At 49.9% G+C, this 63,809-nt stretch overlaps 2 protein-coding genes across 2 annotated transcripts; both read left to right on the top strand.

Annotated features, from left to right (window-relative positions):
- Positions 1 to 9,844: 9,844 nt before the first annotated feature.
- RAB40B (RAB40B, member RAS oncogene family) lies at positions 9,845 to 19,059 on the top strand. The gene is made up of 6 exons (XM_049776765.1): positions 9,845 to 10,005; positions 14,969 to 15,029; positions 15,202 to 15,262; positions 15,759 to 15,836; positions 17,014 to 17,236; positions 18,438 to 19,059. Exons 1-6 carry the CDS (start codon positions 9,864 to 9,866, stop codon positions 18,707 to 18,709), a joined length of 837 nt encoding a protein of 278 aa, XP_049632722.1. The 5' UTR covers positions 9,845 to 9,863; the 3' UTR covers positions 18,710 to 19,059.
- Positions 19,060 to 21,913: 2,854 nt separating this feature from the next.
- WDR45B (WD repeat domain 45B) lies at positions 21,914 to 52,727 on the top strand. Its single transcript, XM_049776677.1, has 10 exons — positions 21,914 to 21,986; positions 22,213 to 22,287; positions 34,448 to 34,549; positions 37,760 to 37,847; positions 41,498 to 41,592; positions 44,710 to 44,900; positions 49,012 to 49,097; positions 49,914 to 50,015; positions 50,679 to 50,800; positions 51,444 to 52,727. The coding sequence occupies exons 1-10, from the start codon at positions 21,920 to 21,922 to the stop codon at positions 51,548 to 51,550; spliced, it is 1,035 nt and encodes a 344-aa protein (XP_049632634.1). The 5' UTR covers positions 21,914 to 21,919; the 3' UTR covers positions 51,551 to 52,727.
- Positions 52,728 to 63,809: the final 11,082 nt, after the last annotated feature.

Below are 63,809 nucleotides of genomic sequence, written 5' to 3'. Positions count from 1 at the left end.
AGAAATGAGGGAAAGTAAAGAATGTTCATTAGAGCTCAGCTCTGAGGACCGTTGAGCCAGAGACTCTCGAGAGCCCCGAGCTTCCTTCATACGCACATTATTGTCCTTACATAGACTGAGGAAGACAGGACCACATTCCTACCTTACCTGAAGTAAAGCAGATGTTTTGGGGCTGGGTGTGGCCCAAAAACAAAAACAAAAACAAAACTAAATTGTGCTTGTGTGCACAGGTACGTATATGTGAACACAACTGTGTGTCTATATATGTATTTAATATTTCAAAATAAAAATTGTACATAAACCATTGTGCAGGGCAGCTCTATTTACAACAGCTGGAAGGTCAACAAGTCAAGGGGCTGAGAAAGAGCATAATGGTAGGGCATTTGCCTTGCACGCGGCTGACCCAGGACAAGCCTGGGTTCAATCTCCGACATCCCATATGGTCCCCTGAGCCAGGAGCGATTTCTGAGCACATAGCTAGAAGTAACCCCTGAGCATCACTGGGTGTGCCCCCCCCAAAAAAAAAGAACAAGTCAAATGCCCTTGATAAATAATCTGATGAATTAATGAACATTCTAGGACTTAGACAACATTGATCTCACAGGGAGGAGCTAGAGTCCCATTCCAGGAGCCCTGCCCCGAGGCCCTGAGTCTCTCCACATGCACAGATGCCACCTCTCCATCTCTGCAGGCTGTGTGCCTTGATGCTATGTCCTCGGTCTTCTCCTGATGGGGACAGCAGTGGGCTCTGTTACCCGTGTCACTTCCCTGAAGGTGGTTCTTTGCAGAGAGGCAGACTGGGGCTTAAGGTCTTCATAGACCATGACCTCATTAGGAGGATGCAGTGTAGAGGACAGCAGACTTAAATCAGAGAGCAGACATTTTATACCCATTTCCCAGCAGCTGCACTCACAATAGCAAAAGGAGGTGCTAAACCATCCATGGCAGATGAAAAGGCAGATGGAAAGTTGTGGTCTCCAGCTCTCATTCCTTGTTTTCACAGTGAGGGAAATCCCACATTCTGTGTGTCCACTCATCTCCCACGGACGCCTTTTTATAGTTTCTAGGTTTTTATTTCTATTTTTTTTTGATTTTGGACCACACCTGGAGATGTTCAGCAGTTATTCCTGATTCTGTGCTCAAGACTGACCCCTTGTGGTGTTTGGGGACCCTATGTAGTGCCAGGTGAGTGTGGCAAGCAGGGTCAGCAAGATGCAGGGCAGGGGGACCGGTGAGATAGCACAGTGGTAGGGTGTTTGCCTTATATGTAGACTATCCAGGACAGACGGTTCGAATCCCAGCATCCCATATGGTCCCAGTGCCTGCCAGGAGCAATTTCTGAGTGCAGAGCCAGGAGTAACCCCTGAGTGCCGCCAGTGTGACCTAAAAAAACAAAAGCAAAAACAGGGGCCCGGAGAGATAGCACAGCGGTGTTTGCCTTGCAAGCAGCCGATCATGGACCTAAGGTGGTTGGTTCGAATCCCGGTGTCCCATATGGTCCCCCGTGCCTGCCAGTGTGGGTGTACCTATTTAAGACCCTAGACCCACCCATTTCGGGGGAAGACCTTGGTAATATTTATCCGCAGCAAGTAATAATCCACACAGACAAGAACGATAGGGTTTAAAAGATCGGGCAAGGAGAGCCAGAGAATCCTCCTGCAGCCAGCAGCTTTTCACAGAAGGACCCCTCACTCCTGTCCCTCAAGCTATTTATTGCCAACTCCACAGCGCCCCACCTGGAAGGGTTAGGTGGGGCAAAAGTCACAGAACAATCCTAAGGAAACACTTTTATATACAATTCCAAGAATCATCTTATGGAAACTTTTTCATATGCTACAATTCCCCCTTTTTTTGTAAAGAAACAATAAACAATAATAATGTACAGAAATAAATAATATATATTTTTTTAATTGTAAAAAGAATAACTAAGCAATTGTAAAAGACTGGCTGTTTGCATAAGTGCATCACGGGAAAAAGTATAGAAAAAAAAATTTTTTTTTAGCCTAACACAGGGTGTTCAAAACCAGAAACAGATGTAAAGGAATCAACTACAAGCTCCAGAGTAGAATAAAATCTACAGCATCCAAGATGATCAATTCCGAGTAAGTATTCCCTTGAAAAGCAGAAGTCGAGTAAGAAATTCCAATATTCAGGACCTAATAGGCCATGGGGAGCTCCCGGGGCAATCACAAAGCCCGAAAGTAATTCGGAGACAGAGATCCTTAGATGAGATGCTCACAAGGCTGCGTAGCAGGTTAGAAGACACACATTTTCCATTCCAGTCCAGTTTGAGCAGAAGAAAGCCCATCTTTGGAGGCAGTGAATTAGGCCCCTATTTCGAAGGAAGAGCCACACACACACACCCGCACAATGGGCGCCAAAGTAAATAAGATCCATATGTACTTGAATTCAATCCAAGATGAGTTCTAGTCCAGTCAGCAGTTCATAAGAGGTCCGAAAATGAAGAACCATGTACGGCCGATTATTAGGTGGGAGCTTAAGTTCAAAACCAAAACAAAATGCTTAAGGCAGAGAACTTCCCCGTGTAAATGAAAAAAATTAAGGGTCTATCCAAAATGGATAAAACCTCCTTTTGCACCTGCTATTTTTTCCAATGATGCACCCATGCAAAAGGCCAAAATACCAGCCAGGATTACAATCTAGCAACTTATTTATGACAGTATCTAACCCCTAATCCAAAGCAACAAAAGTAAAACCTTAATGAAATACCATATCAATTTTGAGAATTCACAGCTAAGATGTAAAAACATTAATTACAGTAATCAACAAAAGTGTAGACTCAAATATAACTTTACAGGATTACAATTATAAAACTACAAGAGCTGAAAATTTCTCCCAAGTTGAAAAACTACTAAGAAAAGATAGGGAGTCCAGAACTCCCAAAAGTCCCACCAAAGAAACTTGATGAGTCAGGGAAAGCAGTTGTAATAAGAAGCAGGATACAGCACTGCAACAGTTTACGATGTCTTTCTCAGTCAGAGATCAGGAGGCTTGTCATAGTGGGTGTGCCCCCCCCCCAAAAAAAAAGAACAAGTCAAATGCCCTTGATAAACAATCTGATGAATTAATGAACATTCTAGGACTTAGACAACATTGATCTCACAGAGAGGAGCTAGAGTCCCATTCCAGGAGCCCTGCCCCGAGGCCCTGAGTCTCTCCACATGCACAGATGCCACCTCTCCACCTCTGCAGGCTGTGTGCCTTGATGCTATGTCCTCGGTCTTCTCCTGATGGGGACAGCAGTGGGCTCTGTTACCCGTGTCACTTCCCTGAAGGTGGTTCTTTGCAGAGAGGCAGACTGGGGCTTAAGGTCTTCATAGACCATGACCTCATTAGGAGGATGCAGTGTAGAGGACAGCAGACTTAAATCAGAGAGCAGACATTTTATACCCATTTCCCAGCAGCTGCACTCACAATAGCAAAAGGAGGTGCTAAACCATCCATGGCAGATGAAAAGGCAGATGGAAAGTTGTGGTCTCCAGCTCTCATTCCTTGTTTTCACAGTGAGGGAAATCCCACATTCTGTGTGTCCACTCATCTCCCACGGACGCCTTTTTATAGTTTCTAGGTTTTTATTTCTATTTTTTTTTTTGATTTTGGACCACACCTGGAGATGTTCAGCAGTTATTCCTGATTCTGTGCTCAAGACTGACCCCTCGTGGTGTTTGGGGACCTTATGTAGTGCCAGGTGAGTGTGGCAAGCAGGTCAGCAAGATGCAGGGCAGGGGGACCGGTGAGATAGCACAGTGGTAGGGTGTTTGCCTTATATGTTGACTATCCAGGACAGACGGTTCGAATCCCAGCATCCCATATGGTCCCAGTGCCTGCCAGGAGCAATTTCTGAGTGCAGAGCCAGGAGTAACCCCTGAGTGCCGCCAGTGTGACCTAAAAAAACAAAAGCAAAAACAGGGGCCCGGAGAGATAGCACAGCGGTGTTTGCCTTGCAAGCAGCCGATCATGGACCTAAGGTGGTTGGTTCGAATCCCGGTGTCCCATATGGTCCCCCGTGCCTGCCAGGAGCTATTTCTGAGCAGACAGCCAGGAGTAACCCCTGAGCACTGCCGGGTGTTGCTCCCCCCCAAAAAAAAAAAAAAAAAAAAACAAAAGCAAAAACAAACAAACAAAAAAGATGCAGGGCAGGTATGTGGCTGAGCTCTGTACTATCTCTGTCTGGTATGTCACAGACACTTTTGTATTAGATGCAAATATCTTCTGGGGGGCAAACACAATGGTGATCAGGATCTTTCCCCCAGTTTGGTGGTTTGGGTTGCTCCTAGTGGTGTGTGATGACAGAGATCAAATTCAAGAGAAAATTGCCTGCTTTCTCTGCTATTATTCTATACTTTTGGAAGTCTTCATCACAGTTATTAGTCAAGAAAAGTAAATCTAATGAATCTGAACCGGAAAAGAAGTTAAAATATCACCACTTTCACAAGAGGTGACAAGGCACACGTGGAGTCCTAAAGATTCCATCAGAAAACTTTTAGAAACAAGAAGCCATGGGGCCAAAGTGGTAAAGCACAGTGATAGGGCATTTGCCTTGCACGTGACTAACCCAGGACGGATGCAGGTTCAATCTCGGTATCCCATATGGTCCCCTGAGCCAGGAGTGATTTCTGAGCATAGAGTCAGGAGTAACCTCTGAGCTCCAACGGGTGTGCCAAAAGAAAAATAAAAGAAACAAGAAAACAGGACAGTCATGTAGCCGGTTATACAATCAATATTTAAAATGTGGCTGCATTTCTATAGGTAAAGAATGAATCAGAAGAAAAAGAAATCAAAATGACAACCCCCCCCCAGCTAACACCATGTACGAAGGTAAAATCCAAATGGATTAAAGACCTTGATATCAGATCTAAAACCATAAGATATATAGAACAACACATAGGTAAAACACTCCATGACATTGAGACTAAAGGCATCTTTAAGGCGGAAACAGCACTCTTCAAACAAGTGGAAGCAGAGATAAACACATGGGAATATATTAAGCTGAGAAACTTCTGCACCTCAAAGGAAATAGTGCCAGGATACAAGAGCCACCCACTGAGTGGGAGAAACTATTCACCCAATACCCATCAGATAAGGGGCTAATATCCAAAATATACAAGGCACTGATGGAACTTGACAAGAAAAAAATCTAATCCCATCAAAAATGGGGAGAAGAAATCAATAGATACTTTGTGAAAGAAGAAATACAAATGGCCAAAAGGCACATGAAAAAATGCTCTGGGGCCGGAGAGATAGCATGGAGATAGGGCATTTGCCTTGCATGCAGAAGGATGGTGGTTTGAATCCCGGCGTCCCATATGGTCCCCTGAGCTGGCCAAAAAGGATTTCTGAGCATAGAGCCAGGAGTAATCCCTGAGCACTGCCAGGTGGGACCCAAAAACAGAAACAAAAACAAACAAAATAAATGCTCCACATCACTAATCATCAGGGAGATGCAAATCAAAACAACTATGAGGTACCATCTCAAGCCACAGAGATTGACGCACATCAAAGAATGAGAACAAGCAGTGCTGGTGGAAATGTGGAGAGAAAGGAACTCTTTTTTTTTTTTTTTTTGGTTTTTGGGCCCCACCCGGTAACGCTCAGGGGTTACTCCTGGCTATGCGCTCAGAAGTCGCTCCTGGCTTGGGGGACCATATGGGACGCAGGGGGATCGAACCGCGGTCCGTCCGAGGCTAGCACAGGCAAGGCAGGCACCTTACCTTTAGCGCCACCGCCCGGCCCCGAGAAAGGAACTCTTATCCACTACTGGTGGGAATGCCATCTAGTCCAACCTTTATGGAAAGTGATATGGAGATTTCTCCAAAAACTGGAAATTGAGCTCCCATATGATCCAGCTATACCACTCCTAGGGATATACCCTAGGAACACAAAAATACAATACAAAAATCCTTTCCTCACACCTATATTCATTGCAGCATTATTTACAATAGCCAGACTCTGGAAACAACCAAGATGTCCTAACAGGTGAATGGCTAAAGAAACTGTGGTACATATACACAATGGAATATTATGCAACCGCCAGGAGAGACAAAGTCATGAAATATTCTTATACATGGATGTACATGGAATCCATTATGCTGAGTAAAATAAGCCAGAGGTAGAGAGATAGATGCAGAATAGTCTCACTCATCTATAGGTTTTAAGAAAAATGAAAGACATTTTTGCAATAATTCTCAGAGACAAAAGAGAGGAAGGCTGGAAGGTCCAGCTCATGACATGGAGTTCACCACAAAGAGTGATGAGTGCTGTTAGAGAAAAACTACATTGAGAACTATCCTAACAATGTGAACGAATGAGGGAAGTAGACAGTCTGTCTAAAGTACAGGCAGGGGTGATGTGGGGAGGAGGGAGAATTGAGACATTGGTGATGGGAATGTTGCATTGGTGAAGGGGGGTGTTCTTTACATGACTGAAACGCAACTACAATCATATTTGTAATCACAGTGTTTAAATAAAGATATTAATTTAAAAAAATGACAACCCCATGGTTGCCCATAGAATCGTGTCCAAGGGGTGGAAGAGATCATGCGTGTGAATCAGGTACTTGCTTTGCAAGTGACCAATCTCACTTATGATTCCATATCATATGGTTCCCATATGATCCACTGAGAACAGAATCTACAATGACCCCTAAGCCTATAGCTAAGAGTAAACCCTGAAGGTAAACCCCAAAGGTCTGGTGAAGGGCTGGTTCTCAGATATAAAAACAGGGGCTGGAGCAATAGCACAGTGGTAGGGCATTTGCCTTGCATGCTGCCAACCTGGGACGAAATGGGTTCAATGATCCTTGGCATCCCATTTGGTCCCCTGAGCCTTCCAGGAGCGATTTCTGATCTCAGAGCCAGTAGTAACCACTGAGCGCCAATGAGTGTGGCCCCAAAACAATCAAAACAAAAATCAAATATAAAAACAAAACAAGAGGGGCCAGCACAGTAGCACAGAAGGTGGGGTGTTTTTCTTGCATGTGGCCCACCCTGGTTTCTCTTTCATCCCCGAGCCTGCAGGAGTGGTTTCTGACCACCCAGTGCTCCCCTCAAACAAAACAAAACAAGCAAGTGGTCATCGAGATAGCACAGCAGGTAGGGCACTCACCTTGCATGCAGGCAACTCGGGTTCAGGTTTGATCCCTGGCATCCCACAGGATCCCCAGAACACCACCAGGAGTACTGAGCATAGAGCCAGGAGTATCCTCCGATATCTCAAGTTGTTAAGGATGGTGCATTAGAAACAGGTTTCCTGCCTGCACTGGCCACTGCCTCTCTATTCACAGCAACTGGAGGATGCAGATCAATAGGAGATTGGCAGAGAAATCCCCAAACTTTTCCTTAGTTTGGGGAAAATGGAAAGTAGTGTAGCCACCAAGGAAAGAGTTAAGTGGAAAACCACCAAAGAGCGGAATCCAAGTCCAAGATTCGCCATGTGGCCCTTCTTGTAGTTAATAGTTCCAAGAATGAGCAGACATACTTGTTTCCAAAATGCCTAGACTTTTTTTTTGGTTTTTTGTTTGTTTGGTTGGTTGGTTTTTGGATCACACCGGGCGGCGCTCAGGAGTTACTCCTGGCTCTATGCTCAGAAATCGCTCCTGGCAGGCTCAGGGGACCCGTTTGGGATGCCAGGATTCAAACCACTGTCCTTCTACATGCAAGGTAATCGCCTTACCTCCATGCTATCTCTCCGGCCCCCCAAATGCCTAGACTTTTATCTTGTCCTAACATTAAAGATTTATACTTGCTTGGGGGCCAGAGCGGTGGCACAGCAGTAGGGAGTTTGCCTTGCACACAATGACCTAGGACAGACCGTGGTTTGATCCCCAGCGTCCCATATGGTCCTCCAAGCTTGGAGCGATTTCTGAGTGCATAGCCAGGAGTAACCCCTGAGCATCACTGGGTGTGGCCCCTCAAAAATATTTATATTTGTTTGAGGTATTTTTTGGGCCACACCCAGCAGCACTCAGGGTTTGCTTCTGGCTCTGCACTCAGAAATCATTCCTAACAGGCTTCAGGGGGCCATATGGAATGCCAGGATTCAAACTGGTCCAGCCCCACTCGCTTGAACTTTTGTTTCATAGGCTCCTTAAAGAAGCGCAACTTTAAAGGAGATGAAAGAAAAGGAAAGGAAAGGAAAGAAAAGAAAGAAAAGAAAAGAAAAGAAAAGAAAAGAAAAGAAAAGAAAAGAAAAGAAAAGAAAAGAAAAGAAAAGAAAAGAAAAGAAAAGAAAAAGAAGCACAACTTTCAGTGCATCAGGTTCCTCTTATGGTGGAACCAAGGCTCCTGCTCGAACATCCTTGGATTCCTTCATCACAGGGAATGGGTGATGGCTTGACCTCTACAGTAGGGGTTTGGGGGCAAAATGCCACCTCCTTATATTTTCCAGTTTCCATTTTCTAGTCGGTATTTTCCTGACTTTTTAAAAGTTACTTGGAGGATGTGGTGTGGAGGCGGAAAGATAGTACAGCGGGGAAGGCGCATGCCTTGTACACGGATGACCTGGGTTTGACCACCAGGATCTCATATGGTCTCCAAGCTGCAAGTCCCTGAGTGCAAGGCCATGACCAATCCCTGAGCGCCACCAGGTGTGTAGCCCCACTCAAAAGACTGCTTCAGGCTGGACATCGCTCAGGAGGAAAAGAACTTGACGTCCATGACCAGACTGTCCCATAGACAGCTGGCCTGGGTTCTACCCGGGCAGCCCATATGGTCCCCCAAGCCCACCAGGAATGATTCCTGAATATAGAATCAAGAATAACCCCTGGGCACCGAAACGTGTGGCCAACACCAAAACCAAACGAACAATTGGATGTGGGGGGAGGGTTGAGCCACACCTGGCAGTGCTCAGGAATCATTCGGACAGGGCTCAGGGAACCTTCTGGGGTGCCGAGGATCCAGTCCAGGGAAGGGTTTTATGCAAGGCCAGCACCGTGACTGCTTCACCATCTCTTCGGCCTGTTATTCTTCCACTTTTCCCTCCTCGCCTGTTTCCAATGAAGTGGGGTTCCTGCGGAGTGCAGTGGCGCGTCCCCGGCACCAGGTAAAAGGTAAAAGGGGTGGAGTGGGGCTACCCCTGGGGCAGCACCCTGCTCCACGCAGGACCCCAGTTGTGCGGAGTGTCCGGAGGAATCCCGGAGGCTGGGTGCTCCGGGGCAACGAGCCAGGATTCCGTGCCCCGAAGTCCCGCTGGGGTCGTGGGACGTGCGCCCGCTGGCCGCTGGCCTGACCACTGCACTGACCGACTCTGGACTGGCCACCGCCCCCAGCGCCCTTGCTCTCCCCGCGGCAACGTGCAGGCCCGGGCACGGCCCAGCGCAGCACGGAGACACGCACGAGCGCGTTCACCCGCGCACGGACACGAACACGTGCGCAAGGGCCAAGCCGGGCGCGAGCACCCACGCACGACGGCGAGCCGCCCTCGGATCCTGCTCGGGGGCGGGACCCGCCTGGCAGCTCCGGGGCCGGCTCCCGGGTCCACGCGGCGGCGCCAGCGCGAGCCCCGCCCCTGGACCGCCGGGCCCCGCCCCGCGCCGCTCCCATTGGCCGCGGGCGACTGTCCCCGCCCACAGCCCCGCCCCAGAGCCCGCCTCTCGCGCCTCATGGGCCGCGGCGGCCGCATTTTCCCGGGACGGACGGGCGCGCTCGGCCCTGGGGGCGGAGCCGGGGGCGAGATGGACGGGGCCCTCAGCCAATGAGCGTCGGAAGGCGCCCTAGCAACCGCCGCGGACCAATGGCTGCAGGCGGGGGCGGGCGCTGTCAGGAGCCGAGCCCGCGACGCCCCGGCGGGCAGAGAGAGAGAGAGATCCCCGAGTCCCGCGGCCCGGGCGGGTCCCGCCGGGCACCATGAGCGGCCTGGGCAGCCCGGTGCGCGCCTACGACTTCCTGCTCAAGTTCCTGCTGGTGGGCGACAGTGACGTGGGCAAGGGCGAGATCCTGGCCAGCCTGCAGGACGGCGCGGCCGAGTCCCCGTACGGACACCCGGCGGGTGAGCGCGGCACGGGGCGCAGCGGGGGCGCGAGGGCGGCGCTGCCCGGCCGGGGGCTCCGGAGCCCCGAGGGCCCAAGCTTGCGCGCTCAGCGGGGGCGCGGTGGGGCCCGAGCGCTGTAGTGGGAGCACCGCCGTCCTGCCTCCTCCCCCCCATCGCCTCCGACGAGGCCCGCTCTTGGAACGGGGGAGACGCGCCGCCGGGGGTCCCGCCTGGCGGGAAGCGGACCGAGGTGCCCCAAAGTGTCAAGGAGCGGGCTTTGGGGGTCCCCACGAGCCCAGCAGAGACGCCCGCCGGGGGGCTCTAACCAGCGCAGACCCAGAGTGCTGTTTCTCCTGGAGCACAGTCCTGTGTCCTGTGTCCACCCGCCGGGTGTCGGTGCCACCGGAATGGGCGGCCGAGGGGGCCAGGAGGCCAGGAGGGTGCCGAGACCCGGCCCAGGACGGTGTGGACTTGTCTCCACATGTCCTGTGGAGTTGCTCAGCGCTGACTTCAGGCCCACGGCCAGCAGGTGGACAGGCCCGGGTCTCCACCCTGTGCACTGCTGCCCCGGGCCACCCTCTGAAGACAGCCCGGTCGTAGGAGGGAGGGACCCGGACAGGGTCTGGGGGAAAGAGGGGCCCTGGGCGGGGCCGCCCCACAAGGACTTGCCCCGGGGACCCGGCAGAGTGGCCTCTCCCCCCAATCTGCAGCCGCCTCTGGGGGGGGGGGCCCTCTCCATCTGCCTCTTTTCCCTCCGGGAAGAAAAGGCCCTTGGGGAGAGGAGCCAAGATGCCCCTCCTCAGACCCTCAGGCCTTCCCACTCTGGCTCAGTCTGGCCCTTACTTCTCTGAGGACAGAGTCGCTCCCGACCCTCAGTGCTGAGGCCGGAGTCCGTGGTCCTCCTCGCCCAGGCTGCCCTTGCCCCCCACCCCAGGAAATCTCCCTGTTTCTGTCATTGTTCCGAGGAGCCAGTAGGAACAGTGACACTTTTCCGAGCGCCCCCAGAGTTCTCTGTAAGAGTGGATCCATTCTCAGAGAACCCCTTCCCCCAGATCAGGGAGCTGAGAGGGAGGGTTGGCTTCTCCCAAGCTCCCCCGCAGCCCTCTGCCACAGAAAAGCACCCCAAGGCAACTCATCTGCTTGTGGGGTGCCTTTGCCTTTGAGCTGCTCCTACTCCTCCACACACCCCCACAGTCCAGATGGAGGTGGGGAGGGACGCTGGGGAGCCGCTCCTCCGAGCGAGCGTGTAACTGCACAGCCAGAGCAGATGGACACGGTGCGACGTCACAGCAACCACTTAGAGATTAACAGTGCTAAATCGCCACAACCATTTACAGTTTAACAGTGTAGAGCTGGAGTGATAGGTAGGCTGTTTGCCTTGCACGAGGCCAACCCCATGGACCCTGTTTTGATTCCCAGCATCCTATATGGCCCTCCAAGCCTGCCAGGAGGGGTTTCTGAGCACAGAGCCAGGAGTAATCCCTGAGCACCGCTGGGTGTGGCCCCAAAACAAAACAAACAAACAAAAAAAAAAACATAAAGCCACCACAGCCACTTACAGATTGACACCATGGGGGCTGTTGAGGTGGCGCTAGAGGTAAGGTGTCTGCCTTGCGAGCCCTAGCTAAGGAAGGACCGTGGTTCGATCCCGGTGTCCCATATGGTCCCCCCAAGCCAGGGTCAATTTCTGAGTGCTAAACCAGGAGTAACCCCTGAGCATCAAACGGGTGTGGCCCAAAAAACAAAACAAAACAAAACAGATTGATACCATGGAAGTCCCCTCAGCATCAGGCCTTCAACCCTGCCCTGCGGCAAGGACTGGTCCCTCCCAACATCCCCAGAGTGGGCGTCACCTCTAACTTCCTGTAGAGAGGGCCCCTGATGACCCCTCTCTGGTCTCTGCTGGCCTGTTGGTGAGGTTTTGCTTGAGGCCCCTGCACACTGGGGGGCCTGCCCCTTTGGGGCGCACATGAGTGAGGAGTACAGTTGGCCCACAAGCCATGCTCCCTTCCAGGCCATCCACAGAGTTCTTCACAAGCCTGGGAAACCTGCTTCCCCGAAAGTCCACTGGCTGTGGAAAATCCTCGGAAAAGCTTGCTCAGACCCAGTGGGCCTCCTCAGAATTCTCCACAGAATACTCCTGGCTAAGCGCTCAGAAATTGCCCCTGGCTTGGGTGGACCATATGGGGTGCTGGGGGATCGAACCGCAGTCCTTCCTTGGCTAGCCCTTGCAAGACAGGCACCTTACCTCTAGCGCCACCTCGCCGGCCCCGGGGGCCGTGAGTTTGAGATCCCTAGCCTAGAGGGTGTGGGGATGACTGGTACAGGTGAGGGGAAGGTCCCTCTGTACCCCATCATTGACAGTGCAGGGACCAAGCAAGTGAGGGAAAGACCCTGAGTGCTGAGTGTCCAGGGGGACCCAGGACTCTTCCATCTAACTGGAAGAGTCCTCCTTTGCTGTTGGGTGCTCCTGAGTGAGGACCCCGAGGAGACCCCAGCCCCAGCCCTGGACAGCACCCCCTACAGGCTCCCTGGTGGCAGCAGGAGGCCTCACACCTGAGACTTTATACAGTCTGCTCCTAGGTGTCCTGCTCAGGCCCCAGAAGATGGAGGGAGGGACACACGGACACATGAGACACTTTCCTGACAGGGTTGAGCCAAGATGCAGTACTTCCGAACTAAAAGGGGCCCTAAGACCTGGTAGTGAATCTGTGATTCAGAGATTCAAGGCTCTGGGAAGAGCAGTCAGTTCCTGTTACCTGAGCACTGAGTAGGAGGACATGGCCACATCTTCTGCACGAGCTGGGGGCAGAGCGCCCAGGCAGTGGGGACCACGTGGGGAGGCGGCAGGCCCTGAGAGGTGCCCACCAGGGCAGAGATAGAGGCTCCCAGCCCACTCCCCCATCTGGGGCTCCAGTCCCCCCCCCCATACTTCATAGAAAATAAATCTCAGGGAGAAGAGGGTGGCTGGACTCCTCTCAGTGTGGATTCCTTTCCCTGGATGAGTCTGTCTTTAACACATCTCAGGTGGGCTGTGGAATCTGGCCCCAAGGGCTCCCTCCATCACTCAGGCTGCACCCCAGCCCATGTCCCTGCGAGGACCCCTAGCTCTGAGAGCAGGTCCTCAGGAAGCTGGGCATGGCAGGACAGGTGGGACAGGGACAGCACTTACTTGCCTGTCTCAGGAGAGTCACAAGTCAGTTGGAACAGCTCAGCTCAGCCCAGTTCTAACATGCTAGAATGTTTCCTACCTACCCAGAGGGACTCCTGCTCCCACTACCCTAGCTCTAGCTCCTGCCTGCTTTCTGAAGTTCTAGTTCAACATGAGACACTTCTCAAGTCAGCTATGCAAATGTGGAGGTTTGGAAGTGGTTTTGTTGTTGTTTTGCTTTTAGGCCACACCCAATGGTTCTCAGGGATTACTCCTGGCTCTCACTCAGTTGTCATTGCTCCTGCCAGACTCGGGGACTATATAGGATGCTGGGAATCGAACCCAGGTCTGTGCCAGCTCGTTCTTGTGCCAGGCAAATGCCCCTTGAAGTGATTCTTCATTATTCCTTTGCTCTTTGGTTTCTGAGCCACACCCGGTAGTGGTCAGGGTCGACCCTGACTGTGCTCTATGGGATGCTGGAGATAGATTGAACCCAGGTTGGCTGAGTGCAAGGCAAATGCCCTTCCTCCTGTGCTATCTATCACTCTAACCCATGATTTCTTTTTCTTTTCCTTTCCTCTTTGGTTTCTGGCCACGCCTGGCGGCACTAGGATTGTACCTAATCTGCATTCAGGAATTGCTCCTGACAGGCTCGGGGTCCATCTGGGGTGCCCTCTGTCCTCTCTGGCCCACACGTGGGCACTCCCTGAGCTAGATGTGGGCAGGTGACGGGGGTGTAGAAATAGATCACTAAGTTATTTATTCCTCCCTGGAGCTCAGCGTGCTTTGCAGCCTCCACGTCTGGCTCCCTGTAACAGGCTAAAATTAACTTTGCCTCTGTTGTTCTGACTCACTCCAGGAACAGTCCGAGGGGCTTTGTTCTGGACACTTTCCTGGGTTTCACTTTTACTTGGATAGCCAAAGGAAAGGTTCCTGTTCAGTTAAACGTACAGGGAATTTGGTTTGTTTTGACCCACATGCATTGGTCTTTGGGAGGACCACTCAGAAATGAAGAGATGCTCAGAAAGCTGGAACCCAGGTTTGGTTTCCATATCAGAGCTACATTCAGTCTCGGAACTGCTGAGGCCCTCAGCACCGTCTGGAGCAGTCCATGAGCAGAGTCAGAAGCCCCTGAGCACCCCAGGTGTGACCCCAAACCAAAACCCAAAGTGCCAGTGTTGTAAGTCACATAGAGAAGAAGTACTGCTGAGTGATCAGTTGCTCAAGGGACTCGTGTGCATGCATGTGTGTGTGTGTGTGTGTGTGTGTGTGTGTGTGTGTGATTTCTCTGGCTGAGGCCAAACTTATCCCCAGCTTAAATAATAAATTCTCAGTGAACTTGTTTGCTGATTTGCATAGACATGGAGAATCTTTACATCTCAAGAGGGGGGGCCGGGCGGTGGCGCTAAAGGTAAGGTGCCTGCCTTGCCTGCGCTAGCCTTGGACGGACCGCGGTTCGATCCCCCGGTGTCCCATATGGTCCCCCAAGCCAGGAGCAACTTCTGAGCACATAGCCAGGAGTAACCCCTGAGCGTTACTGGGTGTGGCCCAAAAACAAAAACAAAAAAAATACATCTCAAGAGGGAAAGAAGCATTTTGAAGTCAGCTGTGGAACCGCTAGAACTCACCTGGGGGCAGGGGTCTTCACCTGGGGTGCTGGGTCCTTACTTGTGGTCTTCGGGGTCCTAACCTGTGGAGTGCTGGGTCCTTCCCTGTGGGGCTTAGGGTCATCACTGTGGGGTCCTCATCTGGGGGGTCCTTGCTGTGAGGTCCTCATTCTTGCGTGCCCCTCCTGCACTGTCCGATCCTCCGTCCTCTTCCCTTGGGCAGGCATTGACTACAAGACCACCACCATCCTGCTGGATGGCCGCCGTGTGAAGCTGCAGCTGTGGTGAGTGTCCCTGGCTCTCCTGAGGCATGGGGCTGTCCCTGGGGTGCAGGGCTGGTGCTGGCCACGAGGAAGGGTGGGGGAAACGGGCTCTGGGCTCTTGGTGGCTGCCGCAGGGCGGAGCAAACAGGCAGCCCCAGGATCTCTGCTCACGCACCTGCAACATCTTTTCCAGGGACACATCGGGCCAGGGGAGATTCTGTACCATATTCCGCTCCTACTCCCGGGGCGCACAGGTAACTCCCGGGGTGTCTGCTGAGCCCGGGTCTTTAGAATGTGCTGTGTGGTGCTCCAAGGAGTGGTGGGGACTAACTAGCACGGGCACTGGCGCCACTGGTGCCTGAGTGCAGGCACCTCCCTCAGTATGAGGGAAGCAGGTGTGCTGGTACACATGTGTCTGTGTGTGTGTGTGTGTGTGTGTGTGTGTTCACGTGTGTGCACAGGTGGGTGGACTCTGCTCTGGAAGATATCATCAGCCCTATGGCACACTCCTTGACATCCCCACAGCCCATAGGCCTGAGGGATGGGCTCAGGTCCCCAGCAAGCGGGTTCCTCCACGGGAGAGGACCGATTAGTGGCGTGGCTGTGAGAGCTTTTGCAGCCCCATGTTGAGCTCTGGTCAACGCAATGCAGTGACTGCTCAGATGGTCCAAGTCTAGCCCTCGCACACGCTCGGTCCATACCTCGAGTTTCATCTGTCCACCCTCAGGTCAGCATGGTCCTTTCCCCTAGGGCGTGATCTTGGTCTACGACATCGCAAACCGCTGGTCCTTTGACGGCATCGATCGGTGGATCAAGGAGATCGACGAGGTGGGGCTCAGAACCCTGTGTGTGCTGGGGGTGCGTAGGGGTGGGTGCAAGGCCCAACCAAGGAGTGGCCCAATGGCCCAGCATTGGAGGTCTAGTCGCTAGTGGCTCAGGGTGGGTAAAGACCTGGGTCATGCCAGCTGGACCAAAACCCGAAGAACCAAACCCGCAGCTGTCAGAGGCCACTGCTGAGGTTTCAGACAGCACATCCTCAGGGCCTGAGTGATACACAGCGCAACAGGAAAGGCCCTTGTCTAGCCCTTGGCCAACTCGGTTCAACACCCTGGCATTCAACAGGGTTCCCTTGAGCTCTACCAGGGGTGGTTCCTGAGCGCAGAACCAGGAGTAACCTCTGAGCACCGCCGGGTAGAGCCCAAAAACCAAAACTGAAACCAAACCAAAGCGAATCCAAATCAGACAGCACTTTCTCTCCAAATTCTGGCACAGTGATGTCCAAGATCAGGGTTGTCAAGTCTGTGTTCCCCCCCCCCTCACAAAGTGTCAAGAGGTGGGACCAGAGTGATAGCACAGCAAAGAGGGCATTTGCTTTGCACGCCGATGGCTGAATTTGTCCCCGTCATCCATATGGTTCCCCGAGCCTGCCAGGAGTAATTTCTGACTGCAGAGCCAGGAGGAATCCCTGAGCACTACCAGGTGTGGCCCCCAAAGAAAAAAACATAAAAACAACAAAACAAAGTTTCGGGGCCGGCAAGGTGGCGCTAGAGGTAAGGTGTTTGCCTTGCAAGCACTAGCCAAGGAAAGATCGAGACCGTGGTTCGATACCCCGGCATCCCATATGGTTCCCCCAAGCCACGGGCAATTTCTGAGCGCTTAGCCAGGAGTAACCCCTGAGCATCAAATGGGTGTGGCCTGAATAACCAAAAAAAAAAAAAAAAAAACCACCAAAAACAAAGTTTCAGGAGGGGCCGCTCCCGCCTCCCCCAGATCCAAGGGCCTCGGCATCCCTCCGTTTTCTGGCCAAGTCCCTCTTCATGCTGCGCATCCTCTTCACCTCATGAACAGGTGAGTGGTGAGGGCCAGCACATGGCTTCCCTTAATCAACCCCAACCATAAAGGTGCCAGTTCCACACGAGGACACCAGAGGTGCTGGGTGGGTGAGGTGGAGGGGTGCGCTTCCTCTCAGGGCACCCACTTCTCCTGCCTCTCTTTGGCCCTTCAGCATGCCCCTGGCGTCCCTAAAATCCTGGTGGGCAACCGCCTGCACCTGGCCTTCAAGCGGCAGGTGCCCACAGAGCAGGCCCAGGCCTATGCCCAGCGCCTTGGGGTTACCTTCTTCGAAGTCAGCCCGCTGTGTGACTTCAACATCACAGAGTCCTTCACAGAGCTGGCCAGGACAGTGCTGCTCAGGCACGGCATGGACCGGCTCTGGAGGCCAAGCAAAGGTAGGGAGCCCGGGTCCCCAGGGTGCCCTCAAAGGAAGCATCAGGGCTCCCGAGGGCCAGGGCTGGGGGGGACAAAGGTGCTGATCCAAGGGTGAGACATGGGGATGCCACTGGTACTGTGCCTAACCTGCCACGAAGGCAGCGTTCTCATGGCACAGACAGAGCTTGCGGGAGGAGCGTGTGTGCGGACTTGGTGCTGAATAGCTCCACATGGCTGAGCCCTGGCACTGTTTCAGCTGGTGCTCTCTGCCCCAGCCCGACTTGGAGCCCCTTTCTGCCTCAGTTCTATGGGCCCTCCCTGTGAATGAGCGTCCCCCGTGTCTTCTGTCCTTCCTCCACCCAGCACGAATGGTGGCCAGAGCGGGCTAGTCTCTCGTTGGGCGAGGGGTTTCCCTTCCTCAGATGCTCCCTGAACCCCAAAACTGCTCCTGGTCTCTGCACAGGCCCTGACTCCCATCCTCTGGCCATGCCTGTGGCCCCTCCCTTCAGGGGTGCTTTTCCACCTCGATGACTCTGGCCTTAGGTGATGTCTGTCTCCATTACCCGCATTTCCCTGACCATAGAACAAGAGAACATTCTTCTACCTGCTTGTTCTCTGGCCACAGTCTTCCTGTGGAATATTTTGGGTAAGGTCTCTGCTGTTTTTTGCAGTGGTCAGGGGGTCAGACTGTTATGCTGTTCCATGCTCCTGGGGCCCCACACACTTGCCATCAGCAGCAAGCCCTGTGCCCACACCGTTTACCCTCCCCAGACTTGCCCCTTCAGGTGACACAGCTCAAAGGTTCTCCTCGTGGTTCCCTCTTCCCCACACACCAAGGGTAGGTCTGCAAACATGTGTTTGTGAAACTTGCCCTTGGGTCTCTTTTTCGCCTACCTGCCTCCTGCAGGGATTGAGGGGGTCCCTGGGAGGGACCTTTGCCCTGCACAGGAAACCTGCTGCTCAGTGAAAGGCGAGTCCCAGGATGCTGCTGAACTTTTTGGCCATACAGCTGGTCTCGGCAGTCTGTCTCCTAGTCACATCAGTCCCAGGGACCTCCTGGGCCTGTGTCCCATGTTCAGCAGTGACACCCAGGGAGAGGAATGGCTAGTCTCGGGTGTGGGTGTGGGGCACATGACATCCTGTGTCTGATCCTCTCATCCTCCCATCCTGGAACCCGGGCAAGAGGAGGTGGGGACTCAACCCACCTTCCCACCCCCCCAGTCCTGAGCCTCCAGGACCTGTGTTGCCGAGCTGTGGGCTCCTGCACGCCTGTGCACCTCGTGGACAAGCTGCCGCTCCCCATGGCCTTGCGAAGCCACCTCAAGTCCTTCTCCATGGCCAACGGCCTCAATGCCAGGATGATGCATGGCCGCTCCTACTCACTGGCTGCCGACCCGAGCCATAAGAGGAGCAACTTCTGCAAGGCCAGGACCAGCCGTGGATCCCGGAGTCCCCTGCAGCACTGCACCCGGAGCAGCTGCAGGGTCTCCTAGGACACCTCTATTCCCCGGCAGGGATGGAGCCCCACACCAGAGAACACTCATACTGGGGCCAAGAGCCCCCTGCGGCCCACCACACATGTGTGAATGTGCTTGGGGTGTGTCTACATAGGCCCAGGGCTGCCTGAGTCACTGGCACATCAACCCAGTGTGTGTGGACCAGAACCTGGCCTGCTTGGGCCAGTGTCACTTCAGGGTTAGGATGAATGCCAGGACAGTCCCGACGGCATCTTCGCAACCCTCTGCCACCTCTCCCCACTTGAGGACTCAGACCTGGGCACAGCTGCTGTCACTAAGTCTAGGGGTTGAGGAGTGATTTATACGCATATTTTTCTGGAAACTTTTTTTTTGTATAAGATGGTCTACAAATCAGGAAGCTAAGGGAAGAAAATGCCAAAGAAGTCTTGGATTTGAGTGAACACGGATACCCCCGGGGAAAATGGGGGTGGATGAGGTGGACCCTTCCCCTGCCACCCCCTTGGGCCAAGGAAAGTGGTTTTCAAAATAAAACATCCAGCTGGGCTTGGGCACTGGGTCTTGCTCTTCCCCTGTCAGCATTCTGGGAGCTACTGCTGGGTGTCAGCCACAGGACTGACCTGTGTCTGGGAGGACGGGCGGGGCAGGGATGGGGCGCTGGGGTCTCACAGGGTCTCGGAAGAGTCCATAGGACCACTCACAGCTCTCAGTGCCAACACTGACGACCCCTAACGGGGCACACGCCACAGCCCTGGCTAGAGGATCCGCCATGTTGTCAGGTGCGCCCCTTTGCTCAGGCCCTGTCGGTTCCTGGAGACACAGTTTGGTCAGGGCAGGAGAGAGAAGGGCTGTGCAGGGCCAGAGAGCAGCAGCGTGTTCCAGTGGACTCTAAGGCAGGTATCTGGGGTCCCCCCGCCTGAGTATCAGCATGACACCCATTCAAGCCCAGAGAAAACTGCTCATGGCTTTGTCTACCTGCCAGGGTTGACTTGGTGTGACCCACAGAGGGGCGTGTGTGTGTGTGTGTGTGTGTGTGTGTGTGTGTGTGTCTGCCCAGAGGCAGCCGTGCTTATGGCTGTCCACTGTGACTTGGTGTGACCCACAGAGGGGCGTGTATGTCCAGGGTTGACTTGGTGTGACCCACAGAGGTGTGTGTGTGTGCCCAGAGGCAGCTGTGCTTAGGGCTGTCTACTGTGAGTCACCGGGGACCAGACTGTGCAGGCTTCAGACCACTGGAGTGAGGGTTGACCCAGAGCAGGGTCTCAAACCTGTCCACTCAGCTGCTTCTGAGCCTGTTCTGTATGGATAGAAAACTGGACGTGGAGGTCCAGGCACGAGGAGAGGAACATCAGGATAGCCCCATGGTTGGAGACAGGTTCTGCTCACAGGAAATCCAGGTCCCTCTTCGGCATCATGTGACTCCAGCACACTACCTGGCGTGGCCCTCAAAGCAAAAGTGGAAATGTTTGACATGACCCTATACTTCTGTGGCCCCCCAGGAAATGATGGCCGGAATTTGACAAACAGGCATGGAAGCACATGTCAGGTGCAGGCTTGGTCAGGTCTGCTTTGTCAAAGAGATTTTTTTAATGTATTGATTTATTTTATTTTGGTTTTTGGGACACACCAGGTGGCACTCCGAGGTCGCTCCTGGCAAGCTTGGGGGAGCACATGGGATGGTAGGAATCGAACCTGGGTCCGTCCTGGGTCTGCCTTGAGCAAGGAAAACAGCCCTGCAACAGTGTTATCCCTCCAAGTAAATACGGGATCAGCCCAGGGGCTGAGGGCAGCGACTCCTCCCAGAGAGGAGGGGCCTTGTGCTCCCCGTGGCCACGTTGACATCATCCAGCCTGTAGCTTTTCAGTCATGTGCGTGCAACTGCCCTACCCGCTGTACTATCACTGTCCGAGGAGGCAGCCTTGCTTCTCTGTCATGACCTGTGAGATGCCTTTCACCCTGTTTAACCGTTGGATACACTCCAAAATGAACGCATCTGCAGGGACCCTTGGCCTGTTGTTGTAAAAGTGGAGAACTTTTCTTTCTGTGGCTTACACCGTCAAAACGCCCGCTAGGATTTCCTCGGACAGAAAGGAAGCTGGGTTTGGTTTTATTTTTTAACTCTCAAAAAATGGATTGAGGGGCTGGAGCAATAGGTGTTTGCCTTGCATGCGGCCGACCAGGGACAGGTCTGGTTCGATTCTCATCATCCCCAGATCCTGCCAGGAGCGATTTCTGAACGCAGAGCCAGGAGGAACCCTTGAGCAACGCCGGGTGTGGCCCCAAAAACAAAAAACAAAAGTATGATCGAGGTTCTGTGATTCACAAGGCTGTTAACGAGTGATTTCTCCTGTACGTCCATCCTACACCACCCATCACCAAGGAAGCTGGTTTTTTTTTTTTTTTTGGTTTTTGGGCCACACCCGGCGGTGCTCAGGGCTTACTCCTGGCTGTCTGCTCAGAAATAGCTCCTGGCAGGCATGGGGGACCCTATGGGACACCGGGATTCGAACCAACCACCTTTGGTCCTGGATCGGCTGCTTGCAAGGCAAACACCGCTGTGCTATCTCTCCGGGCCCAAGGAAGCTGGTTTTTAACAGGGGCCAAGGGACACTGCCCTCCCAGAGCACTTGCACTTGCCTGGAAGCTAGAAACCCAGAGCAGTCCCGAGTTCCCATTTGTCTTCTCCAAGCGACAAGGACCCGTGGGTCGGAGAGAGCAGGGTGGGTGGCGCGCTCGCTTTGTTGCAGTGACTGGGAGGCTTATCACGAGCGCCCGGTAGGATCCCGCGTCTGCCAGGAGTGAGCCCGGGCCCCAGGAAAGAACATCCCCGGTGGACTGCGGGTCGCCTGGGCTCCTGTCCAAGGAGGGAGCGGGCCTGGGAGCGGTAGGCCCGCCCCGCCCTCGGCCCCGCCCACAGCGCCCACGCCCTCCCGGCCCCGCCCCTCGCGCGCTGATCTCGGAAGCGGTCCCCTGCGCGGCCTCTCCGGGCCCGCCCCTCGGGCCCCGCCCCCGACGGCCCCGCCCGCGCGCGTGCCCCTCGCCGTCTCCTCCCGGCCTGCCCCGCGCGCACGCTCGCGCACGCGCACACTCGGCGCGGCGCGGCGCGGCGCGGCGCAGGCGTGTCTTCCGGCCGCGGGGCCCGAGCGCCGGCCTGGGAGCGTCCGAGGGAGCCGGCCCGGCCCGCGCCGCCGAGGGATGCGGCGCTGAGGACGCGACGCCCGCGGCGCCATGAACCTCCTCCCGTGCAACCCGCACGGCAACGGGCTGCTCTACGCCGGCTTCAACCAGGACCACGGTGAGCCGGGCGGGGAGGGAAGGGCCGCCCGGAGCGCCCGTCCCGTCCCGCCCCGTCCCGTCCCGTCCCGTCCCGCCCCGTCCCGTCCTCCGCGCCCGTCCCGGCAGCCCGCCCGCCGCCCCTCGCCCTGCCCGCCCCGCCGGGCCTCCCGGGGCCCCGAGCCCCGCGCCCCTCCAGGCCTGCGTGCCCGCGGCCGTCACGCCACGGCGGCTTTCTCTCCGCCCAGGATGCTTCGCCTGCGGCATGGAGAACGGCTTCCGCGTCTACAACACCGACCCGCTCAAGGAGAAGGAGAAGCAAGGTAGGCAGGCGCCGGCCTCCGCCCCCGCCTCCGCCCCCGCCCCCGCCTCTGCCTCCGCCTCCGCCTCCGCGGGGCCGGGGCTCCCGGCGGGCGGCGGGGACGTCGGGCTGGCCGGTGCTCGCGGGGCCGCCCGCCCTCCCTCCCTCCGGCCGCTCTCCGGAGAGGAAGGGGGAACGAAGCAGAGCAGGGCGCACGCCTCGGTGACCGCATGCAACTCTCCGCCTCGCTCTCCCGCGCCGGACTCTGCGGGAACGAGCCGCTGCGATGCGATGCTCGGCGGGCCCTTGGCGACCCGTGTGTCGTCTTTAGGTGTCTCTAGTGCTGGCGACGCTGGACGACAAGCGTGGGCTGTTTTCTCCGTTTTCTTGGGTTTTGTTGGGGCCACACCCAGCGCTGCTCAGAGGTTACTCCTGGCTCCAGTTTCTAGCTTGTACTGTTTGTTTGTTTGTTTGCTCGCTCGCTCGCTTTGGGTCACACCCGGCAGCGCTCGGGTTACGTAAACCTGGCTCTGCCTGGCTCTACGCTCAGAAATCTCCCCTCACAGGCTCGAGGGGAGTCGAACCACTGCCCTTCCCTTCTGCATGCAAGACAAACACCCTACCTCCATGCTCGCTCTCCGGCCCCTAGTTTCTGTTTTCGGGTCACACCTGGCAGGCTCAGGGGTTGGGTTCCTCCTGGCAGGCCCCAGGCACCCTATGGGATGCCGGATTCGAACCACCATCCTTCTGCATGCAGGCAAACACCCTACCTCCATGCTATCTCTCCGGCCCCAAGCTTGTATTTACTTTATTTTGGTTGCCTAGTGAAATAATAACAGTCTTTCTTTATTGAGATACATACTTACAAAATACTTTGAAATATCCCAACTTGCAAAATTTTAAGGATACTTTTACTCAAATTAACCTAGAAACTTAAAAAATAGTTATGATGGGGCCGGAGAGATAGCATGGAGGTAAGGCGTTTGCCTTTCATGCAGGAGGTCATCCGTTCGAATCCCGGCGTCCCATATGGTCCCCCATGCCTGCCAGGAACAATTTCTGAGCCTGGAGCCAGGAATAATCCCTGAGCACTGCCGGGTGTGACCAAAAAAAAAACCACACACACACACAAAAAAGTTATGAACTACTTTCTAATTAATGAGATGTTTACAGTAAATTCAGGACTTAAGAAAAGTGACATTGGGGCCGGGCGGTGGCGCTAAAGGTAAGGTGCCTGCCTTGCCTGTGCTAGCCTAGGACGGACCATGGTTCGATCCCCCGGTGTCCCATATGGTCCCCCAAGCCAGGAGCGACTCCTGAGCACATAGCCAGGAGTAACCCCTGAGCGTCACCGGGTGTGGCCCAAAAACCAAAAAAAAAAAAAGAAAAGTGACATTACCACATAGAACCCCTAAGGTGGGTGGGAGGGTCTCCCAGTAGTGTTGAGAGGATCCATCTCCAGACCTTCTGTAGGCAAAGCATGCGTGAGGTACAAGTATTCATGGCCACTGCACAACTGTCTTATCTGGGTCAGCTATCCCTCAATTTGGTTTGAAGTGAAAGGTCACAGTTGTGTTTTTTGATCATGCATTGTTTTTCTTCTTTTCTCTCTATCTATCTCTCTGTCTCTGTCTCTCTGTCTGTCTCTGTCTCTGTCTCTCTCTGTCTCTCTGTCTCTCTCTCTCTCTCTCTCTCTCTTGGGCCACGCCCGTTTGATGCTCAGGGGTTACTCCTGGCTAAGCGCTCAGAAATCGGCCCTGGCTTGGGGGGACCATATGCCGGGGGATCGAACCACGGTCTTTCCTTGGCTAGCGCTTGCAAGGCAGACACCTCTAGCGCCACCTCACCGGCCCCTGTTTTTCTTCTTAAAGCTTTAGTTTAGTTTTGTTTTTTTTTTTTTTGGTTTTTGGGCCACACCCGTTTGACGCTCAGGGGTTACTCCTGGCTATGTGCTCAGAAATCACCCCTGGCATGGGGGGACCATATGGGACGCCGGGGGATTGAACCTCGGTCCTTCCTTGGCTAGCGCTTGCAAGGCAGACACCTTACCTCCAGCGCCACCTACCCGGCCCCTTAGTTTTGTTTTTATAGTGTGAATGTAACTTGCCCCATTGATAGTGTGCTTTTTTTTTTTTTTTTTTTTTTTCCTTAGTAACTCAGCTCTATGCAGTGGCAGGTCCATCTTTGACATTTTTGGCAACTTAAAACTCAGCATTAGGAAACAGGCAGACCTGACCTTGTTCCTTTTTAATTGCTGTAGTTTGATTCCTACTTGGTGAGGAAGGAAGTGTGCCCGAGTTACACTGGGCCTTCCTGGATCTTGGCTCTGACTGTTAACCTCCCCACCCCCATATGTCTGGCACTGAGGAAGGAGACTACACGATTGACCCTCCAATCTTCCTGTGCCAGGGATGTGGAGCTGGGAGGCTTTCTGGGGTTACTTGGAGTTGCACTCCAACTCCAACTCTTACTGGAGTTGCACTCCCCACAGCCCTCATGCCAAGGTGTGGCTTTTCATTTAGCAAACTTGGGAGTAGCGCTGCCCATTCCCAGAAGTGTTGGCTCCAGGGACAGTCTGGAGCTGCGTTAGGAGACACAGTATTGCATCAGGTTTAGCGTACTAGCCTCAGTCTAGAGGTCTCCCATCATTGTTCACTGGTACGAGACCTCAGCAGTCAGACTAATCTCTGTGCTTGTATGGGTTGTGTTGGGCAGTATCACCTCCTTTTTCTTTTTTTTTTTTTTTTTTGGTTTTTGGGCCACACCCAGTATCACACCTCCTTTTTCTCTCTCTGGCTACTGCTTCATGTTACTTTGGCATCCACACGTGGGTAGGTAGAGGACCCAAGAAAACAAAAAACGAAGAAAAGAAACTAGACAGTGGTAGGAGATATATGAGTTTGCAGGAATTGGGGTGGACACTGGGTATGATTTGATGGCATGAAGATAAGATCAGTCTTAGTCTTTTTGTTTTGTTTTGTTTTGGATCAAACCCAGCGGTGCTCAGAAATCTCTCCTGGCAGGCTTGGGGCACCAGATAGGATGCCGGGGTCCTATCTGGAACCCCTGGGTCCGTCCCCTGGGGTTAGCTGTGTGCAGGGCAAACTCCCTACTTCTGCTCTATCGCTCCGGCCTGTTTTAAAATCTTTAATGGGGGACCGCAGAGAGCGCAGCGGTAGGCCGTTTGCCTTGCATGCAGCCGATCCAGGACCGATGGATGTTCGAATCCTGCATCCCATATGGTCCCCCGTGCTTACCAGGAGTGATTTCTGAGCACAGAGCCAGGAGTAAACCCTGAGCACCACCAGGTGTGACCCCCCCAAAATAAATAAAATATTTAATGAGACCGGTTTTAATTGATGTGACCTTTTTTAGGGTTGCTTGACAAAAGGTATATACGTAAAAATAAGCTGTGTAGTATAATAGTTATATTTAAAGAATTTCATTGAAAAATAATTGGGGGGCCCGGAGAGATAGCACAGCGTTTGCCTTGCAAGCAGCCGATCCAGGACCAAAGGTGGTTGGTTCGAATCCCGGTGTCCCATATGGTCCCCGTGCCTGCCAGGAGCTATTTCTGAGCACCACCGGGTGTGGCCCAAATACCAAAAAAAAAAAAAAAAAAAAAAAAAATTGGGGATGGAGAGATAGTTAATTAAGGGTTAAGACTCTTGCCTTGGGGCCAAAGAGATGGCATGGAAGTAAGGCATTTGCCTTTCATGCAGAAGGTTATAGGTTCAAATCCTGGCATCCCATATGGTCCCCCAAGCCTGCCAGGAGTGATTTCTGAGAGTGGAGCCAGGAGTAACCCCTGAGCGCTGCCGGGTGTGACCCAAAACCAAAAAAAAAAAAAAACAAAAAAAAAAAGACTCTTGCCTTGCTTGCAGCTAACCCTGGTTCAATTGCTGGCAAAACATATGGCCCAGACTACTAGGAATGAGCCATGAGAAGTCACTGAGCGCTGAGTATGCCTACAGAGCTAGTATTCATGCTTTGCGTGCATGAGCCACCTGAGTTTAATCCATAGCATCACTTTGTCCTCTGAACGTGCTAGAAGGAACCCTTAAAACATACTGGGCCGGGCCGTAGACATAGCATGGAGGTAAGGTGTTGATAGCATGGAAGTAAGGCATTTGCCTTTCATGCAGAAGGTCGTCGGTTCGAATCCCGGAGTCCCATATGGTCCCCCGTGCTTGCCAGGAGCAATTTCTGAGCATGGAGCCAGGAGTAACCCCTTAGCACAGCCGGGTGAGACCCAAAACCAAAAAAAAAAAACCCATACTGGGCCAGAGCGATAGCACAGTGGTATAGCACAGTGGTAAGGCGTTTGCCTTGCACATGGCTAACATAGGACTGACCCTGGTTCGAACCCCGGCATCTCATATGGTCCCCCCCTCCCCCCAGCCTGCCAGGAGCAACTTCTGAGCGCAGAGATAGGAGTAACTCCTGTGGGCCGCTGGGTGTAAACCCCCCTCCCCAAGAAAAATTTGGAGGGTCAGGGTTCAGAGGCTGGAGACCATTGCTATTTACACACTTATTTTGGTGGGGGGGGTCACACCCGTTGATGCTCAGTGGTTACTCCTGGTTCTGCATAGAAATAGCTCCTGGCAGGCTAATTAACTGCCCTTTTAAAACCTCTTTTTGTTTGTTCTTTTGTTTTTGGGCCACACCCGTTGACCCTCAGGGATTACTCCTGGTTATGTGCTCAGAAATTGCTCTTGGGGCCCCGAGAAATAGCACAATGGCTTTTGCCTTGCTAGCAGCCGATCCTGGACCAAAGGTGGTTGCCAATCCAGGACCAAAGGTGGTTGGTTCGAATCCCGGTGTCCCATATGGTCCCCCGTGCCTGCCAGGAGCTATTTCTGAGCAGACAGCCAGGAGTAACCCCCCCTGAGCACCGCCGGGTGTGGCCCAAAAACCAAAAAAAAAAAAAAAAGAAAGAAATTGCTCCTGGCTTGGGGGACCATATGGGATACTGGGAATCAAACTGCAGTCTCTCCTAGGCTAGTACTTGCAAGGCAGATACCTTACCTCTAGCGCCACCGCTCCGGCCCAAAATTCTTTTTTTTTTTTTTTGGTTTTTGGGCCACACCTGGCGGTGCTCAGGGGTTACTCCTGGCTGTCTGCTCAGAAATAGCTCCTGGCAGGCACGGGGGACCCTATGGGACACCGGGATTCGAACCAACCACCTTTGGTCCTGGATCGGCTGCTTGCAAGGCAAACACCGCTGTGCTATCTCTCCGGGCTCCGGCCCAAAATTCTTAAATTTTTTAGCTCTAAAAAAAATTTTTTTTGGGGGGGTCACATCCGGCAGCGCTCAGGAGTTACTCCCGGCTCTATACTCAGAATTAGCTCCTGGCAGGCTCGGGGGACCATATGGGATGCCAGGATTCAAACCACTGTCCTTCTGCATGCAAGGCAAACGCCCTACCTCTCCGGCCCTTGATGTTGATTTTTAAACTCCATCATTTTTTTTTTTTTTTTGGTTTTTGGGTCACACCCGGCGGTGCTCAGGGGTTACTCCTGGCTGTCTGCTCAGAAATAGCTCCTGGCAGGCACGGGGGACCATATGGGACACCGGGATTTGAACCAACCACCTTTGGTCCTGGATTGGCTGCTTGCAAGGCAAACGCCACTGTGCTATCTCTCCGGGCCCTAAACTCCATCATTTTAAAATGTTGGATAAGGTGCATGCTTGACATACACTCCGCCTGGCACCACATGGTTCCCCCAACTATGCTGGGTATGACCTGAATAGCTTCAGCACCATAAGGTTATTCCTGGTATCTCTGATGCTGCAGCATTGCTTCCTTAGGCCCTTATACTGAACTAATGGCCTGATTGGCTAAGAATCTCTGGTGACTCCCCTGGTTAAATGTTTACAGCCCGCATGGAGGCAGGGCATTTGCCTTGCATGCAAAAGGACAGCAAATAGGACATCCCATATGGTCCCCGGAGCCTGCCGAGGGCAATTTCTGAGCATAGAGCCAGGAGTAACCCCTGAGCACTGCCAGGTGTGTCCCAAGAACCAAAAAAAAAAAAAAAAAAGTTTACAGTCCTCATGAACAAATTCGCAGTATCTTAATAGAATTGATTCTAGAACTTACTGAACCTACAAAGAAGAAACTGTAGTTACACTCAAGGACAGAGAAGGTTCTGAATGGCAGCATTCATTTGGTGGTGGTGTTATTTGTGGAAAGAATGGTCAACGTGAGGAGCCAGAGATAGTTCAGTGGTAGGGCAACTTGCCTTGCAAGTGGTGGACCTAGGGTTGATCCCTAGGGTTATGTATGGTCTCCTGAGTATTGCCGGTTGTGGCATTGTGGCTCAAAAACAAAAACAAAGAATGGTCAGTATGAGGACCCGGAGCTATAGTACAACCAGAGGGTGCTTGCCTTGCACATGACCATCCTGGATTCGGTTCCCAGCACCCTGTGTGGTCCCCTGAGTACCACCAGGAGTGATTCCTGAGCTCAGAGGCCAGGGGTAAGCTCTAAACAGAGTCGGGTGTGACCCAAAAGAAAAAAAAATCCAACAATGTCAGCATGAAATTTATTACTTTAAATTGTAAAAAATTCAGGTGGGGGTAATTTTAGTGGGTAGGATGCTTGTCTTATACACAGCCTCCTGGGTTTGATCCCCAGCACCCTCTATAGTAAGTATCCCAAGCCCTGCCAGGAGTAAGCTCTAGCACAGCTGAGTATGGCCCCCAAAACAAAAGCATGTTCGGTTGGGCTACATAAAGTACATTCACTCTGTTGTGCAAACATCACCGCCACAAGTCTCTAGAACACTTGAAAAACTGAGCTGCCTTTATTTCTACTTTGTTTTGGTTTGGGGTTATACCCAGTTGTACTCAGGGCTCATTCCTAGCAGGTATTAGGGGACAATATAGGGTTCTGGGGATTGAACCCAGTTGGTTGTGTGCAAGGCCTGCTATATACTATTGCTTCAGCCCCTACCTTTATTAAAGTTAATACCTTTCCCTTCCCCTTCCCCTAGACCAGGGCACCTTCGATTCTACTTTGTGTCTCTGCCTCCTATGAAGAGGGTCAGTGTGTCCTTCAGTTTCTTTCTCTCTGCAGTCTCCTCAGACTCCAGTGCATATCACAATCTCTGTCCTTTACAGCTGAATGCTGTTGAGTGGATGGGCCACATTCCTTTATCTCATTCCTCCCTTGGTTTATCTTTGGGTTGCTCCCACTCTTGGCTTGTTGTGAATCTACACCAAGGAGCGGGATTGCTGGGTTTAGAGATAGTTCTGTTTTTATTTTTGTTTTCAGAATGCCTCACTGCTCCAACATAAAGGCTCCTTTTTCCTCTGTGCTCAACGTTTGTTATTTTGTGTTATGTTAATAACAATTCTCCTAGTAGAGATGGTTCTGAAGTTGTCCAAAAAGAGGTGATTCTAAGCTGCATTTCTCTAATGTTTACAGTGCTGTTGAGTATCTTTTCTGTTGATTGAACACTTGATGTAAATATTATCTTTATTTTCATATTTGGATTATTTTTGGCGGCACTCAAGGGTTACTCCTGGCTCTGTGCTCAGAAATTGCTCCTGGCAGACTTGGGGGACCATCTGGGATGCCGTCCTGCGTGCAGGGCAAACGCCCTACTTCCATGCTATCTCCGGCCCCCTGGTTGGTTTTTTTTGAAAGGCAGACAATTTTATGTAAATCTTGTAATTAGTGGTAAATGGGGTTGTCCTGTGATTGTACTTTTAACTATTTGTCTTCAATTCCCAATAGATAGGAGAAACATGGACGATGTTGGGGAAGGGAAGGCAGTGTGTTGTTTTTTAATCACTCTCAGGTCCGGAGTGATGGCACAGCAAGTAGGGCGTTTGCCTTGCACGCAGCTGACAAGGGTTCTATCCCCAGCATCCTATATGGTACCCTGAGCCTGCCAGGAGTAACCCTTGAGCGCTGCAGGATATGGTCCAAAACTTAAAAGAAAAATCAAATGTTCTTTAAAAAAAAAAAAATTGGGGCCAGAGAAATAGTACACAGCTGGTAAGGTACTTGCCTGACACATGCAGTCTATCCAAGTTTAATCCCCAGCATCCCATATTGTCCCCCAAGCCCACCAGGAGTAATCTCTGAGCACCATTGGGTATATCCCAAACAAAAAAACAAAACCAAGTTGTGAACTTAAATTTTTTGTTTTGCTTTGTTTTTGGGTCACATCCAGCAGCCCTCAGGGATCAAACCTGGGTCCGTCCAGGGATGGCCGCATGCAAGGCAAATGCCCTACCCGCTGTGCTATCACTTGGCCCCTTTTTTAAAGTTTTGTTATTAATATTTTTTAGATGTCCTCATACTGTTAAAGACTAATTTAGATGTGCACATTGTTGTGTTTTTGTTTGTTTTTAGGCCACACCTAACAATGCTCAGGGCTTTCTCTTGGCTCTGCACTTTGGAATTTGACCTGGTGGTGCTTGGGGGACCATATTGGGTGCCAGGGACTAAAACTTACTAGCCAAATGCCCTACCTGCTGCTATTACTCGGCCCTTATCCTCACACTTTTTGTTGTTGTTGTTGTTCTTTGGGTCACACCTGGCAACGCTCAGTGGTTATTCCTGGCTCTATGCTCAGAGATCACTCCTGGCAGGCTCAGGGGACCATATGGGATGCTGGGATTCGAACCACCGACCTGTATGCAAGGCACACGCCCTACCTCCATGCTATCTCTCCGGACCACCTCTCTTTGTCTTGTTAGGTTGCCTTGTGGTCCAGGTTTATGCATAGAAACTTTTCAGGCTCCAGGACGCTTAGCTCTGGCACCCAGAGCTAATTAATTATTTTTACCAGCCAGTCACTTTTCTCACTGCTGATTACTGATTGATATAAATTGCAACTTTGTGTGGTAAACTGAGTGATTCAAGAATAAGACTGGGTTGGATCCTTGGCACCAAAGAAATAGGAAATTAAATTCAAAAACTTAATGCTGAGTATTATGTTTTCTCTCCTTTTGGGGGAAGGCGGGGCACAGCAAGCAGGGTTCAGGGCTTTCTCCCGGCTCTGTTTGGATCCTTCCTGGTAAGGCTGGGGGGACCATATGGGTTGCCTGGGATCAAACCCAGATTGACTTGTATATTGCAAGTTCCCTTTCTGCTGTACTTTTTCTCCACTCAGGAACCAAATTTGGGTCAGTTGTATTCAAGGCAAGCACTGTACCTACTGCACGATCTGGCCTGTTTCCTCGTTTTGGGGGTAGGGGTCCACTTGGGGCTTACTTCTGGCTTTGCACTCAGGTATTTACTCCTGGAGGTGTTCGTTCAGGGGACTATATGAGATGCCAGGAATTGAACCCAGGTTATTTGTATGTATAGCAGTTACCCTCATAATATCTCTCCAGCCCCAAATCTCTCTCTCTCTCCCTCTCCCTCTCTCCTTTTGGTTTTTGGGCCACATCCAGTGATGCTCAGGGTTTACTCCTGGCTCTGCGCTCAGAAATCACTCCTGGCAGGCACAGGGGACCATATGGGATGCCGGGATTCGAACCACCGCCCTTCTGCATGCAAGGCAAACGCCTTACCTCCATGCTATCTCTTCGGCCCGCATTTTTTACGGCAACAAATATAAACTATTTTTCTCTTGATTTATTTTTTTATTTTTTGGTTTTTGGGCCACACCTGGCAGTGCTCAATGGTTACTCCTGGCTGTCTGCTCAGAAATAGCTCCTGGCAGGAACAGGGGACCACATGGGACACCGGGATTCGAACCATCCACCTTGGGTCCTGGATTGGCTGCTTGCAAGTCAAACGCCGCTGGGCTATCTCTCCGGGCCCTCTCTTGATTTACTAATTTTCAACATTATAGAATTTGAGTGGTTTAACATTTATGTGTATGTATATAATTCATCACACGCACACTGATAAAATTTCAGTTCTGTTCTATGGGTCTTTATTTCTTCCCCTCCCCTTTCCCTCTGATAACCATAGCATTGAGTTCAGGATATTATCTTGTTGGGTTTTGTTAGTTTATTTGCTCTAGTTACTTATACTCTGTGTGTGAATAAAATCACATGGTCTTTCACTTATTTCTTTTTTTTTTTTTTTGATTTTTGGGTCACACCTGGCAGCGCTCAGGGGTTACTCCTGGCTCCAGGCTCAGTAATTGCTCCTGGCAGGCTCAGGGGACCATATGGGATGCTGGGATTCGAACCAATGATCTTCTGCATGAAAGGCAAAAGCCTTACCTCCATGCTATCTCTCCAGTCCCCTTCTTTTTTTTTTTTTTTTTTTTTTTTTGGTTTTTGGTTTTTGGGCCACACTTGGCGGTGCTCAGAGGTTACTCCTGGTCTACTCCTGGCTATCTGCTCAGAAATAGCTCCTGGCAGGCACGAGGGACCATAGAGGACTCCGGGATTCAAACCAACCACCTTAGGTCCTGGATCGGCTGCTTGCAAGGCCAACACCGCTGTGCTATCTCTCCGGCCCCTTCTTATTCTTATTGTATAGTCACCTCAAGTTTCACCCATGTTGTTGCAAATAACAGCTTCATCTTGTAAGTGGGAGGGATCATGAGGGGGTTGGTTCTCACCTACTGTGTTGTTCTTTTTTTGGTTTTTGGGCCACACCCGGCGGTGCTCAGAGGTTACTCCTGGATATGTGCTCAGAAATAGCTCCTGGCAGGCACGGGGGACCAGATGGGATTCGAACCATACACCTTAGGTCAGGGGTCTCAAACTCAGTTTACCTGGGGGCCGCAGGAGGCAATGTCGGGGTGATCCTTGAGTGCAAAGTCAGTAGTAAGCCTTATACATTGGGGTGTGTGACCCAAACAACTAAAACTAAAACAAAACAAAAAAAGATTCCTTTAGGGCAGGGCCACAAAATGTTGTACTCGAGTTTGAGACCCCTGAGACCCCTGCCTTAGGTCCTGGATCGGCTGCTTGCAAGGCAAATGCCGCTGTGCTTATGTCTCCGGCCCCTCACCTAGTGTGTTGCTCAGGGGCTATTCCTGGTTGTACTCAGGATTGAATGTTTTGAACTTGGATCAGTGGAGCGAACTACATTTCTTTTTGGGGAACCACACCTGGTGGTGTTCAGGAGACCATTTGGGATGTGGGAATTAAACCTGGACCAGCTGTGTGCAAGTCAGATGTCCTACTTGCTATATAATCTCTCCAAGTCCTCTTTTTTTCTTTTTTTTTTTTTTTTTTTTTGGTTTTTGGGTCTCACCCGGCAGTGCTCAGGGGTTACTCCTGGCTCCACGCTCAGAAGTTGCTCCTGGCAAGCATGGGAGACCATATGGGATGCCGGGATTCGAACCGATGACCTTCTGCATGAGAGGCAAACGCCTTACCTCCATGCTATCTCTCCGGCCTCCCTCTTTTTTTCTTTTTTAAAATAGCATGGTACTGGGTATATGTGCCACAGATTATCTGGTCATCTATCATTAGATTAACTCCGTGTTCATAACTGTTGAGAGTGATGCCATGAACATAGGGGTGCAAAACTTTTCTTTTTAAGTTTGGATTTTGGGCCATAGGGGATTTGGATTTGGATTTGGGGTACTCCTGACTCTGCTTAGGGTTTACTCCTGATGGAGCTCAGGGGACCATGTGGATTGCCAGGAGTCAAAACAAATTCACTGTAAGTGCCCTGTCTGCTATACTATTTATTCCAGACCCTTAAAAGATGCAGATAAGGGGCCGGGCGGTGGCGCTAAAGGTAAGGTGCCTGCCTTGCCTGCACTAGCCTTGGACGGACCGAGGTTCGATCCCCCGGTGTCCCATATGGTCCCCCAAGCCAGGAGCAACTTCTGAGCATATAGCAGGAGTAACCCCTGAGCGTCACAGGGTGTGGCCCAAAAACCAAAAAAAAAAAAAAAAAAGATGCAGATAAAACTGCATGCAGCAGACCCAGGTTCAATTCCTGGTACCATATATAGTCCACTGCCAGGTGTCCACTATGGGCCCCAAAACAAAGTTTTTTCTTTGTTTTTTTGTTTTTTTTTTTTTGTTTTTGTTTTTGTTTTTGGGTCACACCTGGAAGTGCTCAGGGGTTACTCCTGGCTCCATACTCAGAAATCGTCCTTGGCAGGCACAGAGGACCATATGGGATGCCAGGAATAGAACCACCATCCTTCTGCATGAAAGGCAGACGCCCTACCTCCATGCTATCTCTCCGGCCCCTCAAAGTTTTTTCTAAACTAATTTTTTTTTATTATCATTTCAGAATTCCTAGAAGGAGGAGTTGGCCATGTTGAAATGTTATTTCGCTGCAACTATTTGGCTTTAGTTGGTGGTGGAAAAAAGCCGAAATACCCCCCCAACAAAGGTAAAGTTGATCACAGAGTTAAGCTCCAATAGTAGTGCTGTGGGCTATGTCTGTGGCCTTTGGTCTTCCCTGGTGACCTGTGATGTAGAAAAGACTAATACAGGGAAAGAAGCATCCAGAAAGGAAAGGGAGTCCCTGGGAGAAGTCATTTGTCCCCCATCTCAGAGTTGAATAAAAGTAGACACTCTGGTGTCCCTGAACATTTTAGTGGTTTTTTTGTCTTACGTGTTTTAAGTGTCTTACTTTTTTTTTTTAAGTTCTTTTAACACCAGTAGGAGAAAGGGGAGATCATGGCTTTATTCTACACAGCCACTGAATCAGCAAATTAACTTGGTTTCCACAAAAACTAAAAAGCCAGTTTATTTGTCCTGAGTTTGGGGATTCTGTAGGTGGGGGTTATGTGTGCATTTGTGTGTGTGTGTGTGTGTGTGTGTGTGTGTGTGTGTGTTTGTATGTTTGTATGTGTGTGCACCCAAACACAAGTCTGGGAGCAGAGATTATAGTGGAAAATTCTTTCTCTTTTCAAGATGGGGAAACAAATCCCCAGAAAGCAGGAGAAATGCAGGAAGAAGTGACAGGTGGTTTGGGAGGTGTTTGAGAACAGATCTGGGGACTGTGAGTACCAGGTGAGAGTGTGTCAGGAAACAGTGCTGTGGCATAGAGGAAGCATTGTCTTCTGGAAGCAGTGTTTTAGGCTGAGCCAAGAGATCAGAGTTCTGGGGAAATGGGGGTCATTGTTCATAGGAACAGGTAGGAAGAGAGACTTCAGAGTGCTGAGGATGAAAATCAGCCTCCGGGCCCGGAGAGAGAGCACCGCGGCATTTGCCTTGCAAGCAGCCGATCCAGGACCAAAGGTGGTTGGTTCGAATCCCAGTGTCCCATATGGTCCCCTGTGCCTGCCAGGAGCTATTTCTGAGCAGACAGCCAGGAGTAACCCCTGAGCACCGCCGGGTGTGGCCCAAAAACCAAAAAAAAAAAGAAAAGAAAAGAAAGAAAATCAGCCTCCACATGTCAGGTATATATTCCAGCCCTGTGTGCTCTTTCTCCGGGCCTGAGAAGCTGTATATATGTAAACTGAGTCTCTGAATTGAAGGGGCTGGGGAGAGAGGAAAAGGGAGGGAGGCAGGCCTTTGGGCCATATCTGCTGACTTACTCTTTTTTGTTGTTTTATTTTGGGGAACACCTGGTGGTGTTAAACAGTTACTCTTCCTGGCTCTGCACTCAGGAATCACTCCTGGCAGGCTTGAGGAGTGAATCCAAGTTAGACCCGGGTCAGCCACATGTAAGACATCTGTAAGCCTAGCACTCTAATCATTGCTATCACTCAAGCCCCAGGATTTATTCTTTTTTTTTTTTTTTGGGTCACACCCGGTAATGCTCAGGGGTTACTCCTGGCTCTGTGCTCAGAAGTTGCTCCTGGCTTGGGGGACCATATGGGACACCAGGGGATCGAACCGCGGTCCGTCCAAGGCTAGCGCAGGCAAGGCAGGCACCTTACCTTTAGCGCCACGGCCCGGCCCCAGGATTTATTCTTTTTTGGGGGTGGGAGGAGAGGGGGATTGGGTCACTCCTGGCAGCTCTCGGGTTACTCCTGGCTCTGCGCTCAGAAATCGCTCCTGGCAGGCTCGGAGGACCATATGAGATGCTGGGATTTGAACTACTGTCCTTCAGCATGCAAGGCAAATGCCCTACCTCCATGCTACCTCTCTGCCCCGAATTTATTCTTTTTTTTTTTTTTTTTTTTGGTTTTTGGGTCACACCCAGTAACGTTCAGGGGTTACTCCTGGCTATGAGCTCAGAAGTTGCTCCTGGCTTGGGGGACCATATGGGTCGCCGGGGGATCGAACTGTGGTCCGTCCAAGGCTAGCGCAGGCAAGGCAGGCACCTTACCTCTTGCGCCACCGCCCGGCCCCCTAATTTATTCTTTTGTTTGTTTGGTTTTGGGGCCACACCTGGTGGTACTCAGGGCTTACTCATGGCTCTGTGTTCAGAAATCCTGGCAGGCTTGGGGACCATATGTGATGCTGGGGATCGAACGCAGATTTGCCCCTGGTCAGCAACTTGCAGGGCAAACACCCTACCACTGTGCTACGCTCTTGGCCCCACCAGGATTTTTTTTTATTGTTTGGTTTCTGGGTCATACCCGGCAGCACTCGGGTTGCTCCTGGCTCTATGCTCATATGGGATGCCAGGATTCGAACCACCTTCCTTCAGCATGGAAGGCAAATGCCTTACCTCCATGCTGTCTCGCTGGCCCCAGAATTTATTCTTGATTCTGCACAGCCTTCATTCCTGATAGAGGTCAGGAGACCTTATGGAGGTATCAAGTTTTTTATCCACTGTGTTTATTATCTCTCTAATCCTAGAGAATTTGATTTTGAGTTGCGTTATCTCTCTGGGGTAAAAGTGAATGTTTGGTATTGGAAGTTTATTTTCAAATAAGATGAAATGCTGATGTAACTGCATCATGATGAGGGGTGCCATGTCCTTCATTAAAGAAAGAGTCGATGAGGAGTAAAAGAAACAACTCAGCTGTTTTTAAGTTTTGAATACTTGACTTTTCTTCAATAGTAAATAAATTTTATTTAATAAGCTGGGTGATTCTTTTTGTTTTTGTTTTTGTTTTTGTTTTGGATCACACCCGGCGTTGCTAGGCTAGCACTGGCAAGGCAGACACCTTACCTCTAGCGCCACCATGCCGGCCTCGAACTTAGGTACTTTCTTTCCCTCTTCTTGCTGACATACCCAGAAATTTGTCTGGACATGTATGTGGCAACTGTATGGAGACAGATTGATTGTGCTGAAGAGAACACATGAGCTCAGGCTAGCAGAAGAGGAGCTGGAGTTCTGGTAAGAGCAACACCTCTACCTAGTGACCCACCAGTGAGGTGTTTGTGACCAAAGGCCCCTTCAGAAGTATGTTAGAAGGAACCAGAGAATGGCTCAGTGGTAAAACAGTTGTCACCATCATCTGTTAACACACAACACGTGATTCTTGGTTGACCCCAGTGTGTCCCCCAAACCCTCACATGCACCTGCCCACCCACATTCCAGCTTCAGCAGTTCATCACCATCACCTGTTTACACAGCATGCACATACGAAACACATGATGCTTGGCAACCACATGAATTTTGGATACACAATGATGTTACCAGTTTGTCACGTTGCCTTTTTAAAATTGTGTTCAGAAATGTTTTCTGATTTTTCAGTAATGATCTGGGATGACCTGAAAAAGAAGACTGTTATTGAAATAGAATTCTCTACAGAAGTCAAGGCAGTCAAATTGCGGCGGGATAGGTAGGTTTGACATTTATTTATTTATTTTTTTGGTTTTTGGGCCACACCCATTTGACACTCAGGGGTACTCCTGGCTATGTGCTCAGAAATCGCCCCTGGCTTGGGGGGACCATATGGGACACCGGGGGATCGAACCAGGGTCCGTCCGCTTGCAAGGCAGACACCTTACCTCTAGCGCCACCTTCCCAGCCCCAGGTTTGACATTTAAAGCTTTTGTTTTGGTTTGTTTTTGGTCCCAGGTCAGCAACGTGCCAGGCAAATGTCCTACCACTGTGCTATTGCTCTGGCCCCTGTTTTTTGTTTTTTTTGTTTTGTTTTGTTTTGTTTTGTTTTGGTTTTGGTTTTTGGGCCACACCCGGCGGTGCTCAGGGGTTACTCCTGGCTGTCTGCTCAGAAATAGCTCCTGGCAGGCACGGGGGACCCTGTGGGACACTGGGATTCGAACCAACCACCTTTGGTCCTGGATAGGCTGCTTGCAAGGCAAACGCCGCTGTGCTATCCATCTGGCCCCTGTTTTTTGGGGCCACTCTTAATTGCGTGACAAGCAGCTCTCCTGTTGTGTACTATCTCTATGGTCCCAGCATATATATTTGTTTGTTGTTGTTGTTGTTTTGGGGCCACACCCGGCAGTGCTCAGGGGTTACTCCTGACTGCTCAGAAATCCTTCTGGCAGGGTAGGGGGACTGTATGGAATGCTGGGGATGGGACCTGGGTCAGCTGCATGCATGGCGAACGCCCTACCACTGTGTTATTGCTCTGGCCCTCCAGTATATACATTTTTTTTCTTTTTTTTTTTTTCCTTTTTTTTGGTTTTTGGGCCACACCTGGCGGTGCTCAGGGGTTAATCCTGGCTGTCTGCTCAGAAATAGCTCCTGGCAGGCACAGGGGACCATATGGGACACCGGGATTCGAACCAACCACCTTTGGTCCTGGATCGGCTGCTTGCAAGGCAAACGCCACTGTGCTATCTTTCCGGGCCCCAGTATATACATTTTGAAGTGGAATTTAAATTCTTCTGAGGATGGATGAAATATACCTTCTATTGAAGGAAGAAAACTATGTATTAAAATGTGATCATGGGGCCATTGAGATGACTTGATGGTTCAAGTGGAAAAGCTCGTCCTGGTATGTGTGGGACCCTGAGTTGGGTACCTAGTTTTCTTGTGCTCCCATAATATCCTGGGTTTGTTCTTTGGAGCCTTCTTGTGTGTAGCAGGGGCCTTAGCACCAAACCGTCAGAATCACACTGTAGTACCAAGCATTGTGTGTGTTGTTGGCTCCTTTAAAACCTTAAAACCTGAAATGAGGGCTGGAGCAATGACACAGTGAATAAAGTGTTTGCTGGGGGGGAGGGGATGGAGGAAGGTAGATGGATTGTGGGTTAGACTGGTGTGCTCTAGTTCTGTCCTTTAATCTGTTTCCTGCTTCTGACCAAGCCTGAGGGAGCATTTGAGTCTTAAATTGTCCTTAAAGTTTTTGTAAGGGGATTTTGTTTAATCACTCACACTGAAACCATCTTTGGCGAAAAGGCAAGCAGATTGAATTATTTAACGCCAAGATGAGATTTAATTATTTAACGTGGAGACAGACCACAACTAGGCAATCAACCGGAATTGCAACCCTGAGAGAGGTTCAGAGTGCTTTAGGTAGGAAGGTTGTTGACAATATAGTACACCTGTGGGACAGGGGAGTAAAAGAGTGAGGCTTTTGATTGGTTACTTGGTGGCAATACACTGAGGTACATGGAGGTAAGAGGGCGCATCACAAAACTTGGGAGCAACAAGGAGGGCCTTGTTGCTGAGAATCTTTATTGTGGTTACATTCTGTTTGAGGTCCTGTATAGACATTTATTAATCTACTAATGGTTTTAATGACCCGTTCCCCTTGTTATCCACCTAGATAACAGGTTGGTATGAATCCTTCTGTTCTGGTCAGCTTTATGATTTTTGAGGTGTGTGGGTTGGTTTATTTTGGCCCTACCTGGTATTCTTCAGGGCTTAATTCTGGCTCTGTGCTCAGGATCACTCCTGGTGGGCTCAGGGAATCCTATAGGATGACAGGTGAACCCAAGTCGGCACATGCAAAGCAAATGCTCTAGCTCCTGTCCTGTCTCTGGCCCCAGATGACCTTTTCATCTTTGCCCTGCTACCACTATGGGCCACTCCGAGTTCTTGCCTTCCTTATTATCTTTCCTTACCTACCTATAACAGTAGATCAAGATAAGGTATTTCTGAATTCAAAGGGTACAGGGAAAAAGAGCAAAACTGCAATTTAACCCTTATATGCCACAAATTGTCTCTCTTTTTTTTGGGAGAGGTCCACACACAGCAGCAAGCACTCAGGGGTTACTCCTGGCTCTACGCTCAGAAATCGCTCCTGGCAGGCTCGGGGGACCATATGGGATGCCGGGATTCGAACCACTGTAGTCCTGCATGCAAGGCATGCATCTGTCCGGCCCCACAAATTATCTGTTTTATGGCTGATGCGAAGTCTAAATATAGGCTCTTATAAACACTGGACTCAAACCAAGAATCTTCCACATTTCTGACTTTTTTTTTTTTTTTTGGTTTTTGGGTCACACCCAGCGATGCTCAGGGATTACTCCTGGCTGTCTGCTCAGAAATAGCTCCTGGCAGGCACGGGGGACCATATGGGACACCGGGATTCGAACCAACCACCTTTGGTCCTGGATCGGCTGCTTGCAAGGCAAACGCCGCTGGGCTATCTCTCCGGGCCCCACATTTCTGACATTTTAATTTTTTTTTAGGACATACCTAAAAGCACACAAAAGATGATTTTCCTCATATATGCTTTCTGCTTAGCTTTTACTGTAGGTTACTATTTCTCAAAATGGATGATACCGCCTACTTGATGAGACAATCCTGGGGGCTGGAGTATCTTTGGCATAATTGGGAAGTACTTGGTTTGATTAAAGAAGGTAAATTAGAGGCCGTAGTGGTGTCGAGGAGCGGTAAGGCATCTATCTGCCGGTGCTAGCCTAGGACAGACCCCGGTTCGATCCCCCAGCGTTCCATATTTCCCAAACCAGGGGCGATTTCTGAGCGCATAGACAGGAGTAACCGACCCCTGAGCGTCACCGGGTGTGGCCAGAAACAAAACAAAGATGGTAAATTAGGGGCTGGAGTGATGGCACAGCGATTAGGGCACTTGCCTTGCACAGGGCTGATCCAGGTTCAATCCTCAGCATCCATTAGGGTCCCCTGAGCACTGCCAGGAGTGGTTTCTGAGTGCAGAGTTTGGATTAACCCCAGTGCCGATGGGTGTAGCACAGAAAGAAAAAAGGTAAATTAAAGAAGGAGGTAGATTTTTAGGGTCACTGAGTGGTTTATTTTTCTAAAAGGGGGGACAGTGGCCATATATGTCTGGGAAGTTCTGCTCTGGATGGGGATCTGTGACGTAATCTCTTTACACCTCTGGAGAAGGTCTTATAGCTTCATGCCAGCCTACAGAACCAGGCTACAGGTACCCTGAGATCAATTCCAAGTGACCCGGCAGACCAGGGCTGATGGGTGAATTGCCCTTCTGGTGTTTGCTGTTTCATAGTTCCAAAGCAGTAAGAGCAAAAAGCAGACTATTTGAGTTTTATTCCTGGAAGAGGCATCCTGATTGTGGTGTTTTTTTCTTTCTAGAATTGTGGTTGTTTTAGACTCCATGATTAAGGTGTTTACATTCACACACAATCCTCATCAGTTGCACGTCTTTGAAACCTGCTATAACCCTAAAGGTAAGAAATTCAGGGCCCAGTGATCTGGTTCATGGTAGAACACCAGATTGACATGTCTGTTTAGTGTCTGGCACTGCAGAACCAGAGGAGTGATATGAGACAGGCCAGAGGCCAAGTTGGCTCCTCCTGCTAAAATGGGCACCATTGCCTTATTACAGCATGGCTCTGGTGAAGGGTTATTTGGGGATGGGGCCTGGGAGATAGAGGCCTACCCTTGCCATCTTCTTCCAGCCTCTCTCCCTGGTAACTTCGGGGTTTTGCAGCTCAGCCACCCAGTTCTTACTCTCACTTGCTTGCATATTTTTCAGCTATTCAGGGGCTCTGTGGTGGGCTTTGGAAGCCATGCTTTTAAGTTCTGAGATCTTTCTCTTTTTTGTTGTGTTTTATTTTGTGTTGGGGCTAGGCCCAGTGATGGTTATTCCTGGCTCTGCTCTCAGGCAGTGCTCAGGGGTTCAAACGTGATGCTGGAGATGGAAATTGGGTTGGCTATATGCAATGAAAGCAGGGTACTCTCTCCTGCCCCAGTTCTGAGATATTTTTAAGTTACAGTTGAGTAACTACTGTGATTGTCAAAACCAAGCGGTCTCCTCACTTACATAACCCTCAAGTTTTATCTTTTCAAATGTATTTGGTATCTCTCTCAATTTTGAAATTGCTTGCATGTATTTTGTGGTTTTTGGTACTTTGCTCCTTTTTGTTTGTTTGTTTGTTTGTTTTTGGGTCATACCCGGATGCACTCAGGGGTTACTCCTGGCTCTATGCTCAGAAATCGCTCCTGACAGGCTCAGGGGACCATATGGGATGCCAGGATTCAAACCACCGACCTTCTGCATGCAAGGCAAACGCCTCACCTCCATGCTATCTCTCCGGCCCCTACTTTGCTCCTTTTTATTGTTGCCCAGGTACACCAAAATATTTTCTGCACTTTTTTTTGGGGTGGGGGGTGGCCATACCTGGCAGCGCTCAGGAGTTGCACCTGGCTCTGTGCTCAGAAATCACTGCTGGCAGGGTTGGGGGAATCAAACCCGGGTCTGTCCCTGGTTGGCTGCATGCAAAGCAAATGCCCTACAGCTGTGCTATGCTCTCTGGCCCCCACCTTTTTTTTTAAGAGGGGAAGTGATTTTGAATTGTTCTCACTCTAAATGTTCACACATAAGTCTTTGTTTGGAGACATCTTTTATAGTGTCCGGGTAGAGACTGGGAAGTATAGTTGCTGGCCCTGTCTTTATAAAGTATTGGCAGTGTTCGCCAGAGTAGCCACGTCTCCTTGGTGAGCACCACTCGAGGTACACCCTTGTGGACACTTGGTGTCACAACTTCACCTTTGGACCCTGCTGTGAAGATGTGGGTGGGGTTTGTGTCTCCTTGTCATCATAGTTTGCATTTTTCTGAGGACCTGTAGCTTTAGTATTGAGTTTTGTTTCATGTGCCTTTTGCCTTTTGTAAATCTTGTGTTTCTTCTGGAAGTTCAATAGTTTTGAATTTTAAGCCTTTCATAATAATTTAATTTTGTTCTTATTGTGGGGCCCCACCCAACAGTGCTGGTCAGGAACAGACACCAGAAATTTAATTCAAGGCTTCTCACAAAAGGCATATGTTCTACCACTTGAGCCAAATCTTCAGCCTCAAATTAATTTTTGGGGGGTTGACGGCCACAGCCTGTGGTGCTCAGGGGTTACTTATAGTTCAGTGCTTGGGTCACCCGACTGTGCTTGGGGAACGCATGCAGAGTATGTACTCCGGCCTTTTGTGCTCTCTTTCTGGTCCTCAGTAGCTGTGCTTGGCCTATTCCTGGCTCTTGCTCTCCTTTAGGGGATCATATGGGAGTTGGCTGCATGCAATACAGTCTGCCTTACTCTCAGCTATCTCTTTTTTTTCTTTTAATTTATTTTTTTAATATATTTTTTTATGGGGCCGAGCGGTGGCGCTAGAGGTAAGGTGCCTGCCTTGCCTGCGCTAGCCTAGGACAGACCTCGGTTCGATCCCCCGGCATCCCATATGGTCCTCCAAACGAGGAGCGACTTCTGAGCGCATAGCCAGGAGTAACCCCTGAGCATCACCGGGTATGGCCAAAAAACCAAAAAAATAAAAAAATAAATAAATATATATATTTTTTATTTAAGTAACATGATCATAGTTGGGTTCACAGCTATCTTTCTTTTTTTGTGGGCACTCAGGGATTACTCCTGGCACTGTGCTCAGAAATCGCTCCTGGCAGGCTCGGGGGAACCATATGGGATGCTGGGAATCTAACCCACGTCAGTCCTGGGTCAGATGTGTGCAAAGCAAACACCCTACCACTGTGCTACCTCTCCGGCTCCCACACAGACCTAGCTTTCTTAGCCTTCATGTTAAATTTTGGGAAAGGAGGTCTTGGGACTACATTCAGCAGTGCTCAGGGGCTATTCTTTTTTTGGGAGTGGGGGTGACACACCGGAGGTGCTCGGGTTACTTCTGGCTCTTTCTCAGAAATCTCTCCTGGCAGGCATGGGGTCCTGTGTCAGGACAGCCGTTCGAAAGGCAAACGCTCTACCGCTGTGCTCTCTCTCCAGCCCCTCAGGGGCTGTTCTTGACTCTGCTCAGAAATGACCCCACACTTGCAGGGGACCACATGTGATACTGGGATTCAGTCTGGGGTCAGTTGTGTGCAAGGCAAGCACCTTATTTCTGGCCCCCTGGAAGGTTTTATTTCTTTATTTCTTTTTTTTTTTTTTTTTTTTGGTTTTTGGGTCATACTGGCAGCGCTCTAAGGTTACTCCTGGCTCTACACTCAGAAATCACCCCTGGCAGGCACGGGGACCAGATGGGATGCCAGGATTCGAACCACCGTTTTTCCGCATGCCAGGCAAACACCTTACCTCCGTGCTATCTCTCCAGGCCCTGGAAGTTAATTTTTACAAGAATATTTTGTTGTTGCTATTTTAGGGCCTTTGCCTTTTGGTAGTTTTATCATTAGCTTATTTGTTTCTTAAAAAAATAAGATTTTTGTTGTGATTGTGCTGAATATAGACATGAATATCTGTTGCAGATTTTTAGTGCAGCTATCAGAACTTAAGTTTTTCTTTGCTTTATGTTAATGTCTTCTACTGGATACTAAAAGTGCTCTGTCCTGTTCAGGCCTCTGTGTCCTGTGCCCCAACAGTAACAACTCCCTCCTGGCCTTTCCGGGCACACACACGGGTCATGTGCAGCTTGTGGACTTGGCTAGCACTGAGAAGCCACCCGTGGACATTCCTGCCCACGAGGGCGTCCTGAGCTGCATTGCACTCAACCTGCAGGGAACAAGAATCGCAACTGCATCTGAGAAAGTAAGTGCACGTCCCTGCCTCAGTGGGGTTGGGGACTCCATGGCCCTTCCCTGAAGATCAGGTGCCTGTGGGCTCTTGGGCCACTTGCTCTGGGAGATGAATTAGACCAGGGGTCTTCAAACTTTTTAAAGTGGGGGCCGGATTATGGTCCCTTAGAGAGCTGGAGGGCCGGACTATATGAGCTACTAATTCCTACTCACACTGCACATATCTTATATAAATAAAATGAAAACCATTTATAAATAAACAGATCACGCACCAGTATTTCAATGGGAACTGTGGGCCTGCTTTTGGCTAAAGGGATGGTCAGTGTCCGGTTCCATATTTGTCACTGCCAGCCGTAACAAGTGATGCAAGTGGGCATCAGTTAATCTTGATCTGGTTGGAGATTGCAGATGTTTCATTCTTGAAAAAGTCTGTTCACAGGCATAAGTGCTACCAAAGATGGTTACCATTTTGAGTGTATGGTTCCTGATATTTGGATATGTCTCAGAGGAGAGAGATGCATAGAAATTCAAAAGGTTACTTGACTTAAATGCATCTTTCAGAGTCATAATTCTGCAGTTCAGCCAGTTCCATTTGGTAAATTGTAAGGACATTTTCAATCTCAACAGAAAATGGGTATGTCCATTGTCCAAAGCTGTATGTCTTGTTCATGAAGATGAAGCTCTTTGAATCTAAATTGAAACTCCTTTTGCAACAATTCTAGTGAAGCCAGACATGTTTCCTTTGGGAATGCAACCAATGGTTTGTCCGCTGACAGGTTTTGAGTTGTTGGAAGATGACTGAAGTTTTCCTCCTGTACTTGTTTGATGAGAAGGCCTAATTTTACTTAAAATGCTTTCACATGCGATGCCATATCACAGATGAGCTTCCCCTTGCCTTGAAGTTGCAGATTGAAACTGTTGAGTAGCTAGCTCTGTTATATCTGTCAGAAAGGCAAGGTGCCATTTCCATTCTACATCATTGAGCTCTGGTACTTCTTGGTTTTTTGAAAGTAGAAAAGCTGTAATCCGTGGAAGTAAGTCATAGAAACGTTTCAAAACTCTTCCTCTACTCAAGCAACGGACTTCTGTGTGGTACAGAACATCTTCATGGGCAACATTTACCTCAGATAGAAATTCCTGAAATTGTCTGTGGTTTAGTGCATGAGTTCTAATGTAATTAACACAAGATACCACAATTTTCATAATAGAGTCGAACTTCAGTGATTTACAACACAGCGCTTGTTGGTGGATGAGGCAGTGGATGGCAATTGGATAAGGATGGTTGTTTGTCCATCTCTTGTGTAATGTGAGCAATTACTCCTCTCTTAGACCCCCACCATGCTAGGAGCACCATCAGTTGTTACACTGACTAGTTTAACCCAGTCTAGCTCCAAACCATTCACAGTTTGGCAAGCCTTTTCAAATATATCCACTCCTGTGGTTGTACCTTTAATACTTTGCAGTGCAGCAAGCTCTTCTGTGACTTCAAAATACTCATTTGTCCCACGCATATAAATGAGAAGTTGGGCAGAATCACGAACATCATTGCTTTCGTCAAGTGCCAAGGAAAAATAGCAAAGTTTCTTTGCAGAATTTTGCAAATGGTGCAGCAAATTTTCTCCCATTTCTTCAATTCTTCGTGTCATTGTAACTCCTGAAAGGCTCACTGTACTAAATAAATCGGCCTTCTCTGGACACATCTCTTTGGCAACAGAAATAAGGCATTCTTTAACAAATTCTCCCTCCACAAATGGTTTGCCATTGCGCATTATTATCTTGGCAACTTGAAAACTTGCCCGCAGTGAGGAAGTATTTAACTGCTTCTGCTTCACAAAAGTATTTTGCTGAGTCATCAGTGTATGTTTCAGTTGTTACATATATTTTTTTTGTTTGTTTTTGTTTTGTTTTGTTTTGTTGTTTTTTTGGGCCACACCCGTTTGACGCTCAGGGGTTACTCCTGGCTATGCGCTCAGAAATCGTCCCTGGCTTGGGGGGACCATATGGGACGCTAGGGGATTGAACCGCGGTCCGTCCTATGCTAGCGCTTGTAAGGCGGACACCTTACCTCTAGCGCCACCTTCCCGGCCCCTCAGTTGTAATATTTTATCTTTTCTCACTTCTCCAACCAAACAATCATTTATCTTTATGTTGAGTTTGATAGTGGTGTCGCAAATTGTATTCTTTGAACACAGCAACTATATTCTGGCAAATCAGACTCACAGCTTTTTCTTTGTACCGCATAAAAAAGTAATTGTAAGTCCACTGTTCTTTGAATATCCTACACTCGCCGTCAATTTTTCTTTTTCTTGACATCATTGTTTCCTAGGGATTCCAAACTGATATTAGTGAAATACAAATATGTGTGTGTATATATGCACACAGTGTATGAACCCCCATTAGTCCCTGATGTGAACACTTACCCCTTGCAGGCTTTTCTAAGCAGACCAGCTCAGTCCCTGATAGTTATATCTCCCTATATAATGCCCAAATTGATACGTTCAAAATCAGCATGTGAACACTGAAAAGGAATTGCAAAATGTATATAAAATTTTTAATGTAACCCCTTTAAAATGCTTCAGCATCGATTCCCTAATTTTCTACATGGGCAATTCAGCACCGAACCCCTAACCTCCCAACCACTGCCCACCCCCTAACTTTGATTTCAGCACTGAATGCCTCACCACCCCCAAAGGGGAATTTTCATATGAGTCACCCACAGCCCAATTGAGCAGAACCCCCTATCTGGCAAAAATTTATTTCTATGGCACTTCTTTTTTTTTGTTTGTTTGTTTTTGTTTTGGGGCCACACCCAGCGTTGCTCCTGGCTGTCTGCTCCTGGCAGGCACGGGGGACCATATGGGACACCGGATTTGAACCAACCACCTTTGGTCCTGGATCGGCTGCTTGCAAGGCAAATGCCACTGTACTATCTCTCCAGGCCCTCTATGGCACTTCTGACTGACCTTTGGCAGTGGAGGGAGTGGAGGAAAACCTCACTGACAGGCAGGCACAGCACACAGACACCACGTTGCTTGGGGGTGGAGCAGGCGCCTTTTTACATCATATAGTCACCCACATGTGGTACTCCTCACCACGTGGCGCCCTCCAGTGACGTCATCAGCAAGGGCGCATCAATGTCCCTCTCAACACCGCCCTCACGCCCACCCTCCCAGCACACAACATGCTGTGGGTGGAGGTGGTTGACGAAATCGTGACATTGAGTGTATATGCTGGCAGGTATCTTGGCAACCAAACAGTGCTCACTGCTGGCGGGCCAGATCAGACTCCTTGGCGGGCCAGATCAGACTCCTCTGCGGGCCGCATGTGGCCCGTGGCCATAGTTTGAAGACCCCTGAATTAGACTGTCTGTCTTGGAGATGGTTCAGAAAGTCATTTATTTGATGGGACTTCATTTTGGGGCAGCAGGATCAAAGTACTGATTTTTCTTTAAGTAAAATTTTTTGATTTTGGGATCACTCCTGGCAGGGCTCAGGAACCATATGGGATGCCAGGGATGGAACATAGGTTAGCTGCATGTGAGGCAAGCACCTTCCTTGCTGTACTGTCACTCCAGCGGCCCCCCCCCACTTTTCCTTAGGAAAAAAAAAAGTAATTAAAAAGTCTTTTTTTTTTTTTTTGGTTTTTGGGCCACACCCGGCGGTGCTCAGGGGTTACTCCTGGCTGTCTGCTCAGAAATAGCTCCTGGCAGGCACGGGGGACCCTATGGGACACCGGGATTCGAACCAACCACCTTTGGTCCTGGATCGGCTGCTTGCAAGGCAAACACCGCTGTGCTATCTCTCCGGGCCCTAAAAAGTCTTTTTATAGCTGGTCCTGGTGGATATAATAGCGAAAGATGTCTTTTGTGAAGACAAGCTGATAGCATGCCCAGAAGGGCTTCTTCTGGGCCTTGCCACGGAACTCTTGTGCACAGGCACGATGGAGTGATGGCAACAGTGCCCTAAGCCCCTTCCGTTACAGTGGAGGGGAGAGAGTTGAGTTTTAGATGATCTGCTGGGTTGAGAAAGGGTTGTTTTGGACTAATGATTTTTAAGTTCAAATCATTTCAGAAAATTGTAAAGTTGTGAGTCTTTGATAATGAAACACTTCACTGTTTTTCAAAGGGGACCCTTATAAGAATATTTGATACTTCATCAGGGCATTTAATCCAGGAACTACGAAGAGGATCTCAAGCAGCCAATATTTATTGGTAAGACTGAGGGGCCAGGAAGCTGTTGGTGGGGTGGGTTATTTAATTTTTTTTTTTTTTTTCGGTTTTTGGGCCACACCCGTTGATGCTCAGGGGTTACTCCTGGCTATTTGCTCAGGAATAGCGCCTGGCAGGCATGGGGGACCAAATGGGACGCTGGGATTCGGACCAACCACCTTTGGTCCTGGGACGGCTGCTTGCAAGGCAAACGCCACTGTGCTATCTCTCTGGCCCCATAATTTTTAACTTTTTAGTTTAGGAATTTACATAGACGTTGAGCAATATAACTGTCATTAACCATCGCCCTGCTTCAGTATTGATCATCATTTCATTTCTTTACTCTCTTTCCAACTTGTCTTTCTGAAGTACATTAAGGTAGCACTAGCTTTCTTTGAGAGATGGGACTGCCATCTGAGGGGACTGCTCAGCATACCAAGGTTTCTCATCCTTGGTGCCTGTGCCTTGGAAGGTTGGAACGGCTTTTGGGCCTACGAGATTTGAATGTGATGAAGTAAATTTGGTGTGCTCTGGGCTCCTCTTTCCAGAATTGGAGCCTACTCAGCACAGAGTCTGCCCACCATTTGTAGGCCAGACCATGCAACTGGGGAAATCCTGACCCCAGCCTACAAGGCACCCAAGGGCCCTATTGTGGGAGGTTAGGCTCTCGTGGCTCTAACTCCTGTTCTGGTGAATGCTGCTGATTCTCGAAAGGGATGGCTGTTGGAGGGTTGAAGTTGGAGTGTGCGGTGTGAGCTGTGTGGCACATTCCTGGGTTGGGTTGGGTGGGCTCTTAAATGTTGTCTGGTTTGTCTACAGCATTAACTTCAATCAGGACGCTTCCCTCATCTGCGTGTCCAGTGATCACGGAACAGTGCACATTTTTGCTGCTGAAGATCCAAAGAGGAATAAACAGTCTAGGTGGGTCTCTCAAAGCCAGGAGAAGGAGACATTACTTCAGCGTTTGTACCTGCAGTTCTAAATCACCACGGGGATCTCATTCGTCCTCTTGGGATCTGTGGAGGTTATTGATGCTAAAACAGCCTCATTACTTGCCTTAGCTCTAGTAAATATGTGAGGAGGTGCCAGACTCCTTTCTGATGACTCAGAACTTGTTTCTGCACTCCAGTGATGATTCAGGACATTTTGTTAAAATCATATTTCATGGTAGTTAAAGCCTCTGCTTTTTTTCTTTTTCTTTTCTTTTTCTATTTTTGGGCCACACCCAGCAGCACTCATGGGTTACTTCTGGCTCCGCTCTCAGAATTCTTTTGAATTCTTTCCTGGCAGACTCGGGGACCATATGGGATGCTGGTAATCGAACCCAGGTCTGTCCCGGGTTGGCCACATGCAAGGCAAACACCTTACCGCTGTACTATCTCTCTGGCCCTAGCCTCTACTTTTTCTAGTACAGATGTTTTCATTATAAAGCTGCTTGTAAGGATATGATTTTTTTTTCTGCCAGAAAAAAAGCAGAAACATGATTTAAACATGAAATCTCCAAACAAAGACTTCTGTGTGAACATTTAGAGTGAGAACTATATCTAGTGACCTTTTTCCCTTTGCCCTTCCTTACCCTTCTAGTTTGGCATCAGCCAGTTTCCTTCCAAAATACTTCAGTTCCAAGTGGAGTTTCTCCAAGTTCCAGGTTCCCTCAGGCTCTCCATGCATCTGTGCCTTTGGAACAGAGCCCAATGCAGTTATTGGTAAGTGTCTGACCAGGTGATGATGTGGGGCGTGAACGATGTAGAGCATTGAGTAGGGACGCTTGCCCTCTCCATACAGCCAACCTAGATATGATCCCCCCGCTCCCACCAGGAGTGATCTTGAGCACAGAGGCAGGAGTATGATCTAAGCAACGCACTGCACACTCACTCATCAAGCTAGGATTCAGCATAAGCAGACAAGCAATCGCGCCTTCTGCACTCACCCCCAGCCAGCTCTAAGGACTGCGCCTGTTGCAAGCACAGCCAGGGTTGCCAAAAGTCCCCAAGTCCCTCTCCCTTTCCTTCTTTCCCTGCTTTCTAATCTCACCCCAGCCAACACTGCTCTGTGGGCTGCCCTGTCCTCTCTCCAGAGGCACCTTGCCCACTGGATCTTCACGACTATTTGGGATGGTGGCGGGTCCTGCCTTCAGGGTTTAAAGAATGACTGGGACAGAGTATTTGCTGTTTGAGCTGACAACCATTGGTAGCTTTTCCTGTGACTCCCACAGCAGGACTTTTGGGCTGTGGGCACTTTGTGTGCTGTCAGTGAGGGAAGCCTTAAGCTGGTCTGCCATGTGTCTCTCTGTGTGTAAAACCACAAGTCGGGGGAGCACGTGAGTAAAATGGTCTCCTTCTCTCCCAGCAATTTGTGCCGATGGCAGCTACTACAAGTTCCTATTCAACCCCAAGGGGGAATGTATCCGGGATGTCTACGCGCAGTTTCTAGAAATGACCGACGACAAGCTGTGACGATACTAGGAGTGCAACCTACAGCTGTTGCCCACAGCGCTGAGTGTGCCCCTCACATTCCTGGGGCTGGTGCCAGCGCCCATGGGCCTTGTGGGTGACAGGCTAAGGGACTGCCCAGGGACATTGGTCGAAGCCATACGTGGTATCATTTTCCTGAGCACGGCTTCCCATTTCCAGTATTAAAAATTGTCACCTGGCACCGTCAACACTCCAGTACTCTGAACAGCTCATGTCGCTGGCAGCTTATTCCCGTAGTTCAACTGTGACGCCGGCTTTCTTGGTTCCACTGCATCATCATACCTACCGTCGAGTCTGAACAAACTGAGGGGTGGACTTGGCAAAGATACACCAGTGAAAATGTTTTCGACAACAGATCCCATCGTTTTTCCCGGAGTCTGTATCTGTGTATAATTGTTTTTACGTTATAACCAAATTTACGTAGAATCCTAATACCAGCAGCTTGCCTTAGGAAAGGAGAAGGGAATGCCTTCTAGCCAAAGGGAGAAAACGGCCACGGGGTAGGCATTTCCCTTCGGATTCCTGGTCCCAGTCCTGGTCCTGTGCCTGGTGCAGCCTGTGGTGTGGTTGTGTGCTCAGCTGGGTCCTGTCTGCAGTTGCAGCTGTGAGGACTGTGGCAAAGGTCTGGGCCACAGGTGAGAGACTTGAGCGTCATGTGACTGCTGTCTCCTGGGGAAGCCCCTGCCCCGTGCCGACTTTCAAACTTAGAGAAGTAAGTGTCCCTTAGTCTAGAGCTTATGGAGGGCACTTCCAGCCTTTCAAACCGTGCTGGGCAGGGCAGGGGCCACTTAGCTCCTTCGCCATCTCTCCCCACTTGCATTTGGAGAATGAAAGGCACATAACATTTTCTAACATTTGGTAACTAAAATAGGTCATGGGCTCTGTCTTATTCTTAGTACTACTTGAGGTATACATTTAATTTCGTTATATTCCCTTTAAAGAAATTTAACTTTATGGTTTTGATTTCAGGTTGGAGATATTTAAACCTGTAGCATCAAGTTCTCAGTTTTGCCGTTTTCTTTACTGTCATGTAATCAACTAACTTTGTATGTGGATTTCAATGTGAAGTATGCATGTTACTTTTGTGTAATCATGAAATTTAATTTTGCACACTTATTTGTAATGTTTCTTTTCAATAAAAGTGACTAATTTTGTTGTACTCTGCACCTTTCAAAGATACCAGAATTACGTGTTGTTCTAACCTTGGTTGAGAATCCAGTTTTGTACAGACTAGAAAGTCTCAGAGCTCGCAGGAATTTATCCTGGCTCTGTCTATGAGCTCTGCTTGCTTGCTTCCTGAATGGGATTCTGGGGGTTAGGAACAAGAATGCCCTAATCCTGGGTTGGGAAGAGGAGGGACCCTCCACATTTATGGCGGAGTGGTATGAACATTCTTGTCTAGAGACAGCTGCAGATCTGTGAGTGCAGGACAGCTTAAGAGGCAGCGAGGCCGAAGAGATAGCATGGAGGTAAGGCATTTGCCTTGCGTGCAGAAGGTCAGTGGTTCGAATCTCGGCATCCCCCATTGAGCCTGCCAGGAGCGATTTCTGAGTGTAGAGCCAGTAGTAACCCCTGAGCATTACCGCGTGTGACCCAAAAAACGAAAACAAAAAAAGAGTTCACTTCCTCTGAGAGGCCAAACCCTGCATGACCAGTAAGGGGGGTAAGTGAAGTCAGATCTGACCACAGACATCACTTACAACTGGGATGTCTTCACAGGATGATACAGCAGAGCTGGGTAGGTGAGGGACACTCTGGTCACTTGCCTCGTGCATGTACTTCTAGGAGCTGTTTTCTCCCTTAAGCGCATCTGGCTCACGTAAGTGCTCTGGACTTGCAGACAACAGACAAGGCACTGGAGGCTGAGGTGCTACCTACCATCTGCACGTGGCTTCCACAGAACTAAGACTGGTGAGAGTGAACTAACAGGTTCACCCTCTAGGTCAGCTCCTCACAGCAACAGATCAGGAGGAGTGGCCGAAGGGAGGCTGCCTCCAATGTTGCTGCTAGCTTGTGCCTCACACTCATTTGCTGAGGTCTGAGTCTGGGTGTCGGTCCAGTGTGAAAATCCAGAGCTTCCAGAAGGACCTGATTGGTGGTCAGCACTCATGTTTGGGACTCACAGCATCGAGCAGCCTGTTCAGTTGTCCCTTCTGTGCTCTGCAGCCTTGTACGAATAGTTCTACAGTGTCATGGCAGCTTCCTGCTGCAACCAGACTAAGCAGGTTAGATGTTAGGTTATGTTGTAAGGCTCAGTCCTGTTCTTTCTGGCATTTGTGATGTGGAAGCAAGGGCTCTGGTGTGAAAGTCCACCTGATTGAGGCTTCCAGTAGGAGCCATCCCAACGGCCATGTGGGAAGGTCACACCTGCCCGACTTCTCTGCTAAGCCTCTCAGGGACAAGTGAATGGATTTCCTTTGCTGCTGCTAGTTTAGGTGCCATTGCCATGGTCAGTAGGTCAATCCAGAGCTCAGAAGGGAAGAGGCCTAGCCAGCAGTGGGGCTGATGAACAAGGGAGGTCCTGGGAGGAAAGAGGCATGTTTTCTTTGAAGATAATTTGGGTATGGTGAGCACAAGGTGAGGGGAAGGTTTTGTCGTCATAGGACACAGCCAGGGTGGCTTTCAATGTTGGAAGTGCTGCCTGCTTATTGGTCTTGATTGTTGAACCCATTAAGTTATCTGCTCTTGTAGCCAAGCAATGGTAAGGTGGGAAGAGTGTTATCTTGTATGTGATTATCCAGGTTTAATACCCTGGCACTCCATATTGTCCAGGAGTAATCCCTGAGTGCAAACCCAGGAATAACCCCAGAGCATTGCTGGAAGTGGTACCACCACCACCACTGTCACCCCTTGGTTTTGTTTTGTATCGATTGGTTTAGCTCAGAAATAGATCATGCAGCTCCCTTATGAGGAACTTTAATTTCTGGCATCTCACAAAGATGACTTTTTTGTTTGTTTGTTTGTTTGTTTGTTTTGGGCCACACCTGGTGACTCCTGGCTACGCACTCAGAAATCTCGCTCCTGGCTTGGAGGACTATATGGGACACTGGGGAATTGAACCGCAGTCCGTCCTAGGCTAGCATGGGCAAGGCAGACTCCTTACCCCTTGCACCACCACTCTGGCCCCACAAAGGTGACATTAAAAAACAACTAGGGGGGCCGGGCGGTGGCGCTAGAGGTAAGGTGCCTGCCTTGCCTGCGCTAGCCTTGGATGAACCGCGGTTCGAACCCCCGGCGTCCCATATGGTCCCCCAAGCCAGGAGCGACTTCTGAGCGCATAGCCAGGAGTTACCCCTGAGCATCACCAGGTGTGGCCCAAAAAACAAAAAAAAACAAACAAAAAACAAAAAAACAACTAGGGCCGGAGAGATAGCATGAAGGTAAGGCGTTTGCCTTTCATGCAGGAGGTCATCGGTTCGAATCCCGGCGCCCCATATGGTCCCCTGTGCCTGCCAGGAGCAATTTCTGAGCCTGGAGCCAGAAATAACCCCTGAGCACTGCCGGGTGTGACCCAAAAACCACACACACACACACACACACACACACACACACACACACACACACACACACACACAAAACAAAAAACAAAAAAACAACTAGAGGCCAGAGATGTGGCTCTGGCTTCCAACCCCAAGTACCATTTTTTAAAAATTAAACTAGAGAGAACAGAGAAGAAAACAAAGATACTCTATTGCCACCTCAATCTACTTTGGAAACCCAAGGTGGTTCCAGAAACATGATATTAACTTTTTTAGCTATTTTTTTTTTTATTTTTGGGCCACACCCGGTAATACTCAGGGGTTACTCCTGGCTATGTGCTCAGAAGTTGCTCCTGGCTTGGGGGACCATATGGGACACCAGGGGATCGAACCGAGGTCCGTCCAAGGCTAGTGCAGGCAAGGCAGGCACCTTACCTTTAGCGCCACTGCCCGGCCCCCTTTTTTTCTTTTTTCTTTTGGAAGGGGTCACACACGGCAGCGCTCAGGGGTTACTCCTGGCTCTACGCTCAGAAATCGCTCCTGGCAGGTTCGGAGGACCATATGGGATGCTGGGATTTGAACCACTGTCCTTCTGCATGAAAGGCAAACGCCCTGCCTCCATGCTATCTCTCTGGCCCTGGTTATTTTGTTTTTCAACTTTTAGGTTACTCTGACTATAGGGACACTTTACTCAGTAACCACTCTTGGCAATACTGTGTGGCCATGTATGGTGCCAGGGAGTGAACCTGGGTTGACCACGTGCTAGCCAACTGCTTTTACTCTCTGGCCCCTAAATGTATTTTTATTCTCACAGCCTTAAAAAAAAAAAAAAAACATATCTTGAACATATCTTGACTATATGATTATATATTTGTCCAGCTGTCTCTGGCATAATAGAAATGAAACTGCTGGGCAGAGGGTCAGGATCAGTGACTTACCCTATAATTGCTTCCTCTTTCTGTGAGGTCAGTGTCCATATCTACCCAGACTCCACATCTGAAGACCAGCCTGGAGCTCACTCAGTTGTTTTTCTTTTTGGGGGATGGGGCCCACACCCGGTGACGGTCAAGGGTTACTCTGGCTATGCACTCAGAAATCGCTCCTGGCTTGGGGGACCATATGGGATGCCGGGGGATCGAACTGTGGTCTCTCCTTGGTCAGCACGTGCAAGGCAAACACCCTACCGCTTTGCTATCGTTCCAGCCCCATCACTCTGTTCTTAAGAGAAAAGGTCTTGGGGCCGGAGCAGTGGCGCAAACGGTAAGGCATCTGCTTTGTGCACACTAGCCTAGGACGAACTGCGGTTTGATTCCCCCACCACCATTGTCCCATATGGTCCCCCAAGCCAGGAGCGATTTTTGAGCACATAGCCAGGAGCAACCCCTGAGTGTCATCTCGTGTGCCCTCCCCCCAAAAAGAGAAAAGGTCTTCAGTATGAGTCAAACAGCACTTGGGATACTTTTGCTGGCATCTGTGACTAACAGTTAAGTGGCTTATTTATGTTTTCTATTTTTCTGTTCGTGTATTTTTTGTCTTTTTTCTAACAACTTGTTATATAATCGCCATTGTTTTATACACAGCAATTCAAGGATAGTTCCCCCCTATAAAGCTTGAATTTTTTTTCTCTCACCATTTTTCTACAGAAAGTGGGCCAAGTGTATGGCAAGGTGAGTGTCACTTCTGCACAGACATCCGGCACAGGCACCTGAAGTCTTCCTTCCTCTTGCCCTGGAGTCTTGTCTGTGAGCACTGGAACGCTCTAAGAAGGGCACAGCTTGGAATGAAAAGCTGAGTTGTCCTACCATAAAATGGCAGCTCATAATTTACAAACTTGCAACTTTGACTTTATGAAATTCTGAGCTCTAGATTATGGCTCTATCGTTTTTATTCTGTTTGGTTTGGGGGCCACAGCAGGTATTCTGAGGCTCCAATTCAGGGCTTGGGTAGGCACTCCAGCCCCTGGGTTATCTTCCCAGGCTTGATGTTTAAAAATTATATGTCTGGGGCCGGGAGAGATAGCACAGTGGCATTTGCCTTGCAAGCAGCCAATCCAGGACCAAAGGTGGTTGGTTCAAATCCCAGTGTCCCATATGGTCCCCCGTGCCTGCCAGGAGCTATTTCTGAGCAGATAGCCAGGAGTAACCCCTGAGCACTGCCAGGTGTGGCCCAAAAACAAAAAAAAATTATATTTCTGTTGGTTTGTTTTGTTTTGTTTTGGGGTGGTTTTTGTTTGTTTTTGCTATTCTCTGAGCTTCCTGATTGTGGTTTGGTGTTTGACATGGAGAAGATTCATTGTTTCAGAGACTGTGGGTGTAACTTTTTCTTTTCAGTCTCTTTGCTTTCAGTTTTGAAGATTTTTGTTGGCACATCCTGGATTCAGATTCCTTAGCTCTGTCCAAGCTCATATGCCCACCGAAGACATTCTTCATTTCTTTGTTGTTGTTCCGGAGATGGGTACTCAGTGCTCAGCAGAGCAAAGTACGCATTGGGGCTGTGTGTGTGAAGGAATGTGTTTCTGCTTATGTTGACTCTTATACTTGATCCACTAGAGCCTTGGGCCATGTTTAGTTCTGAGATCTGGATCACGGCTTTAGGAATCTGGTATGTGGCGGCCAGAGAGGGTGGCCCTCCCTTGTTGGCGTGTCCTGCCAGCACCCAGGGAAGCCCAGGAAGATGTGAAGGGAAAGAAGCGGAAGCAGGTCCTGCTAGGTGCAGTGGGCACCGTGGTCGGTGCTGCCCAGGATGGCCTGGCCAGTGCTCCTCTGCCTCTTCATGGTCCACATAGCCACATGCCTTGCCAGCAGCAGCAGCTGAGGGGCAGAGTCTCTGCCCTAAGCCATTTCTCCACTGGCTCAGGAAAGGAAAGTTGGGGACATCAATGAGTAGTGGCTGCCCGCGCTCATCTCCAGAGCGACTGCCTCTGCTCAGACGATTTCAAAGCTGCGACCTAAAGATGAAACACGGGGACCAGAGTAGTGGTGCAAGCAGTAGGGCATTTGCCTTGCGTGTGCTGACGGAGGACAGATGGCGGTTCCATCCCCCGGCGTCCCATATGGTCCCCAAAGATGACACACATAGATTTTGAAGGTAGGCGTACCTTCAAGAAAACGGTGGGACTTTTGGCCTTGTAGATATCTTCCTGACAACTGGCCGGATTTATTGGTTAAGATATGGCTATCAATCAGTAGCCGGGGTGCTATGGTGAGCACCTGCTGTTTGGCCTCGGTCAGTGAATGAATGTTTCTTGCCTCCCACAGTGGGACAGGATGGCTGAGCTGGGTGCTTCCCTTCTCCCTGGTCATAGGCTCCAGTGATGCCTGTTAGTTCCCCACCTGACTGCTAGCCCTTGGGAGTTACCCTGGAGTTACTCCAGAGTTACTGCTCTGGACTCACCCTGGCTTCTTGGCCAAGCCTCCCACATTTTTTATTTTATTTTTTTGGTTTTTGGGTCACACCCGGCAGCGCTCAGAGATTACTCCTGGCTCTACACTTAGAAATCGCTCCTGGCAGGCTCGGGGGACCATATGGGATGCTGGGATTCAAATCACAGTCCTTCCGTGTCTAAGACAAATAGGGGGGACCATATGGGACGCCAGGGGATCAAACCGTGGTCCTTCCTTGGCTAGCGCTTGCAAGACAGATACCTTACTTCTAGTGCTACCTCGCCGGCCCCATCCAATCCAACTTCTTTTTTTTTTTTTTTTGGTTTTTGGGCCACACCCGGTGATGCTCAGGGGTTACTCCTGGCTATGCGCTCAGAAGTCATTCCTGGCTTGGGGGACCATATGGGAAACCGGGGGATCGAACCGAGGTCCATCCAAGGCTAGCGCAGGCAAGGCAGGCACCTTACCTCGAGCGCCACCGCCCAGCCCCCCAATCCAACTTCTTGTTTTTTTTTTTTTTTTTTTTTGTTTTTGGGCCACACCCGGCGGTGCTCAGGGCTTACTCCTGGCTGTCTGCTCAGAAATAGCTCCTGGCAGGCACAGGGGACCATATGGGACACCGGGATTCGAACCAACCACGTTTGGTCATGGATCGGCTGCTTGCAAGGCAAACACTGCTGTGCTATCTCTCCGGGCCCCCAATCCAACTTCTGATGGGTGTTTTTTTTTTTCCTATTCTCTGATGACAAATGGCAGATGACTTTTTTTTTTTTTTTTTTTTTTTTTTTTGGTTTTTGGGCCACACCCGGCGGTGCTCAGGGGCTACTCCTGGTTATCTGCTCAGAAATAGCTCCTGGCAGGCACGGGGGACCATATGGGACGCCGGGATTCGAACCAACCACCTTAGGTCCTGGATCGGCTGCTTGCAAGGCAAACACCGCTGTGCTATCTCTCTGGTCCCAGCTGACATTTTTTGGGGAGGATGGGGTCATACTCGGCAGCGCTCAGGATTCAAACCAATGACCTTCTGCAGGAAAGGCAAATGCCTTACCTCCTGTCCCGGCAGCTGACTTTTTATCTACTTAAGAGCTCGTGTTTTACTTCATCTTGGCCCTCCTTTTGCCAAACACTAAGTCACTTTCATATGCACTGAACATTCAATGGCAATGTTAGGATTTTTATGCTGTTGTTTAAAATGTCAATTTTAAAGAACGCTAAAGGAAAAATGATCATATCATGTAGACTTGGCTAGAAACTCTGAACCTGGACAAAATAAAGCAACAGAAATGGTAACTCTCAGGGTCAGAGAGTCTGTACCGTGGGCAGGTTGCCTACCTTGTACACAGTCAACAGGGATTCTATTTCTGGCACCACATGTGCTTCCCCAAAGACTGCTAGAAGTGCTCCCAGAGCACAGACCAGGCCTGGTGTGACCCCCAAAAAGAAATAGTAACTACCATTTATCTTCTGCCTGAATTTTTTTCTTTTTTTTTTTTTAATAATATCTAATTTAGGGCCCGGAGAGATAGCACAGCGGTGTTTACCTTGTAAGCAGCCGATCCAAGGACCAAAGGTGGTTGGTTCGAATCCCGGTGTCCCATATGGTCCCCCGTGCCTGCCAGGAGCTATTTCTGAGCAGACAGCCAGGAGTAACCCCTGAGCACCGCCGGGTGTGGCCCAAAAAACCAAAAAAAAAAAAAAATAAATAAAAATCTAATTTAAGCACCATGATTGTTGTGTATGTAAATATTTTAGGGGATTACTATGTTACTCACCCTAAACTGATTGGTGATTGTGCCCTACCCTAGGGTGTGACCTGGCATTCTGCCCCCACCCTAGGGTGGTACCTGATTCTGCTTCCACCATTGGGTGGTACCTGATCCCACCATTGGGTGGTACCTGATTCTGGGGGATAAAAACGAGGGTCTGTGGAAGGCCAGGGCTTTTTGGCTGGAACTGAAGCTGAGTCTTTGGACTTCAGTCTTGTCCACCAAATAAAGCGAATATTTCCACGAGCATGACTGTCTGTGAGCTGTTTACCCACCGTTTCACCTCAGAACCGTCGGCTAGACAGGGTGGCAGACGTGTGCTCCGAGCTGGAAGAGAAAGGCCTCATCCTCCATCCCACCATCAGTCAACCTCTTCAGGGGCTGACTTGCTACACATGATTACAAATGTTTGTAGTTGGGCTAAATATATATATATATATATTAAACTATTGATTCATTGATTCATCGGTTTCTGGACCACACCCAGTGGAGCTCAGGGGTCCTCCTGCTCTGCATTCAGAAATTGCTCCTGGCTTGGGAGACCTATGGGATGCCGGGGATCGAATCGTGATTTGTCCTAGGCTAGCACAGGCAAGGCAGACGTCTTATCACTTGAGCCACTGCTCCAGGCCCATGCTTGGCTGCTTTTAAGCTTTAAACTTTTCCATTTCAGTGCTAAGGATGTGCCTTGGTATGGTTTTCCTTGAGCTTATTTGATTTGGGGTTCAGTGAGCTTTGTCCTCCAGAGTTGGGAAAAGTTGTTTTATACCTATGTCCACTTTTTGCTGGCACTTCATTGACTGTTATTCTGTCCAGTTAAGTTTTATAATTTTAGATTCAGAGGTGATTTTTACCGTACACCACAATCTTTTTGTGATTCTGACATACTGATGTTGACATGTTTGTGATTTTTCTGGCTGTGTAATGTGTAATTTTATATTTTCTAGACATTCTGCATCTCAGAGACTACTTTTTTTTTTTATTTTGTTTTGTTTTTGGATCACACCAGGCAGCGCTCGAGGGCTACTCCTGTCTCCATGCTCAGAAATCGCTCCTGGCAGGCACAGGGGACCATATGGAATGCCAGGATTCAAACCACCAACCTGCATAAAAGGCAAACGCCTTACCTCCATGCTATCTCTCAGGCCCTGACTACTCTTTTTTAAATGTTTTTTTTTTTTTTTCCTGAAATTTTTTGAGCACACCTGGTGGCACTCAGGTGTTGGCTCTGCACTCAGAAATTACTCCTGGCAAAAAAAAAAAAGAAAAGAAATAAATTACTCCTGGCAGGCGTGGGGGACCCTATGGTATGCCAGGGATCGAACCTGAAAGGCTGCATGCAAAGCAAACACATTCCCCACTGCTAATCACTCAGGCCCTACTCTGTCCTGCATTATTTCTTGTTTTGTTTTGTTTTGTTTTGTTTTGAGGTCATACCCGGCAGCGCTCAGGGGTTACTCCTGGCTCTATGCTCAGAAATCACTCCTGGCAGGCTCGGAGGACCCTATGGGATGCCGGGACTCAAACCATCGTCCTTCTGCATCTAAGGCAAACGCCTTACTGCTGTGCTATCTCTCCGCCCCCTCTGTCTTGCATTATTAATCCTCTAGCAGGGGCTTGGGAGTGGCTTAAAGGCTGGCACATGGGGCTGGATTGGTGGCGCAGCGGTAGACCATTTGCCTGGCACACCGCTAATCTAGAACAGACTGCAGTTCGATCCCCCGGCGTCCCATATGGTTGCCAGGAGTAACCCCTGAGTGTCAACAGGTGTGGCCCAAAAAACCTAAATAAATAAATAAATAAATAAATAAATAAATAAAAGGCTGGCACAACCTTTGCAAGTGGGAGGCCTTTTTATGTGTAGCATTAAGTAATTAATGATGGTGCTGGATGGTGACGGATGGATGGAGGGGTCTTTCTCTGCCATCCCAAGCCACGTGGCTCTGCAACCCCCATCCAGCTGGCGGGTTCCAGGTTTAGGTGAACGGCAGAATCAAACTCATCCAGAGAAAGGCATCAGGAAGCATCAGCTTTATTCATACCCTATCCACCACATGTGTGGCCTCTATCATAACCTTTCAAGCATTCGCTATTCTTCGCTAGCCCTGCTTAACTCCTGTCAGCCATCTTCCTTTTGACCTCCATGCTGGCCAAAGACCAAAAGGCCAAAGGGCTAACTAATCCCCTGAGTCAAAGGCCTTATCTACCTTTTTCAAGACCCCTCCCAGGAATGGGCGGGGTCTTGCAGGTAAGGTCAAGTTACCTAGGGAGAAAGGGTGGGGGATGAGGCTTCATCTCCCCCTTCTCTGAAATGTGAAAGAACCTTTTGTAATCCTAACTCCACCTTTAGCCATCGCTCATTATTTAACACTACATTTATGTATTTGTGTGAAACAGCTGAAAATCATTCTGCCCTTCGATACTGCATATGGGGACCACCTGCCTTCACAGCATATGCCACCTGCCTTCACAGCACCACCACCAATGTCCACGACAGCCCCAGAACAAAATCTCTCCTTTGGGTTTTGTGAGACCCCCAGTCAGTGCTGAGGTTCACGTCGTCTTAGAACGACACCAGGAAAGCCATGAAGAAAACCATCACCTAAATTGTTCCTCTCAGTTTCCCATTTTTCCAGTTTGCTTTGGTTTGGGGGCCATATCCTGGCAGCGCTGGGGGTCCTAGGGAAGGGATGGAACCTGGGCCTCCTGCATGCAGAGGCTGCACACAGCCCTGATCATCTGCCTACTTCCTATTCTTTCTCAGAGATCCAAGAGAGTGCCTTCATCTCTTTATAATCCCTCGGAGAGACACTTGGTGTATGTGTGGCCTCTGGGTTTGGTCCTCTCAATTGTCACAGTAAAATCCAGTTGTATCTGAGCACTGAGCCAGGGGAGGGACAAGTTCAGTCATGTGCTACAGCCTGCAGAGGCACACACGAGCTGGTCGTGAAAGCCGTAAGCTCTGGAAGCCCCGGTTTTCACTCATCCTAGATCTGAACTTTCTAGGTGGTAACTAAGTGTTAGTTTGTGAAGCACCATCTTTTCCTTAGAAACAAACATGGGCTTACCTGCTGGTATAGTGGTTACCTCCTCTTTGACTCCATTTAGCTTTCAACAAGCTGAGCCCAACTAAGAGCATCTTCAGAGAGATAGTACTTTAAGTATGGTACCTGCCTTGTACACAGCAAACCCAGGTTCGATCCCTGGCACCTGTATGGTCCCCCAAGCACCGCCAGGTGCAGCCCCCAAAACAAGAACAGCTTTTCCTGAGAGGAGTCAGGACCATATATAAAGTACATTTTTTTTTTTTGTTTTTTCAGGCCACACCTGTTTGATGCTCAGGGGTTACTCCTGGCTAAGCACTCAGAAATTGCCTCTGGCTTGGGGGGACCCTATGGGTCGCCGGGGGATAGAACCACGGTCCTTCCTTGGCTAGCACTTGCAAGGCAGACACCTTACCTCTAGCGCCACCTCGCCGGCCCCATAAAGTACATTTTAATATAGTACAGTTGAACAGAAGAAAGCCAATTATAAACACTACTTGATGAAAAAATACCTGTTTATGATGAACTGTTCTTTTACGCCATTATGAGTTGGTTTTAGGGCATTG

Source organism: Suncus etruscus, chromosome 1, assembly GCF_024139225.1.
Source record: "Suncus etruscus isolate mSunEtr1 chromosome 1, mSunEtr1.pri.cur, whole genome shotgun sequence".
Classification (NCBI taxonomy): domain Eukaryota; kingdom Metazoa; phylum Chordata; class Mammalia; order Eulipotyphla; family Soricidae; genus Suncus; species Suncus etruscus.
This window is presented reverse-complemented; position numbering and strand designations above follow the sequence as displayed.

Coding starts and splice junctions, on each gene's coding strand:
- RAB40B (XM_049776765.1), top strand. CDS start 9,864: ATGAGCGGCCTGGGCAGCCCGGTGCGCGCCTACGACTTCCTGCTCAAG. Junction 10,006..14,968: donor CCCGTACGGACACCCGGCGG/GTGAGCGCGGCA, acceptor TCCCTTGGGCAG/GCATTGACTACAAGACCACC. Junction 15,837..17,013: donor GGATCAAGGAGATCGACGAG/GTGGGGCTCAGA, acceptor TTGGCCCTTCAG/CATGCCCCTGGCGTCCCTAA.
- WDR45B (XM_049776677.1), top strand. CDS start 21,920: ATGAACCTCCTCCCGTGCAACCCGCACGGCAACGGGCTGCTCTACGCC. Junction 22,288..34,447: donor CAAGGAGAAGGAGAAGCAAG/GTAGGCAGGCGC, acceptor TTATCATTTCAG/AATTCCTAGAAGGAGGAGTT. Junction 34,550..37,759: donor GAAATACCCCCCCAACAAAG/GTAAAGTTGATC, acceptor CTGATTTTTCAG/TAATGATCTGGGATGACCTG.